This window comes from Crocodylus siamensis, chromosome 1, assembly GCF_052110815.1.
Source record: "Crocodylus siamensis isolate JL-2025a chromosome 1, ASM5211081v1, whole genome shotgun sequence".
NCBI classification, from domain to species: Eukaryota; Metazoa; Chordata; order Crocodylia; family Crocodylidae; genus Crocodylus; species Crocodylus siamensis.
The window spans coordinates 414,119,279-414,191,367 of NC_143395.1; the positions used below are offsets into that span (position 1 = coordinate 414,119,279).

General features: G+C 46.0%; 1 protein-coding gene across 2 annotated transcripts; it reads left to right on the top strand.

Annotated features, from left to right (window-relative positions):
• Positions 1-18,035: 18,035 nt before the first annotated feature.
• Positions 18,036-38,878, top strand: LRRC32 (leucine rich repeat containing 32). Of its 2 annotated transcripts, none has more exons than XM_090030736.1 (3): positions 18,036-18,188; positions 29,690-29,780; positions 34,143-38,878. In XM_090030736.1, the coding sequence occupies exons 2-3, from the start codon at positions 29,694-29,696 to the stop codon at positions 36,081-36,083; spliced, it is 2,028 nt and encodes a 675-aa protein (XP_089886862.1). In that variant the 5' UTR covers positions 18,036-18,188; positions 29,690-29,693; the 3' UTR covers positions 36,084-38,878. The 2 variants fall into 2 exon arrangements, with proteins under 2 accessions (XP_089886862.1, XP_089886863.1); XM_090030737.1 differs by lacking the exon at positions 18,036-18,188 and adding an exon at positions 23,170-23,375.
• The last annotated feature ends 33,211 nt before the right edge of the window (positions 38,879-72,089 follow it).

Below are 72,089 nucleotides of genomic sequence, written 5' to 3' on the forward strand. Positions count from 1 at the left end.
GTGTGGGCTCATTTCAAAGCCAAAACTATCACTTCATATCTCCAAATACCATCATCAGAAAAAAAACACTGGCAGGGAAAAATCACCAGTGAGTATCTAAATAGGGTACTAGAGCCCAATGGTGGCGAGGGGACCTCAAGGATGCCTTATGCTACTGCACCTGACATAACTTCAAAATAGCCTAGAAGAGTAGCCAGTATGACCCAGCTTCCATGGGGTTGAAATCACTTCAATGCCAACCGCAAGTGTCAGTGCTGGCAATGGGTCCCCAGGACTAAGGGCCAATCAGGGAAGAAGGCTGCCGGGTAAGACTACAAACCAGAGGCGAAGAGGGCAGGCAGAGTCCAGGGACCAAGCCAGAAGTCAGGAGATGGCAAGGGGAGCAAAGTCTGAGTGATTTGAGCCAGGATACCAGGAAATCAGAAATCAGGCAGAATTGCAAGAGGCAAAAGTGCCAGGATAGGACTATTGCCGAGATACTTTCTGTTCCTCTCTGTGGGATAGTATAGGGGAAGTATAAGGTTATATGACAGAAGCAAGCCATTCAGGTGCTAGGCAGTAGAGGAAACCTTTGGGAAAAGCGGCAGGGTGGTGGGTTGGGCTTGATGGCCATGCTGTTAAGGGCAAGGCCCTAGGTTCAAGGCTGTAGACCTGACAGCAAAGAGGTCTGTGGAGGGACCTCCAGTCTGGCTATGGTGTTTCTATGATCCCTTCTGCAACCCTTCACTTTCCAACTGCTTCCCAGTCCTTTCCCCTAGCTGCTGTCTGTAAGGCAAGGCCATAAGTAATGCCTGGAGGACGGAAGTGCTTGTGGATAGTTAGGGAAGTAGAGTGGCATTTGAAAGGGCATCTACCATTTCAAACTGGGGCATGAGTACAGTGGCATTTGTGATACACTCAAACCAGAGCTATGGCAAAGGAGAAACTTCCCCAAAGAGCTGAAGTTACCATCGCCAAGGAATTCCCACTCACTACAAGGTGGTTTCTACACCACATAACACGGCATGTATACGTGAGCAGTATATATACTAATATCCTGGTCTCTCCCCACGGCTTTCATCTTGACCTTCAAGTCTGGTAGCATTGTCTAAACCTACCTTGCTAGAAGGACATTGGAAATGAAGATACATAGAGAGAAACCAAGTGATGAACAAACCCAGATAATAACCACACTAATTAGCTGTTTTATCCAGCAACTAATTAACATCAACTGTAGAAACCGTTATAGGAAAAGAGACTGAAACCCTGGTCCACCATCCAGGACTCAAACAACCTAAGCGAGTTCTCTAAATCATGGGATATTACAACCAATGGGAGCACTGCCAAGTTCAGCACCAGTGAATCAACGTGCATGGTCTTTTCCTGTTGGGCATTTGGGACATCTGCAGAATTGATAAGCTTTCCAAGACTCTAAATTGCATGTATAGACCATGTGTATGTGTGAATGTGTATGTGTAATCCAAACTGTATATATATATATATATATATATAGCATATATATAGTTTATATAGATTTCTTAGATTACATACAACTATATATAGCTTACATTTATATATATACATACATACATACATACATACATACATTTCTACACACACACACTTAAACAATACATAGTTTAAAACTACACACACACGCATATATATGTGTGTATATATTAGATTGAAGTATGCACCTGAGAAGACATGTCACATTTCTTAACTAGATGCAAACCATTCTAGCTCCCCGAACTGTCTGGATGGGAGAAGACTACAAGAAAAATCATAGACAATGAGGGTTTGAAGGCACCACTTGAGGTCATCTAATCCAAACCTCTGCTAAAAGCAGGACCAACTCCAACTAGATCATCCCAGCCAAGGCTTTCTCCAGCTTGGTTTTGAAACTGTCCAAGGATGGAGATTGCACCACCTCTCTGGGTAACCTGTTCCAGTGCTTTATGACCCTCCTAGTGAGAAAATTCTTCCTAATATCTAACCTGAACTTCCCTTGCTGCAACTACAGCAGCTCTGTTATAATTAAAGGCCATGTTTTTGCAGGTACAAATGCCATTTACAGTCAAATCATTATTTTCACAAGCACTTTAGTCAGTGAAGGTTACATCAGCCCAGAGCATTTGAGTCAATCAATGGAATCTTTTTTTTTTTCCTATTATGCAGAGGCTAGAGAGCAGGGCAGAGTCATTGGTTGCACTGAGAAATGCAGGTGTGCCTATCACTGCTGCTAATCTCTCTGCCCTTTTCAAATGAGAGCGAAAAAAGCTGTGAGAAGTGGAAATTTGTTGTTGATTATTTGCCTAGCTTGAAATAAACACCACATCTGACCCACGGGGCAGGCATCTTCTGAGCACGTACGTGCATTTAGTTTCTAGATAAGGGGAAGATTTCTCTCTGCTCTATCTTTGCAAGCCAGACTGTAGAAGTGCAGGGGAAACTACAATGTTGCAGCTTAGTTTAGTTTTAAATTGTTTCTTTGATGTTCATTGTTTTTTGCTATAAGATCCAGGCTCCAAAAGCAGATTTACTGCTTACTGATCTATTGACTCTGTGGAGCGTATACCAAAAGTGGGCCTTCCCAAGATTTTAGTGCACAGATAATTAAGATTTTCTACGAGAAGAAGTCTGGCTTGCCCCAAAATGCATGCCCATTATTTTAATCCGTACCTACTGTGACTGGAGCCACAACAACATCCCTTTGAAATAGTGCAAGCATGAAAAGCTGATAAAATTATAACCACATTTGGTGTATCAACATTACAGACCTTTCTATGATGTGTAATGATATGATGGTATCTCTAAGCAATCTGTATCCATCGACCACTAGAGGGCAGGAATGATATGTGTAAATCATCCCTATCCAACGTATTTATTCCCAAGTTTCCTTTGGCTTCCTAAGAGGTTGGGAATCACACACAGCTGTCAAACTGGTATTGTTTAGGTTTCGCTCGAGTATCCACAATGACTTTCTCATCCCAAATCTTGACCCTTTCGTTAACCTCCCATGCTGCAATAGAGAACTGGCTGTTTTATTTTATTTAGGAATTCTTCACATTTTTTGTGGATGAAATAAACTCAGTTTAAAGCTCCAGGTCAGACTGTATCTAAAGAGGGAATAATCCATGTGAACTGAGTGAGATGTGTTTAAAAAGCCTTCAGTTCCTAGCCTGTTTTGATAGCGTGGATGGGAAAAGTCACTGCCCAAGGGGCAATTTTCAGCTGCAGTAACTCAGTGTAATTGCACCAAGGTCAGTAGATATGAAGATGATGTGGCCACATGTATATGGACAGGAATTCATCCAACATGCAATGCCTTCTCAGATACTTAGCCCTCACATTCAAAATTATTAGGGAAAAGTGACGACCAAAAGGTTCTGGCAACACTTACACATGGGAACACTACCATTACAGTCAGGTAGATTTGAGCAGAGATGCCCCATATGATTAGGCTTTGCGAGTTAAGCTGTAGGTCATCTTGCAGTACACCTTTTGAGGAAGACAAATTCAGGAATACTGCCACCAAAATCTAGATTCCAAAAGTTGAATGCCCCCACTTAGAGAAGAGATGTATCCTATGTGTCATCCTGGTGAGAAGTGGGCAGCAGTGTCCCACAGGAGTCGGAGCTCGGTCCAGTACTTTTCAACGTCTTTATTAACGATTTGGATGTGGGGGTGAAGAGCTCACTGGCCAAGTCCGGGGACGACACCAAGTTATGGGGAAGCGCGGTCATGCTTGAAGATAGGCTGCAGTTACAGGCAGACCTAGACAGGCTAGCAAGCTGGACGGATTGGGACCTGATGAAGTTCAACGTTGAGAAATGTAAAGTGCTCCACCTCGGGACGAGCAACGCCTAACACACCTGGAGGTTTGGTGGCACCAAACTGACCAGCACCACGAATGAAAGGGACCTGGGGGTCAAAACAAACCACAGTATGACTATGAGCCGGCAGAATGATGCTGTAGCCAGTAGGGCAAACATACTGTAGCATGCATCAATCCAAAACCAAGGAGGTGATTCTTCTGCTCTACTCAGCACTGGTGGGATGGCAGCTGGAGGACTCCAGTTCTGGGCACTGCACTTTAACAAGGACGTGGACAAGCTTGAGAGAGTCCAGAGAAGAGCCACCCGTATGACTGGTCTTACACAACAAGACATCCAAGGAAAGGCTGAGGGACCTGGGATCTTCAGCCTGAGGACAAGAAGGCAGAGAGGGGACCTGGTAGCAGCTGACCACTACACTAGGGGAGAACATCAAGGGCTCAGTGAGCAACTGTTCACTGGGCACACAAGGGGAAAACCAGGAGCAATGGCCACAAACCCCTGGAAGATCAATTCAGGCTCAACATTAGGAAAAACTTCTTCCCCATCAGGGTGTCCAGACTGTGGAATAAGCTCCCTCCAGTGGTGGTGCAGTCACCTACCCTGGAAATCTCAAGAGGAGACCTGGATGAGCACCTTGCTGGGGTCACTTGACTCCAGTTGTCTTTCCTGCTTGGTGCAGGGAGCTGGACCCAATGGTTTTCCGAGGTCCCTTCCAGCCCCTGACAATCTATGAATCTATATGACTCACAAAACCAACCGAAACTCACCTACCACCTCTGGGTGTTTTTTTCTGGCATCGGTGACGAGCTCAAAAGATTCAACTTTGCTGGCCCCTCACCACTTTGTGGCCATGTACTTCACAAGATCAGGCCTCAAACGCCAGAGCATTTTGATCCAATAGCAAAGACCATTATGCTCATGCAGAGCCTTTGTGGACTGGGACTGCCCCAATTCTGTGTCTATATGAGGTGCAGCAAAATGGGTTGCAATCCTTGACTGACATCACAGCCTCAAAGGCAGTAGTTGTGTAACAGGGTGACTGTGCAGATGAGTGTGGCATATCCACAGATAGGCCCTCAAGGGAGTAGTTTGTCCCAGATGCGAAGAAACCGTTATAAGAGGAAGCAACTCAGAGAGGAAGTTCAGGGTATATGTGCATTTCCTAGCTGGGATGGATATTGAAACTATTTTGCATCAACAAGCAAGGAGCGGCTTCTGTCCCCTCACCCAGTAATAAAGACATGATGTCCCACTGTCTGCTGAACATGTATCTGCCTCGTCATCATTAAAGGATCTGCTGCATCATGCTAACTCATAGGTGAAGGAAGCCATGGAGATCACACAACAGTTGTCATCAACCCATCAGTGGTAAAAACAACAGTATTAGCGGTTTGAAACAACTTCCACTTCTTGCTGGTCAAGCGGCTAGGTCCTTACCCTACAGATACACTGATCTCTCCTTTCACGACTCCATGAACTTCAGATTAAACCTAGGAATGCAAATGAGGATGTTCCAGGGGGTTGTACCCGTGCCAGCCAAGTCCCGTCTACAGGATGACCCTCCAAGTCCTGGACCAGATCATCAAAGTTTGTCCCTGGGCCTGGCCCACTGACTGTTAGAGACCATTTCTCTCCCTACATCGGGATTTATCTAAGCAAACCAGAACAGCCAGTAGGAACAAGGAGCTTAGGAATCATCAAATATTTGCATTTTCTTTCCCCAACCCAAAACTGGATTTTCAGTTGATTAAACAAGAGTCACCAAAAGCAGGAAATGTCTGGCTTTTGTTGAGCAAGCTAACGTCCCAAAAGTGAACAGTTTCCCCTTTTGGGCTGGAAACCAAGCTATTTCAGATGGTCTTCCACAGGCAGATCTAAGATTTTGAAAAGGGGAGGGTGGGGGGAGGGGCAGACGGTGTAGGCACAACAAATACTGTCTCCAGTTAAAGAGAAAGGGGAAGCTTTACTAATACACTGCAGGACCTAGCATGACATTATTGAGTTTAAGATGAAAACCAAAACAAATAAAAGTTTTTTTGCAATGTGCACTCATTTCTTAGATTACATACTAAGTTGAAAAAATATAGGCTAGGTAAAAAAAAATAGTGAAAAGATATGGTTTCATTAGTCTTGTAGTCATTATAGGGAAATGTACCTCTCTCATTCATTTTCATAAGTCAAATCTAGTCGTCTTGAGCATCTTAACAGTGCCTTCATACTTCAAGCATTTCCATACCTGAGTTATTATCACAACATTTGAGTTAAGTTTTTAACTAGAGCTAAAAACAGCTCTGTGGAATAGAAGAGTGCCTTTACTAGAAATAGTTTGCAGAAGAAAGGATAGCTTGAAGAGTGGAACATCAAGACCATTAAAAAGGATAGAAGGTCATTAATACTTGTGAAGTAATACCAGGAATCAGATAGACGATAATGAGTCATGAAGTCAAGTGACTCCCTCTGTGTTGTCTGAATAGAAAGACCACTGCTTCTCCCAGAGGGTTAGTTTTGGGTGAAGCCAAAATCAAAGAGGGGTGCAACTGCACCCCCCTGGATCCACCCCTGTGGTCTTCCTCATGCCTTGCATCACAGGTATTCCCATGGGCATCATGGGAAACGCAGTCCACTTGAACAGCTTGACTCATAGAGGATAACAGGGGGAAAAGGGACCCAAACTACAGCTCCAATGAAGTATTGCAATGCTATGTCCAAGTCAGTCTTTTCCCAGGGTTTGGGCCAAAAAACACTTGGCACTCTGACTCTCAGAAAAGTCAGAACTGCGGGATGGAGGGAGAGAGCACACCCAACAGGTGGTCCACAGCTGCAAAACTCCTTCCACAAGAAGTCAGACTGACCATCAGCCCTTAGGCCTTTGGGATAAAATGTGAGTCATGCTTTCACTGCAGTCTTCCCACACTAATGTTTTCTTCCCAGTGCAGTAACGAACCGGAGGAGAAAGGAGGCTAAGGTGGAGCAAGGAATGACACATGCACCCAAAGAAAAGGGAGATCTAGGTGTCAAAGGAATTTAGACTTTCAGATACATTGGGCCATAAGCACAGGAACAAAATAATTGAGTCAAGTGTAAATGCACAGGTCTAGGGCGCAGGTAAATGAACGAACTACTGTCATTCAGAAGAGGATAGGGACCTATTCACATCAGCTGCTCAGTGCTAAGTGTCCATGTGCCTCCTCTTACTCCACGACCAGTGGAAGGACAGATCACAGCGCCGTAGCTGTGTATTTTAATTCACTTTCATGTTATTTTGCTCATTTATGCACACATAAGCCTATAGGGAGATAGCCAGTAGGCTGAGCAATGGCTCATGAGGGACCAGTATGTAGGCCGCAGGTTGTACCTGGACTGTAAGTGGTTAACAAGGGGTCTGCAGACCCCAACAGCCACTTCTGCAGCCGTGTACGGGGGAAGGAACCAGGGCTCCCCGTGGTGCCTAGGCTGCGTGTCGCTGCCGGGGGGCTACGTACCACTGGTGCAGCCCATGTGGAGGGGGGATCCCAGAGGGGCTGCCCTCACAGCATACAGCTTGTAAGTTGTATGGCTCCCAGTCCCACTGGAGTTGGACAGCCCAGGATTAATTTGGAGACCTAAATTTTTATAAGCAGCAGCTCGCTTCATCAAAAGTATGCTTATGCCTCTCTGAATTAGTTTATTCTGCCCTGCCTTCTGCTGGCCTTCAGACTAACATGGCTAACTTCTCTCTGCAGGTAGCTAGATAGTTAACAGCACTCCAGTTCTCGCTCTCTCCCAGCCTCTAAAAGAAGGTAAATAGGAGAATCGATAGGCGAAAGAAAGAATCAGTCCTTGACATTTTGAAACCAATGGCTGATGTAAAAGGGACAAACATGAATCGAAGCCCTAGAAAGGAGCTCACAGAGCAAAGTGCTCTCCAGCTTGTTTGCTGTGACAGAGTAATTTGCTATTTCAGTAGAAGGCACAGATACGAGAAATCATTGCAATAAAAAACTACATCAGTCTTGCCTGGTTTGTAGTTTAATGACAAACCTGAAACTCTGGATATGTTCATCACATGGATCACACTTTCCTAAGCCTTTTGAGCAAGTTTGGGCTGCTTTGAGTCAACTTCTATCATAGTCCCTACCTCTAGATCACAACCAGACTAACATAACCATCCCTAAACCATCTCTGGTGCAACCCCACAAGCCAGTCAACCCTGCTGGGATGGCCTCTCCTAGCTCCTGACATTTATTCCTTACAAACCTAAAGCTCTGGCTGAAGTCTGTTGTCATTTAAGGCCTAGAAGGAATTAAGAATTGGGCTTTCCACATTTTATGGAGTTTGGGTGTTTTTTAAATATTGGGCAAAATTTTGCTTTAAAAATTAGGAGGGCAACTTCCATTTAGCCCTTCATGTCACAGTAATTGGACCACAGCTCTGGCTTCTGCCCCACAGCTTCCTAGTCAAACCTTTTATTGACCTTTACTTCAAGGTCTTTCATAAATTTGAGCAGGAACTGTACTCTTACTGGGGTCAGAGTAAGAGTACAGTTTAAGTCATCAGAAGTTGCACATAAATCAGTTTAAATGATCAGAAATTGATTTAAACCTGTAACAGAACAGAAGTTCAGTGGATATAAATCACTTTCAAAATGGCTGAAACTGGGACCGCCCCCTCCCCCAGGTAAACTCCAGCTGGGGGCTGGGGCCAGGGAGGGGGGTTAAACTTCCCTTCCCCTAAGGACAGAGATGCCCTATCCTGCTAAAAACTCACTGCTGGCTGCAGGTGTGGACTACAAATCCCAGAGGCACCTGGAAGCAGGAAGAGGACATGATGAGCAACCCTGAAGAGTCCTGCTGCTGCGATTCTGGACTGCAAATCCCAGAGACCTCGGGAGCAGCAGGATGAGGAAGAAAACACACAGCTACTGCTGGCGATGTGCCAGAGAGCCATGCTGTAGCAACTGCTGGCCTCTGGCCTGAGCCACTGCAGGTGTGTGGCTGAATTTCCTGAATCAAATGTTTGTCCAATTATTTCTCAGTTTAATCTCTTCAGGTTAGACTAACCTGTAAAGACTGAATCGATTCAGCCTCAGGCTTCTTGATAGTCTGTACTTAGTCTCTGTGTTACCTCATGTCCCAACTGCTTCCTTAGTGACACCAGCCTAAATGATCTATTTGTCAGATTCCCCACAAGCAGCTAGCTCAGTGAGAGCTGACCTTTTCTGTCAGGCACTGAAACTCCTACTAACATGGACCACCATCTTTCTCTAGCTGACATTGCTATTGACCTCCAGCATTTTGAAAGGATCCAAATGCACCTACACAAGGAGCACCTAGCATGCAATAATCCTAATGTCCTGTTATGTGACTGATAAGCAATAGAAGACAGGAACAGATTGGCTGCCCTAGGAACCCTCCATGGTGACACTGAGCATGCATGGGCTGCCCGAGCCATGTCACTGGAATCGCCACAGAAGAAGTTATCAGGTTTAAACATTTCATTAAATGCCTGTGCTGAGCCAACGACACACACCTGATATTCAATCAATAATTAAAAGTCCAGCAAGGATACAGCTGAGCTCATGCATCTGCAAAGAGTATTCAGGGCAAAGGCTAACTGAGATCTTGAGATTTCCTAACATAAGTGTGGCGGGTTTGCCTATCTTCGCCCAGATCCTCGGGCTTAGAGAATTTCCAAATGATTGGTGGGGCAAACCCACCAATCAGTGACCAGCAGGGGAGGAGCCTTGGAAGGAGCCTACCCTGCCCCTACATCGGGGTGAAGTGAGGAGCGGACCCAAGTAAAGACTGAGCTCCACCTTCCTCTGATTGGCCAGTCTTCAATCGTGGGGTGGAGCCCCAAAAGGGTATATAAAGAGCTGCATGCACAGCATGAGGGGGAGACAATGAGGGACAGAGAAGAAAGAAGAAGCTGGGGCTGAGAAGAGCTGGGGAAGAGCTACCCGGGGGGGGCTTCCACTTGCCCTGAAGAGCCCAAAGACTCTGCCATCGGATGGGAGCGGCAGGCGGCTGCGTCGCCAACCTCTTGCTGGAAGAGAACACGGCAAGCTTGTGTAGGCATCACTGCATGGAGGGTCATACCCTCTGGGGATCTGTGGGCGAGGTTTCTCTCGTGGGTCTTGGGGGACCACTATACTTACCTGTTCTGTTATTTGCAGAGTTGGCTAATGTAAATATTTATCTTTATCACTTATCCAGTTTATTCTAATCCCCTCCCCTTTTATTCTGCACCTGAATAAGCCATGTATATAGTTAAGATAGTAGGTCCTGGTCTTCCTCTGTAGAGACACCTGAGAAGGGGAAGCTGTGAGCAAGCTGCAGTTTCCATCTCCAGCACATATGCATTGCTGGCCATCCCCTTCTGTTGGAGAAGGGGGTACACACTCCAGTGCACCTGGGTTACGTAAGAATAGCTGGTGACCCTGAAGAAGGGCGGCTCATGATACCCGTGCCCGGTTGACAGAACCACTAGCAGCAGTTCCATCATAATACTTAGGGCTTATGATCAAGAAGTAAAGCCGAGATGAATGAAATGCTACACCCCTGTGCTCAGTCACCCAGCAGGTCTGTGCCAAGCCCCTTGCTTCGCTTGCCATAGATGACGTATACACCTAGAGTTTGGAGCAGAAGATATAATCAAGAGCTTGCTGACCTATATAAAAGACCTAATGTCCTAAGTAAATTAAGAGTGCAGAGAATGAAATGGGCAGGGCATACTGGCAGAACCAATGGCATCTGAGGGAGATTTTGGATGCCGAGGTGGAAGGTATCAGACCTCACAGCAGACCAAGGCAATGATGGGAAGATAACACAGCAAGTGGTCTGGAAGGGATAGGTGAACATGTCATGGGCTGGAAGGAGACTGCACAAGGCAGGAGGAGATGAAAGGCTTTAAGTCTGGGTGGGTAGAGGCCCTCAAAGTCTGTAAGACCAGCAAGAGAGAGACCTAGAGACCCCGCACCCATGCGCTCTCACTGAATGAAGTGTAGGCAGCCATAAAAGGCCAAGTTTAATCCAGCAGCCGCATGTGAACATCACCGGAGCTACTCAAATGTGTCATTCAGCTGGCCACCAAAATGGGCTCTTTCAGAAAATCGGGGGGGGGCCTTGGTAAAGGCCAAGCTGAGTAGAAAGAGGGCAGCATCACAGCACTGAACTTAAGTAAAGGGTAGTGTTTAGACCGCAGCAGTTATTGTCCAACCACATTACAGTCAGCTTCCAATAAAGCTTTCACCCCGTGTTCTCCTTTCTCAAATTCAGCTATTGCCAACTCATAAATACTGCCCAGAGCTGGTTACTGGTACTACTGCTAAGAGACTAACCACCAAGCCTGCCCTTGACCTACAGCTTTTGGGAAAGAAACACTGGAAATTCAGTCACCCATCACGTGGTGCCTTCGCTGACTTGAAATCTGGCACTGATTTCATAGACAGAGATGGCTCCAGAAGGCTTTGCATGGCATCGGTATTGCAAATATTCTGATGCACTTAATACATAACCTTCATGGGGGTACAGGAGCGGGAGCCAGAGTGAGGAAGAGACTGTCACACTGGCTCAGTAGCACAAGTGCATTCAGAGAGGCTGGCTGTTGCACAAGCATAATTCTGCAGCTCCATAGACTGAATCTTGGAAAAAGGGGCATGGAAGAAGTTGTCACTGGTGACACAACCTTCACAGGCCTTCTGGCCTGAAACCTCCATCTTCTTCCCAGCTATACAGATGGTCCAATAAAAGTTTCATTAAAAAAATGCATCGCCTCTCATTGGAATCACAACTCATGGCAGAGGTGATATCTTTTGCAAATAGACCAGCTAGATATTTGCAAAAAATAAAAATAAAAATTGCAAGCTTTCAGGCACACTCTACCTTCCTCAGACATAGGAGAATGCAAAGATTGTAAAATTTCTCCTAGGTGAAAATGCAAACTCATATTTCACATGAGAGCTGAAGGTGGTGTCAAATCTCCTGGTTGGAATAGTTCATTTTGTGCAAATTAGACTCAGATAAAAGTTGGAACAGTCTTTCCCCCTCCAAGTTGTCTGGTAGCAAGCAGGATGCAGAATCATGGTTTCTTCTGGTGATGCTATTTCATATTTCACGGAAGAGTGGGAAGATGATATGCTCTCCTGGGCAGGAATTTGCCTCTCTGTCCAATTTTGGGGCTGAAATCCATTCAGTGGCCAAGGCGCCTTAAGGATTCCTAGAAAGCAAAGCCTCCTCCCACTCCTGTACAACTATCTCACACATCACATCATCCTTAGTCCACTGTCAGACCTCCTGAGACGTGGCCTTCCCCTGGGACCACTTCTTCTCTCCTGGGTTCCTTCCACCACTGGACTTCTCACAGTCACTGCGCTCCAGGGACCCTTGCATGTTGTTTAGATCCACGCTACAAAATGGCACCAAAACTCGCCATTTCGCTAGGTTAATCGTGTGTGCAAATACACGCTGACTTCTTTTATCGTGGTAGGTTTCGATTGATCGTGGCGAGTTAGACCACCTCCAAAACGTTCTAATTTTACTGCAGCTAATTGTTCCACCGGGTTTAATTTTACCGTGAAACTTTCGTTGCATATGTTCTCGCACGCAGCTAAAATTGCTATTTTCCCAGTGTTTTTTGGCTAGTAATAGCACATTAACCAATGACGACTGTTACACGCGGTACATGCAAAATAGTAACGGGACTCATTGGGGTGCATTACGAGAGTGAGATAAACCCAGAGAATATCGTTAGCTAGAGAAAGCCAACATTGTGTACAAGCACCCTAGGTCCAGACTTCTCCAGCAGGAACTCCTCTCCCCTGCCCAAACTCTTTTGCCTTTCCCTGCTGTCTCCCCTTCTCATACCTCTGTCAAGGCAGAACCCCCCAGCCTGCGTCACCTCCCTTATAGGCCATTCCCCTTTTCCCCCATCTTTGCAGCCAAAGGGGGATCCACGACAGAGCCCCTGTGTGCTACAACCCAAGCCCTGTCCAAGAGGGGGTAGAAGTAGAGACTGGACAGCTATGGGATGCATTTGAGGAGATGCAGAAATAGTGCAGAGGGGCTGGTACCTTTGACAGTGTCCTCACTGGTCTGACTGATGACACTAAACACCTGCAAAGCAGGACCCTGTGGCTTAATCCTGCCCCCAGTTGCAAGGAGGCAGGCTTCACTGAACTCCAGCAGGAAAGAGATCCATGTAACCTATTGCAGAAGGGAGCCCGTGACATGCTAATGCCGATGAGGAGCAAACTATAATAGGAACCAGAGGAAGCAAAATAGCAACAAAAAATTAGAGCTTTGTTTAGTCTGGGAAAATATCATTTATAATTAGCAACGGGCATCCTGTGGACGTGACGTAATCTATTTTAAGACCAAGGCAATCACGTGACTGGTTGTGAGTCTCCTGCGTGTGATTCCCAAACTGCCAATTCATCGCTGGATATTTGGGTTCTTTTTTTTTTTGCTGTAATTTCGGGAAAACTCCAAAACACAGATTAACTCATATCATCTCTGAGATAATGATACTCATGCTGGGAATTGTGTTTCTAAAAGTTTTGGTTTCTGTTTGTAATGTGATGCTGGTTTCAGGCCAGTCCCTTGATAGACCTGTCTTCTGCTAGCACTGAAGTCCACAAATGCCAGGCACGTGGCAGAACTGGGCACGGGGTTGTCACCACATGATCTTCCAAATCTCAAGCTACAGACCCACCTGAGATGGGATCTCCTAACATGGGGTCCTTATGACATGACAGGTGCAGAGGTGCTGTCAGCAGATCTGATGACTGGGTGGGAGCTTGTAGATCATCTGCCAGGACCTGATTCTGCAAACTTACCACTGGGGGAATTTCTGTTGGTGCTGACATTTGGGTTCAATCACCGAGGGCTTCCAAGAGATTTGGGCATTGGATCTCAAAAGCCTGAGGTCGGGTTGCCTCTAGAACAGCTGCTCTTGGATGATGCCAGCTCTTAGCTCTCACTCACTCCTTGACTATGGAAAAAGAATAAAGCAAGTGTAGGAGTTTGCACACCTAACAGTGTGGCACACTTGGAAGCAACTCACAGCACTCCAGGTGGCTGCACCATCCGGTGTGAGAATCACCCATCTGGGGGTTCACTTGTGCAGCTGGGTGCGCAGCAAATGATCTGGAGCCAGCCGGGTCCTCCTGGGGTGGGGGGCGAGCAGGGCTGGGCATTGCTTCTCCTGCCTGGAGTGGGGATGGGCCATGGCAAGGTGGGGTGGGGAGAGAGTGCTGCTGTAAGTGTGGGCTGCTCACACGTGTGTGCACGTGTGGTCCCCCCTGCCCATGGTGCCCCGGGCAGTCGCCCATGTCGCACACCCCTAAGGCCAGCTCCGGATGTCCTCAGTAGCCGGCTCCCCTTTGCAAGGTTCCTTTCTCCTCCAACCATCTGCTTTTCTATTAACCTGATGATGCCCGAGCAGGACTCTCTGTTTGGAGCCAGTACCAGACCAATGAGCCGGCATGGGCGCAACCTGGTGCTGCCTGGCTGAAACTGCTAACCAAACCCCACGCAGGTCCATGCTCTATTGCTGCCTTCAATGAGACGTTCTGTTCTCTTGCCCCTTTTCTTCATCTGCTAATAGCTGCTCTGCTGCCCCCCAGAAGTGGCTGCATTTCAGTGGCCCCTTCTATTTGCTGGAATTGTTGTTTGTTTGTGCTTTGAAGCCCTGGATGGGAGCTGCCGTCCGAATAAGGATGCTCTGATGGAAATGTAAGGGAGGATTTCCCCGTTCAGAGCTCTAACTGCACAGACTCTTATCAGTTTTATGCACTGCCTACGAGTTTTGTCATAGACAGACATGCACCAAAAATTCAAATGCAGGACTGCTCTCTGCCACCTGCCCATTTGGCAACTGAGATCAGCTGAGTTGAAATGCTTCTTCCATCTAAGCACGCTCCCAAAAAGACGGGAGCCAGAGCCTTCTCTGTCAGAGCTCCCAGCTATGGGATACCTTGCCTTTCACTTATTAGTGTGCACTATGGGAACAGCCCCATCATTATTTGTTGGTACATCACCACCTAAACACTCCAAGTAAGGAGCAGGGCTCTGTGCATCAGTGCCACACAAATAGGGGGCACTCGCCTCTCTGCTGAGAGCGAGCCGGAGAATTTTGCATTGCCAAAGTCCTCTGTAAGGACTGTTTTGAGGATTTCAGTGGGACTGGAGAGGTGCTTTGGGATGCCAACACCAAAGTTATCCAGACAGGCCTATTTCTGCTTCTATTGAAATCCATGACCAAACTCTCATTTATTATGGGTCATAAGTCAGGTAAGAAATTAATATTCCTTAAATATTGTAATTAATGATAACATCACCGCTTTCCACTTCTGTAACGTAAGTCATTGCAGAATGTCAAAACACACCATAGTTATTGCATGAGTGTAAGGCAGACGGTCCTGGTGGTAGTTAGGGGGATCTATAAAGACTGCATAACCTGCCATGGAAATAGAATCACTTCTGAGCTTGAACCCAGCATCGGCTTGACAGTGCGCAGCAAAGCTACTTAGGAATTTGGTGCCAATGCTTGAAGAAGGGCATTTGTGCCCAAAAGCGTCCCAAGAACTTTTTTCCAACTATTTAGTTGGTCTAATAAAAGACACCACATCTCCCCAAAGAACCTTCCCTGCCTCCAACATGGCTAGAACCAACAACCCTGCCCCTAAAATGAAGATGATGATGGGGGGGATGTGACAGGGCACTCTATAGGGGCACTGTGACCTCCCCTAGCGCACCCTGGCTACCGTGCCAAATTGGGTCTTGAATGCACCCTCTATCTCGCCCGCCATGTCTTGCTGGTATATTATTAATGGGAGGCTGCCTTCCTGCCCTCCTTGGCACGGTACCTGCCTTGCTGTACCAGGACTCTGTCCTACTCCCTGCCGCCCCCACCGGGGCCCTTGCTCGCGCTTCTCGCACTCTCCGCCCCCACCGGGGCCCTTGCTCGCGCTTATTGCGCCCGCCCCCACCGGGGCCCTCTATGCCCGACTCGGGCTTCCCTGGACTGGGGCTCAGGCGGCCTTAGCCTTACCTGGCCCCCAGACCCGCCTCTTCAGGCCTATGCCCCACTGGGGCTTCTGCCTCTGCACAGCACTGAGCTCTTCCCAAAGCTGCCCGCACTGGGCCAGGACACCCCAAAATGCAGGCCCCTGTGGCACTAGGAACACCCGCACCTTACTGGGGAGCTCCTAATGAGGCCTCCTCCACCCCTACAGCCTCACCCGGTCCTCCGGTGTTAACAATAACTGAACCCAAAATCTCCCTTCCCGGGGTTACAACATAACTTCCAAGCACAACCGAAATCTCCCCCTCCGGGATTCCAACATAAGCTCCAAGCAAACCTGGCTCCCTCTCACATCTCCTCATCGGGGTTTCCTCCACCCAGTACTGCCAAGCCAGCGCTCTCCAGCCATCAGGCTTCTACATCATGCTCTGATCTGCTCTGCTCTGCTCTGCTCTGAAGCTGAGCCCATTTACTGCTATTCAGTAGCAGGCACCCTAGCGCCTTGCTACAGGGGAAAATAAGAAAAAATGCACTGGAGTTTGGCTGTGGACCTGCAGATGACTCCAGTTCTCATATGACAGCTGCATCAATGGAGCCAGATCTTGGGTGCCAGCATGACACTATCCCACTCTAGAAAACAATGAATACAAAAGGTGAGTGGGTCCTCTTCTCACTCACTGCTTTTTTCTGGCTCAGGCTGAGATGACAGTGTATAGTAAGAGTAAGCAGGCTCGTGGTTTTTAGGGACTTGCACAGGGTGGCATAGGATCACACAGTCTACTTAGATGCCTAGTAAGTGGAACAGGATCTGATCCAGAGTCTTTTATGAGGGTCAGCAAGTCAGTTCTACAGCTGAGCTTAAAAAGAGAAGCCCAAAGGTACTTAATACCAGGCTTGTCCATCCTGGGGAAGAATGATCGCTATGGGAGCGCAAGCACCTCTTCTGAAAGTACACTTCTCTTCTTTTTGCACAGGTTCGGATATCACCCTCACCCCCATAGCACCTTTGAGGCTAAGCAATATGACTAACATCTGCGCTGGGTCTGTCCAGAAGGAGAAGGGTATGTAGTGCAGTACTTTGGGTTTAGCTCTGGTTATAGATTGCATATACACACACCCCACTACACCTTTGTGTTAAAGGCAGGGTCAAGAAGCATGCTCTGTACTGGAAGTGGAAGGCATTGAGCTTTGCATTGGCCCTTAGTCCCTGGGAAAGTTCATCCCACTGCAGGAAGATGGGCCCTGAGAAAATGGGCTTTCCAGCAGAAATGAGCTTCACTCTCACCATATTTTTCAGCTGGCATGGGGTCTAGCCTTGTTTGCCTCATGAGAGCTGCTAGGACCCCATTCGAAAGCAATACGGCTGGAAGATCCAAGAAGCAACATGCAAATCAGAGCATACCTTATGCTTTAAGCAGAAGTCTGATCCACAAGGAGCCACATCGCCTGTTTTGTTCATACACCGGTTTAAAACTAGAGCAGCTACCGTGCAGTAAAATGAAGCTCATCTGGGCTTGCACACATGCCGGTGAGACCGGTCTGATGCAGTGTCTCTTGCCAAAAACACGCGCACTACCTCCCATTCAAACATTACACTCAAAATGATGCAATTAAAAGAAAGCGATTCCATAGATTGAAATAAAAGCTAATGACCGAAAGTCCAAACTGTATCCTACACATTTTAAGGCTCAGAACTTTTAGATGAGCTGCAGCCATTTATACCAATGGAAGATGTGGTCCAAAGGGCCAAATGTGAGTCCCATGAATGAGAACAATATCGAATATTCCCGATTTACCCCAGCACAACTCGCCGGAGGATCTGTACCCAGGCATCTGACAATGAATGAAACTTGAACGGGATCTGCACATCGGTAGGACAGATACTATGTGTTTCAGCAGGAGCCCCGGCCCTCGAGAGTGCAAAGGGGATTTTTGTGGTATTCACAGAATGTTTAAATGTGTCAATACAAGAGGAGTGTAATCACCAGCTGAGAGACTCCAGGAAATCAGCCAAACTTAAACGAGCGAAATGGAAAAAAAAAGAGAAGAGCAAAGGACAGACATATTTTAAAACTATTACTGAGGTATGCATTCACGTGCTTAGGGGAGCCTGGGAATATATAAAGGCTGAAGACTGCTGAGGAATGAATTCACGGGCCAGTCTTTGGGGAGTACTTTTTTTTTTTTTTTTTTTTTGCTGTCAGTGACTTAAACTTCTCTCTAAGCTCTCCGAGTTTTAGTCAGCTGGCATGCAGCAGAGGTGCTACTTCCCCAAGGAAGCCCTTCCTCAGTCCTCCCTGGAAGGAGCGTCCGAGAGAGCGAGCGCTGCAAGCAGAAGTGGAAACTCCTCCTTCAGCCGCACAGCAGGTACGAGCAGAACCGCGTTAAACTTTGATTCAGCAGGGAAAAGGAGCCAAAGCCTTTCTCTGACTGCAGGAGAAAAAGGGGATTCGGTGACTTAGCGGTCCAGCCCCGTAAAGCTATCACAGAGGATGAAGGTCCCAGATAAATAACATATGTTGTGTTTCCGAAGAGCCTGAATAACTGCCTAAACATACAGTGCAACAGGCGCTTTGCATACAGCTGTGCTTTTAATTCACTGGGGAGCTTCATTACAAGGATGCGGATCATGTTAAGTTAAGGAAGCACGGGTGAGTTTAACAACAGGTCTACGGTGATATTTCTGCTTTATTCATGACAACAGGATTAAGATCTCTGGGGCACAAACTGCTCTTTTTTTAATATACATATATACAGCGCCCAGCTTATTTTGGGCATACATAAAGAACCTCATCATCGTACAGAAAGTCCAGCTTTGGGAGCTAATAAGCTAAATACTGCTAACCAGGGACTGAGAGGCTTTCTAGCTCTGGCACTGATTCACAGCATGGCCCTGGGCATGTCACATAACCTCGCTGTAAAACAGGCATGACAATATCTATTTTACCTGAATGCCATCTTATTAACAGACACGTCCCATACTTTGGGCACAGTGCAGGAAATATTAGAGAGCTGGGTTTTTTTTTTCTGCTCTAAGTGCAGGAAAAACGTTGGTAGGTCAGATTTTATGGTGGGCAAAAGATGACTTATTGGTAGGAACTGCTTTTTTGCACCTGGTACGTCATGATGATTAATAGGTGTTAGTATAGTGCACCAAAAACCAGAAAAGAGCTCTCTCAAGGCACAATATTACTTTTCAAAATCCTCTTTCTGAATCCTGTGTCAAAGCTGACCCGGTGCTATAGATGAGGAAAATTCAACAACATCAAAATTCCCAACATAGAAACCTCAAAGAAAATATTGGAAAGCCAAACCCTGCAGCATGTGTGTGTGTGTGTGTGTGTGTCCCCTACATAAAAACCAGGCTTAATCGCAACAGAAGACTTCTTTTTAAACTATAGAAAGGGAAGTGTTTTCAGCTATTTTTAAATTCCTTAATATTTTGAAATACTGATTTTTTTGTTTGTTTGTTTTTACTCAGATACCAAAAATCTGCATACTCTCTTCTATTTGTATTTTTCAAGCAAAGAGTTATTGCTGAGTTAGAGGATACAATTTTTGACCTTTTTCTTCTTCTCAAGAATGACAGACTAACCACAGGAAGGCTCACTGAACACTGTTTCTAGCCAAAGTTATCTGAAATGAATTTCCTGGTGTCTTTTTCTCTCTTTTGCAGTTTTATAATCTGTACATCTGACTGAATTCTTCTTTAAAGTCTGAATTCAGCTGGAATGAAGGCAGGGGGGAAACTTCCTCCAAAAAAAACCAGCCTGGTCCACGCTCCATGTAGCCTCTCTATCTGTTTGTGCAGAGAGAGATAGAGCTGTTCAAAAAATTCTCATTTTTGCCAAATTGTAATGCTTTGCAGGGTATTTTCTTTTCCGTATGGGAAATATTCTGCTCTTTCATTTCACTTTTCAGGAACTTGTCACAGTTGCTTTCCTGCTTGTCTTTCAGACTTGTGCCCATCACTGAAGTATCTCAGCAGCTTCCCTGTAAAATTAGGTAGCCAAGCCCCTCGTGGACTTTCTATTTCAATCGGGTTATTATTTTCAGACTTTGCCCCTCATTTCGCCGCCTCCATCACACACGCGCTTTCACTTCTTATGCTGGCCTATTTTTTCCTAGTGGAAAAAGGAAGGAAGCTAAGGAAAGTTTGTGAAAGTAGGGGGAAACACTTTCCACCTAAGCTAATTGCTTTTCCCTAAATGGGAAAGGAATGGTTATTTTTCCTCCTAGAAAAATCGGAGGAAAAAAACATTGGGATTTTTGAGCAGAGAGGACTGTGGTGGATTTGCTATTTTTAAGACGGAAGGAAAATAGAAGTTAGAAAGGGGCCCGGAGAGGCGATGTAATGGTACCAGGGAGCAGAAGGGGGCATTTTGGTGTTCATTTTGTGCTGGGGAGGGCTAGGAAAACCAGTCAAGTTTGTGGCAGTGGCCACAAGACAGGGCACTGAGAGCAAGTGTGGCGTCCTCACATTGGTGTCATGAGCAAAGGCAGCAGTAGGACAATCCTGTTGGGCTGTTTGAAGGCACAGATAATTGAAGATGTACCCGGAGTGGGTTTTGCCTGACCCTTACTGATGCTAGAGGGCAGAGGCTGGGTTTTATTCAATACACGTACTCTTTATGCCTCATCCATCCTTTGGGGACACATGGATGCAGTGCCCAGAAGCAGCTCCCCCCCGGTGACACCTTCAACATGGGGGCAGGCTAGAAGACAGCAGGTCTCTAGCTAACCCTGCCCCCGGAGATCAGGATTGCTTTCCTAGCAAAGCCACTATTTTTCCTTTGCTGGGGGGAATTTTATTCATAGAGCTCTGAGCAGAAGTTGCCCTGCACATTAGAGGAACAAGGAAATTAGTGGCAGGCAAACTCCAGGAGGTCTGGAGGTTCAGCTCACATCATCGCTTAAAAGGAAGAATGTTTATCTGAAGCCCTTGGGAGTTTGCAAGACATTTCTGGAAGTCTCTTGAGACTCGGCTCTGGGGATTTTTACAACTTCCTGCTTCTAGTCACCCTGGAAAGAGCCTGGGAACAGCTTGTGAATGAGAGGTGTGGTCTAGCTTATAGCTGGTCAAGCTGTAGCTCCGAAAGTGCATGTCTGTAGTCATCAGTAGTAAAACACAGCTCTGTTTAGGGGGAGAACAAGCAGACAGTGCTTATTGCTGCGACCATGAAAAAGCCATTTACAGCCCGAGTCCACAGGGTCACTCTTACCCTCAACTCGATACCTCAGTTTCACAGTCTGGGAGTGGCACTTACCGTCTGTTTCTGGGGTATTGAGGCACTAACTAGCCAAAGTTTCCCCGGCTCTTTGAAGAGATAAGGTGCATTACAGTCCAACCCTAGAAGAGGCACACAAGGCTCGCTGGGTGGATCTGATCTCTTTTATTGGACCAACTTAAATAGTTGGGGGGAAAAAAAGTATTAGGAAGCTTTTGGGTTTAAAAACCCTTCGTCAAGGTTTAACCCCGAAAGTTTGCTAAGACACTTTTTTTCCAGCTATTTGAGTTGGTCTAATCAGACGTATCAGGTTCGCCCAAAGAACCTTGTCTGCCTGTGTCGTTAGAGCAACACGGCCACAACCTACACCCCTGTAGCCCTAGAAGAGCAAATCTATGTAGATACAATGACAAAGGAAAATTAGCCAAAGGTTTCAGTGTCTTTGAAAGACTTTGCACTTTGATCAGTATAGGGGACCGACAATGGGACACGGAGCTTTCTTAAATCTTTCCTAAAGTGGATATTTCTCAACTTTCGGGGCACTGTCACGTGTCTCCCAGGAGGTCAAGTGAAAACCCAGAGAGAGCACACAGATAGATGTTTAAAAAGGGTATCTTTAAGCTGGTAGCAATGAGCACTGATCTAGAGAGCTTAGAGCAGCCGGGCGATGAGGTCCCACTGCTGTGATGGGATTGCACCCAGCCTGTCCTTAGGAGACGTGCCAGAGGAACGATTTAGTGTCCCTGCCTGCTCAGCCCAAGAGAAATCTAGGAACACGTGGGCTCAGCGTGAAGAGACCCAAACGCAGCAGGCTGATGAGCATCCATCTGCTGGAGACCCTGCCAGGGCTGCGTGACAAGCTGATGGGCAAGCAATTTCCCTGGCAATCATACATGATTTTCCCCTTCTCTATTCACTATTCCTCATCACATCCCTATAGGCCCCGCTAAATGATCCCTGATGCTTGCGCCTCCCAGGATAACACAGGTCCTATTTCAAAGAGCTCATTTTTGACCCCAGCTTAAAACTCTGGGCAGGTGAGATTTGGAGACGGCAGGGGCGTGAACATAGGAAGGGATCTTCAGAGGCAGGTCTGGAGGTAGGAAGAGACACGTGGCTGATGAGCAGCCAGCCCAAGAGGCAGCGTGAACTAATAAATCGACTGTGTAAATCCACTCTCAGGAAATCTGAAATGGCCCTAATAGACAAATGTCGGGCAAAAAAAAAATGTCCTCGGTGAAGAGACAGGCAGATGCAGCACTGCACGCTCCCTGCCAGAAGTCAAACAGCTTGCCACACACAGCCAGGCACCAATCCAGCAGCCTTTGCTTTATTTGAGGGTATCCCGCTCATCCACACAGCGACACCATACGGGGTATATTCTGGCTGACAATGAACTCCCATTTACTTCCAAGGGAGGGAAGTAATACAGAGGGCAAATCGATCAGCACGCAAATTGTTTCTTAGTACAGAGGGCAAATCGATCAGCAGGACGACCTGGGGGAATAAGGATCACTCCTTTAACTCAAGGGTCCAGATCCAGGGCTTCCTTGGCATCAGTCACTGGATTTCCTAATGTATCGTCCTCAAATACCCACTCACCGGTTGCAACAGGGAGGGAGGTATCAGGGTCCCTGTCATACGCTCTGCGGCTCTTTGCAACCCTTCAGGAATGTCTCTCGCAGACGCAGAAGCCAAAAGTAAACACGGTGACTGATCCGTACGCCAGCTAAACAATGGAGTCTAGAGACAAGGCAAATACTCCTCTGGGCAAACAGGGGACCCGATCCTGCAAGCATGGCTAAGCCAAAACCCCCAGATTTCTCAACCCGCGCTTTTCCTGGGTCAGGGGTCTCCAGCACTCAGCTTTTTCTTTTCCCCACCCCACCACAGTGGCTATTAGGACCCAGAAAGCAATCGGGGAGGAGTTAAAAGGGAAACAAGGGACATCATTTAAAGCAGACGCCGTCCCAAATAAGGCTATTTCCTTTAAAAGGCTCACAAATGTCATCCCAGGCTGCCAGGAGTTCCCAGTGAAGTGCTTCACATCCTGAATGGGTGAGAGTGAAAATCAAAAGGATGATCTAATTTCTCCCAGAGTTGAATCAGTTCTGCAGAGCTGTTGTAGTTTCATCGATTCCTAGGGTCAGAAGGGACCTCAGTCTGGCCCCCTGCAAGAAAAGGGTCACCAAACCTGGGATCATGTGATCCCAGCCACGTGCCTGTCCAGTCTCCTCTTGAAGACCCCCAAGGATGGGGCGAGCACCACCTCCCCACGCATGATCAGCAATGAGTGGGAATGCAAGTAATGTAGCTGTGACATAAGGTAAATGTAAGATACTCACTTTTTTCTTGAAAGCCAGTAATGGCTAGCACCGGCATGCAGGGGAATCAGGCCTGTGGGGGGTGGGAGGAGGTATATTTGGGATCTGGGAAGCTTTAACAGGACACATTTTATTACTGTGCTTCTCCTCAGTTGGGGTCCCTGTTTGGAGGAGAAAATCCTCGCTAATTATTGTCTGCCAATCTAACTGCAGGGAAATCTGGGGTGTGTTTTTGAAACGTGCAACTGAAATAATTCATGTGTATTAATGCACAAAGTTTAATGCAAGGGATCTGGGGGGGAAGGTGGTTAAAACCTTGGACTCGGAATTAAAAGATGTGTCTTTAACTACCAGTGCTGCCATCATGCAAAACCTTGACAGTCGGTGTCTCAGTTTCCCCACCTGTGAAATGGAGACAACACCCGTCATCTCTCCCATGCTTTGTCTTTTTAGAGGATGCGCTCCTTGGCCCCCATTACTAAGATGTCACACAGGACAGGAGAGAGAAGGATGAATCTTTTTCTCAGAAAGTCATTTGCAATCCCACCACAGATGGGGCTAGGCTGGGCTCATGTGAAGTCTAGGTAGAAAAACAGAATATTAAAAGTGGTTAAAGACTCAGTCCCGAAGACAGTGGGAATGTTACCGCTGACTTTAATGGGAACAAGCTGAGAACGAAGCTGCCTGTGCTGCAGGGTCAGTAACAGCTCCTGTGATATCAAGTTACCACTTTTGCTGCTCCCAAATTGCTTTTGAACATAGCTGTCAACACCATCAGTCCAGATGTTGGTAGTTAGACTTTAGTGGTGGCTGCAGGGCTCTCTGGGTCTCCATCCCTGCTCTAGCAGACTCCCCACGGGCCCGGCCATGTGCGTTTACTAGTGAAGGGAAGGGATGCACAGTGGGGAGATACACAGGGTGCTTGAGACTGCAAGGAACCAGAAGGAGAAGAGGCTTCATGAAGGCGAGGACCCGGTACCCCATCGTCCGCAGCAATTAGTCCTGAGATATGGAGATGCCACCTGACCCAATGGTTAGGGCAGGAGCTCGGCCACAGGTTATGTTGCATTCCTGTACCAATGTGACTCTCGCCTTAGGCCTCTTATGGGCAGCTTTCTGCTCCACTACTAATTGGCCCAAGATCACACAGCAAGTCGTTGAGCCGCTCTAGGCCAGACTCTGTCCCGGCTACTAGGTGCGTAAGTGGACTTAGGCGCCTAAGTGCAATTCTATTCCATTCAGCTCGAGTCCCTGAAAAACCGTCTTTCTTCCCCTCCCGGCTGCTTTGTAACTCAGTCTTTGAGGCCTTGCCATCCAAAAGCCAATGGCCCCATGCAGCAGATGACAGTGTTACAGAAGCAGATGCATTAAATTTTCTGGAGTCACACAGGGTGGGATAGATTTAGACATCTAAGTGGACTCAGATGTAATAGGAAGAGAATCTGGCCCTGTATGCCCCTCTTTCCCCGTCTCCTTGGGAGGGGAAATACCAGCGTCCCACTAGGTATGTGAACCTTCCTTTACTAAAACAGGTCAAGTCCTTGAGAACCTGTAGGCTGGGGGCAGAAGTTACACGTAAACTGGTTTAAGTCATCAGAAACTGGTTTAAACCTGTAACAGAACAGAAGCTCAGTGCACATAAACTAGTTTCAAAGTGGCTGGAACTGGTTTAAGAGAAGCCTGGTTGAAGGTAGTATCTGATTTAACTGATCAACCCAATGTATGAAACTTCTGTCCTAGGCTTCAATGTGCAAATAAAATTTCCTTTTAGTAAGAAAAATGCTTCCTACTAAAAGCCTCTGCACAACGAAGGTTCCCAAGGACTTCACAAGCTTTAATGAAGGAAGGTTCACCTGTCTAGCGGGATGTTAGAGACTCCAGTGGAAGCAGGACACACTCATGGCTGCATGGGATGGTGCTGAACCCAGCAGGGATGTACAAGAACGTGCGCCTTTATCTACCAGTATCCATCGAGGCTCATCCCTTTAGATTTAGACATGGAAGGTGTCCACCCAGTGGCATAGTTTCCTTGCTATTATTTAAAAATTGCAAATAGTGAATAAGCATTTTGTCCTTTCATCTCATAGATTTCATAGATTTCATAGACATTATGGCTTGAAGGGACCCCAGAGGATCATCAAGTCAAGCCCCCTGCCCCAGGAGCAGGAAGTCAGCTGGGGTCATAGGATCCCAGCAAGATAAGCATCCAAATGTGTCTTGGAGACGTTCAAAGTGGGCGCTTGAACTGCCTCCGACAGCAGTCTGTTCCAAACCTTGGGGACTCGGACAGTGAAGAAGTTTTTCCTTACGTCCAGCCTGAAACAGTCTGGCAGGAGTTTGTGACCGTTCAACCTCATCATCTCTTGGGGCGCTCTGGTGAACAAATGTTCCCCCAGATCCTGGTGGTCACCCCTGATAAACTTCTAGGTGGCCATCAGATCAGCCCTGAGCCTGCGCTTTTCCAGGCTAAAGAGTCCCATGGCTCTCAGCCTCTCATCATGAGGTCTGTTTTCCTGACCTCTGATCATGCACATGGCTCTTCTCTGCCCCCTCTCAAGCATCTCCACATCCTTTTTGAATTGTGGAGCCCAAAACTGGATGCAGTACTCTAGCTGCGGCCTCACCAAAACTGAGTACAAGGGGAGAATGACGTCCCGGGATTTGCTCGAGAAGTATCTATGGATGCAAGCCAGTGTTTTGCTCACTTTACTAGCTGCAGCATGGCACTGAAGGCTCATGTTCATCTTGTGGTCAACCATGACCCCCAAGTCTCTTTCTTCCATAGTGCTACCTGGCATAGCACTGCCGAGCCTATAAGGATGCTGCAGGTTTTTCCTCCCAAGGTGGAGAACCTTGCATTTTTCGGTGTTGAACACCATCAGGTTCTCGTCTGCCCATTTCACGAGTCTGTCCAGATCCGCCTGGATCGCCCTCCTGTCCTCGGATGTGGCTGCTTTACCCCAGAGTTTGGTGTCGTCGGCGAACTTGGCCAGTCCACTTCTGACACCAATGTCCACATCATTGATGAAGATGTTAAACAGTAAAGGCCCTAGGACAGAGCCTTGTGGGACCCCACTGGTCAGCGCACCAAGACTATTGTATTCCAGTACACCTAGGGCATGCCTTTGATGATGGGTGCAATGACAGAGTGGTGACCGGGTCTTGCTACTTCTCCAGAGTTGGAAGTTTAAGACCTGCTCCAGGCTCAGGTCAAAGGCTGCCCCCAGTAGACCCCAGTGTAAATGGGTCCTTGGTCATTCTGGTTGGAAACTGAAAAGCAGCCAGTTGTTATACTGGCTACATCCATCCCTCCCTTGTATATGGTAGACTAAGAAACCAGTATGTCTTAGTCAGAGTAGCCTACTGGGATATTAGGCTTGGATGAACCTTTAATATTGCAAATAATGGCCCCTCTTCAACATCAGCAGCCCAAACCCAACCTCACAAAGTCCTACAGTATGCTCTGAAGATCGGTAAACTTGGATTATTTTGGAACAAGTGTGTGTGTGTGTGTGTGGGGGGGGGGATTCATGGACAGCTCCTGTCCTGTAAATTGTGACTCCATTTAATCACCTCAACTCTGGGACCAGCTCTGCAAGCAGAGATCAGAAGGTTTCACAATCACCCTGTAAAATGCATACTCTTAGCTGTTTTAGAGAGGGGGAAACTCAGGCACAGAGAAAGCCAAGAGATTTTAATCATGGGGCAATAAGCACTAGGCCCCCAGCTAAAACACACAAATCACAAGGCTCCCAAATCTCTTCCTTGCCTCCCCCACCTTTCCTCATATGTTTTTTCTAAACTGGAATAAGGAAAACATGTTCTGTAAACAGAGAGCATCACACGTGACCCATTTCCTGGAGCCATCCCTGCTGTTTGCTCTTGTTGCGAGGAGGAAGGTAGATGGTTTCCCTTGCAGGAAGCCTAGGCAATGGGTTATAAAGAAACGTGCCAAACAATGGAGTAAGTGGCATGATGGGAAGAAAGCAAACAACCGGCAGAGGGGAATCAATGTGTGTTGCCTTGGGGCAGAGGGGAAAACACCCTGCACCCTTCGGTCAGTCCGATTCGGGACCTGGCAGCAGCATGATGGATGGGATGTGTCGCAGATGGAGCCCTGACAACAAGGTTAGCCAGAATTTGTCCAGGAAAAGCTCTCGGACATGACACCCTAGCACACCTGCTAGTGCCACTCTGTGTCTAGCCATCCAAGCCACTTTACCCTGAAGTCCCAAAGACAGCTGGCCTGTCACTAGATGTCTCCAAACGATGACTCTGCAAGCAGAGTTTCACCACCTGGGACTTACCCCATGTATTTTTTTAGCCCCAAAAAGAGCTCTGGGAGGAAGCTGCTGAAAGAGTTGTCATGTTTACAAGGAAGTGGGGTGAAGTTTTTTTTTTTTTTACAAATGAGAGTGGGAGCCACTGATTATACTCAAGAAAAACACTCAACCTCCATATTTGATCTCACCTTCTAGAAAATGGGCATAATGGTACTACTAAAGGCATCATGGCTGACTAGGAATCCTTCCATGTGCTGTTGGATGATGCTGCAGGAACAAAAAAGCTCTGCCATGGGTGCCTCTACACATGCACTTTACTGCGCATTAGACTAATTTCATGAGCAGTAAAGTATCACTGTCTACACACAGTCTGCAATTAGTGCACAGTAGATTCATTTATTCAGACACAGGTACTATCCTACACTGCAGTAAAGTACTGCACTTAAATGCACATGTAGATGGTGACGTTGGGATTAGATTACTCCAGCCCAGATTAAGCTGGAGTATATTCAGTTGCTTTAATTGCATGTGTAGATGCACCCCCTATTTTGCATATCCTTAACCTCATAATTTTGTTACTTTTTGCATATTCTTAACCTCATAATTTTTCCTTCTCTGTGTAGTGTCTGACAGAGGGAAATTGTTGGCCAGCCCTTTCTCTGGGTTCCTGTAGCTACAATCTACCAGCTCTGATGCACATTGTAGCTTCATTATGAAGATGTGCCACCTAAAACTTTCTGTCTTTTTCTATGGATAACTTTCAACCATAAGCGGTGGTTGAATTCAGTGGCAAGTCTCAGCACTCACTATCCATTCCATTTTGCACCCACTATTTCCCTAGGGCACTTAGGATGTGTCTATACAATGCCACCAGCCTATCCCAGCCAGGACATTCCCAAACAGATCCCACTCACCTCATCTCTCATGCATGAAACTCAGTAACAGGCCAGTGCAGCTTTTCTGGTGGCATCCTCAGTGACCGCTTCTAAGCAAGCTGGAGACTGAGATTTCAAGAAAAGCCACAAAGGGATGCTCCCAGCAACCTAAACTGGCATATTCCTAGGTTGGAGCAGGAGAATGAAAGCAGGTGGGTGGGAATATGCTCGGGAACAGCTCATCCAGGTCACACCACAAAGTGTAGTCCAGTGGTTTTCAGCCAAAGTGCTGTGGTACCCTGGGGTGTCGCAAGATCCTTTTATGAGTGCTGCACAATACCATTCAACATGAGCACTTATTGGATGTGCAAGTTGGAGCACAAGATAAACCCAGAGAGCACCAGGGACCACATGATAGGTTGCATCTTTGACACCCCCAGTGTACATAAACCTTCGCGTGTCCGTCAGTACCTGTGATGGATTCTCAACTTTCACATCCCTACGTGAAAAGGGGAATAACATTTGTAGTGAAGACTTATACAATATGTCCTCTCAACTGTGTATGTTCAATGACCACATTGGAGTCTTGTGTGACTTAATTAGAAAGTGTTTAATATCCTGGGATAAGAGGGTCCGTCAGCACAGAAAATATTACCAGTGTTTTATATTTATTTAGTGGCACCAGTCTGCTCGGCTGAAGATGAAGGCAACATAGAAGACTGCTCAGTCCACAGCAGTTCTCATTGAGAACGAGAGGAGTACTAAAGCTAAGTCAGGTCTCTTGGGAGCTGTCTGGCAATGAGCTTTTGAGAAAGTCTGGCTGACAGTCAAACAAACAGATAGGATAAACCACAGTGGGAAACCCAGGGAAGTGTTCTGCTTTCCTTGCCATCAACCATATTCTCCTGTACCTGCTCGAGTGGGTCAGATGGGGGGTGATTGAGGCATTTGCACTAAACTTAGCAATGGACCAGTGAGTTCTGGTTTTGGTCAATCCATCTGATTATACACATGCATTCCTGTGCTGGACACTGGTTTGCAACCTCTTGCATAGACTTGCCACTCTGCTTAGTTGGAAATCTAATTACAATTGCTTTTCCCTACTGACAGACTGTGACTTCAGACTAACATGGCTAACTCTCTCTCTTTTCCCTGCAGAGCCATGAAACCGTACATTTTACTCTTCCTGGCAGTGGTGAATAAAGGCATCTCTACCTATCGGCCCACGGAAGAGTCACCCTGTAAAATGGTAAGCGTTTATCCAAGAGCCAGCATCTTCTTCAAGTCTCTCTCAATGTATCAGTGATATAGTATTATGCAAGCCATTTCCAAGGAGAAATCTCACTATAAAGATGCTTTGTAATGATACCCACCTTGCTCCTAAGAGTTTCAGTGTAACTGTGGGGAGAAATATGAAGGGAGGGAAAAAGGAAGGATTTTTATCCCCAAATTGGAGATGGGACTCGAGGCACAGAAATGTCGATAGTTGACTCTCTCAAGTTCAGGGGAAACCCATGGCTGACTGAGGATAAGAACCCAGGTCTCCTAAATCCCACTGTCCTAGCCATAAAGCCAGCCTTTCTTCCAGAAACATCTTATTTAAATGCAGAAACAGTGACAGTGAACCTGAGGCTGATTTCATGCCAGCTTATCACTGATTTCACGTCTTCCCGATTTACACCGGAGTGAGACTGGATTCACACCCACTCACGCAACCTCCGACTCCAGAGCAGAATTTGGCCCAGAGATTTTTTTATTTTACCGTATTATCTCACATACAGCACCCATTTCCCCCCAACAACCAGCTGCTAGAAATTGTAGTGCATGTTATATGTGAGCAATACAGTAAAGCAGTTTCTGCTACTTAGCAGGGAAGAGCTAAAGTAAAAACTGCATGCAACTCGCAGGGGGCAGAACAACGAGGAGGCTCCGTTCCCTCACTGCTCCTACTCAGCTACTTACTTCAAGGAAAGATGGTTTTGCAAGGCAGAACAAAGGGAAAAACAGAAGGTGCATAGTTTGTCCTGTGGCACATCGTGTGTGAGAAAATATGGTCATCATCACAGAAACAAGAACAGAAAAAGTATTCAGAGAAGAACACGCTCCCCACTCAGTCTCTTCCCTATCCAGCCGACAGTAAAGGCCATTTAAAAATACTTATCTATTTTTTTTTTAATGTGGAAGCTGTTCAGTACGTATCCCAAAGAATGTCCAAAACAGGGAAAAAAAATAATATGTTGGCTGCACAGATCTCCCCTATGGGACTCATTCCTTTCCTGCCCACCCTGCTGAATCAAGGCACTTCCTGAATTCCAGGGAAATTAAGGGCTAGTATATAAAAAGAACATGGGAAGGTGACTGGCTAGCTCGATTCACTGGCTAGAGTGGAAGAAATGACGAAACTATTGTAAACAGGACAGTTTCAGTCCCGTACATTATTGAGACGTGCCATAATCTAACAAAGCTCATGCCCTCTCCCTGCTGTGGTGGGTTGTAGATCTGCTGCTTCCTTGAGAAGTAAACATGTGCTTATTTCTGCAGCTCTGCTATAAACTGCAGTCAGCTGTGCAGGCAAAGGAAGAGTCCAAGAAATTTCTCATCCGTTTTGGTTAACCGGGATCAATTCCATGCAGACAAAACACTCAGTCCGGTCAGTGGTTCAGATCCCAGCGGGGGAAACTGACACGGCACTGCTCATTTCAGCGGCGTGAAACTGACCGGCCTCGGCTCATGGGGCGTCCCAGCAAGACAGCGTCACCGAATCAACTTAAATAGAGAAAGTTATTGGAAGTCCCTAATGTGTCACTGTTTGATTTTTGCATCATGGTCTTACAGGGTACTTTTCTGGTGGTGACACCTTTCAAAGAAAGAAGGGTCATAATTGGAGTCTTATTATTCAAACGCCCCTGAGGACTGATGGTTTATAAAACCCAGACCCGACTCTGAGTCACCGCTGGTTTTGGTTTTACTAAACCAAAACCAACCCCTCAAATCACCTGTCAGCTAGTGTCACTCAGAGTTAGTAAACGCTAGATGAGGACTGGGGCCAAAGCCGAGCACTCAAACACTGGTGCTGCGGATAAATAGAGCAGGAGTCCAACCATCCTATCAGTCACGTTTGGGGAGAGGGAGGAGATGACCATTTCTACCTAGAGCCAAGAGCAGAATTTGAATCCAAAGACAGATCCAAACCTTCCCCGAGCTCCAGTCATTGAACCAATTTTTATCTACTGCACGAATGCAGAGCAAATGCCAAAGGGAGCAAAGAGCGGTGTTAGCACTGCCTGGCAATGCATGTTAATACCCACAAGAAAGGGGCTGGCAGAGCTCCCAGTGCTCAGGCTATGGGGTTATCAAAGATCAGGGAGACAGAGAGAAGGTGTGTCTGCTCCTGCACACTCCCTCTCAGTCAATTTATGCCGCACACTCACTTCAACTTTCCCTCCTTTTCTGTCTGCTTGGGATAAGATGCAAGAGTTTAGCATGGGTGAGATATTCATCCGTTCTGTGCACTGGGTAGGCATGAGTGCCGAAAGCAGGGAATAGCACAGTGGGTACGGGGGGGGCGGCAGGCGAAAAGAATGATGGAGTCACGGAAAGGAAAGCTACAGAGGAAATGAATGATAGGCAAGAGCAGTGGGGTCACAGCAGGTGTAGATCTTAGCATGGAGACTCCTGGGTTGCAGTTAATAGGGTCCACTCCTGCAATTCTGGGTGATCTGGGCTTAGCCCGGTTCTTCCTGAAGTTAAATGGGACGGCTCCAGCTGATGTCAATAGGAGCTGGATCAGGCGGCGGGGTGCTCAACACTTGTCGAGATCTGGCCCTTCAGGAGGGCAGGACCTTTGCCTGAGGCTACAAAAATGTGAGCATCTTTCTGGCTCGTGGTAACTTCACCCATTTTTGCCTCCCCCTTGTCAAGCTGAAGGAAACCAAACCTCCTGGTTAGCCCAGCTGCTTGCCTGCTGGCTTCTTAGGGACTGTGGGCTGAGCCCATTTCTGTTCATAGTTCAGCTTAAGACGAGCAATTCGATAGTCTCCTTGCAGGAAGGAGCTAATGGCTCAGGGAAGCCAGTCTGAGCTGTGATTGGATTTGTGTGGACCAGAAAGTTCACATTTCAATGTGCAGGCTGCTCGGGAGCTCTCAGACAGCTTTATCGCAAGGGAAGCATCCTGCAGCAGCCCACGAATATCTGGAGTTCAGATATGGATGAGCAGCCTCTTTTGTCTGGCATGTTTATGACACAGCACACATCCGGAGATGCGTACTCTCCATTACTCGCATGGTTATGTGATTCATAAAACACTGCCCAGCGTCTCCTAAATAGTCCTGCCGTTCCTCCACCCAGGGGTTTTTGTGAAACAGATGTTTAGAGAAGGAATTAAAAAAAAAAAAGAAAAACCCTTCTGAAGTCCTAATACCAGACCTTGCTTCACAAGCTCAGACTCTAAGGATCTAACATTCAATATAAGATTCAACAAGCACGTTTCCTACCTCTCTGTAACAAATAGATGATCCAGTCACCCAGGTACCTAGATAGGTGCTGCTGATTCGATGTTTGCTAAGCATTTTGCTCGTTGTTTCTAATCTTTCTGGTAGGCATTACATTTTAACAACACGTGCGACCATATGCTTACACAAAGCCTTTTAGCCTGATGCTCCCAAAAGTTCCTTATAACCTGCAGTTCAGTTCTGGCCCTGCATACATGCTCACAACTCCTTTCAATTACAAACAAACCCACGCAAGGGAAAAGTTTGAGTGCTCAAATTTACCTGCAGCTGAAAGGCAACCCGTAGAAGGCCACATCCCTCAAACATCACAACATATCCCCCAGCCACAGTGCAGACGAGCTCCTCGCATCCCATTTCCCCATTGCATTGTTTTTGCTCCACCCAGGGCTGTATATGCCAGTGGTCATGGTGCCAAAAGGAAGAAACTGCTGCCTTGGAGCAATACAAGCAGAGAGGAACAGGGAACTGGACAAACTCGAGTGAGTTCAGAGATGTTGTGGTAGCTGGAGACCTTTAGTTCAACAGGTGCTGCATAGCTATGCAATGAGTAAGGGAAAATGCAAATATCTGAGGGGTGAGAGCCCAGCTTCTAATGATATGGGGCTGATCTGCTTTCTCCCGAAGAGGAGTCCTTCACTTGGAGAGTACTCTCGCTGAAGTCAGTGGAATCAGTCCTTGAGGCCCAAGAATAAAACCAACAAAACTCGAATGAAAGATTTGCTAGCCGATGTATATGGTGGGAGCCTCGTCGCATACGGCCTTTAAAACTAGACCCTATCAACCTCTGATTTTCATTATAATAGATCTGAAGGCTCTAAGGACACAATTCTCCTCTCCCATAGGGCTCATCTCCATTGGGAAATCAACAGGCACATCTTGTATATTAATTCCTCCTATGTGGACGCGACTTTATTCTGGTGTCACTCCATTCAAAAGAGATTACAATCCGCCTCGAGAAAAATCAGAAATAAATGTAACCGTGAGCCGAGAAAGGGAATAGAAAACCGAGACTGATTTCTACGTCCTTTACAGCTGATGCAGAGCTATTGAACTTCCCATAGCTGATAACTAACGCTCCCTTTTTTTCTCATCTCTGCAGGTGGACATGGAGGCAATCTGTCACAGCAAAGATCTTCACCTTATCCCTCCTGAGCTCCATCCCAACGTAAAAAAAATAGATTTTTCTGGAAATCAGATACAAAATATCCCTTTAAAGCCACTGTCATTTTATACATCGCTGCAGCATTTGGATTTAAACTCCAATCAAATCAGTTTTATTGAACAGGGAGTGTTCGCACACATGGCAAGCTTGGTGGAGATAAATTTAGCCCACAATCGATTGGATAGGTTTATTCAGCACCGAACACGAGGGGTTGGCCTTCTACCCAACGTTGTCACATTGGACTTGTCCCACAATAGCCTTTACAATGGGATGACTGAGTATTTCACACACGAAGCACCGTCACTACAGTACCTTTCCTTGGCAGAAAATAGCATTACATTGATATCACGCAGGACGTTTCAGGGGTCTCCCGCTCTTGTCGAGGTTGACCTCCACAGCAACATCATCATGGAAATAGAAGAAGGTGCTTTTGAAGCTCTAGTGAATCTCTCCAAACTCAATCTCTCCATGAACTCCATCACCTGCATTGCTGACTTCAGCCTCAGGCAGCTGCAAATATTGGACCTTACTAGGAACAGCATAGAGTCTTTTCACACCACGGAGTCAGAGGAAGAATTTAATTTGACGTGGCTGGATCTTAGTGAGAACAAGCTCATGTACTTCCCAACTTTCCCCCAGGTGAACAAGCTGGTGTTTCTAAATTTATCTAAGAATTTAATTCAGCTTTCTGCAGAATCCCCTCGTGACAATATGGACTATATGGAAAGAGATTGGCTGGAAGCTCCTTTTCATATTCTGGATCAGAACCAACACAGAAATAAAAGTTCTCTGTATCTATCCCAGCTTTCCTATTTAGACTTAAGTTATAATGAGATCAAATCCATCCCAACTGAATTTTTTGACTCGATGTTCTCTCTCCAGCTTCTCAATCTCAGTAAAAACTGCCTCCAGGCTTTCTCTGTAAACCACGACAGTGCATTAATCTCACTAACTGTTCTTGATTTAAGCTTCAACGCTCTGCAGAACCTTTTCCTAGATGCCAGCACATTGCTCGATTTACAAGAGCTCTACATTCAAAGCAACCACCTTCAAGCCTTGCCATTCGATATCTTCGCAAGGCTGCCCAGGATCAAACTGCTTAATCTCCAGAATAATAATATTAGCCTTTGCACCATGTATTCGGGATTAGTTAAACAAAGGCTTACCGGCGAGGAAAATGGCTGTATATCGTTTGTTGATTATCCTACTCTTCGGTACTTATACCTAGCTGACAACATGTTGAGAAGCCTACCAAAATATACTTTCTATAAGACTTCATTAGTTGTCTTGGATCTCTCTATAAACCCGGGGCTGAAAATAGAGGCTAAGGCATTATCAGGACTGGAAAATTCGCTTGAATATTTGCAATTACATGGCAACAGCATAACAGACTTAAATATCGACCTGCCTTATTTTAGTGTCCTGAAATATTTAAATCTCTCAGAAAATCAGCTGAGCTGGTTACCGAAGTGGGGCAGGGATGCTTCTTTGGAAGTTCTGGATCTCCGGAACAACAGGTTTAGTACGCTGGAGAAAAGTAATATTTTGGCTTTAGAGCCTTCTCTAAGGAGCTTGTACCTTTCTGGGAACCCACTGAGCTGCTGTGAAAATGTCTGGCTCTCTGCCATGATCCAGAATAAAAATGTCGAGATCCCCAATGTAGAACAGATAACGTGCCAGTACTCCAAGAGCTTTGGCTTCCAAGAAGAAATATCCATTAGCAACATAAAACCACAAGACTGTGAAAAAGAGGATCTCAAGAAAATTAACTTGCTCATTATACTAACGTTTGCATTGGTGTTGTTAGTAATCATCATTGGAGTGTGCTCGTTTTGTTGGTTCCGCAGAGAAAGGTTTGGCCAGCAATTTAAAGCATAGCTCATGGACTAATGTAGTGACAATCAAATCAGGTGCTGCGCTACAGTGTGCAGAAATGAAGGGAAACATTTCTTGGTTTTGCTGTCAACTATGGACGTTAAAGGCTATTTCCATTCTGCTCTCAGCTGCACCAGTATGATTGCTTAGGGTTGCAATGTCCTAGCGTCTGGGAGGAGAATTTGTTATATTTTGCACTTGTTCCAAGCTGAAACAGAACTGTGAAAATGCATATGTAAAATTCTGCTTGCATGAGGTTTTTTTGATCTTAAAAAAAATGCCTGGGGCCCTATAAAACTGTCGCTGAAACTCAAAGCACAGTCTTTGGCTATCCCTGGATACTTGATCTTTGCAAACATTCTTATCATGGTTTAAAGTCACTTTTTTGGTGACAGTAGGTGGACCAATGACTCACACCCCAGGCGTGATAAGTCCTTGTGCACTGTCTTAACAAACCCGTGTGTTTTGACAAATCATACCACTTGGATCCAAGTGCTGTTTTGTCACAATTTCAAAGGAGGTAAAACCACGGGAGGCAAGACCAGTGAGAACTAGAGCTGACTCTAGCCATTTCACTGCTTTGAGCAAAATAAATGTTCCCTAATCACATAAATAACCAGGCTAAACAGCTAGAAACCACTGATCACTAGAAATGCCTCCCCTTCAATTATGTCACCCTGAGCAGCTGCCCAGTTTGTCCACAGTTTGGGTCTGCCCACACAAATACCAATATGTGATTTTTTGCTCTTCCATGTCGACCACAGATTTCCCATTCAGTACAAAGCAACAGTGGGAAGCTAGGGATCTCAGGAACAAAAAGTCAGTGGAGCTCAGGACTGCCACTTTGATACAAAGAAATAGTTCCCAGTGTTTTTAGGGATCAAAAGGCCGTCTCATCCCAAAAACTATAGGCCTCTATTGCTTGAGTTAAGGAAATCCCAACCAGATAGTACAGGGATGTCAATCTTACCCCATGCCCTAGGCTGGGTCTGGGCTGTGGGGCTCCTTTATGGGCTGGATCCAGGGGCCAACACAAGCATCCATAGCAGTGGGACAAGCGGCAATGGGACAAGCGGTCACGTGTCACCGTGGAGGCAGCTCAAGTGGTGGTAGCAGCAGGACAAGTGCTTATATGTTAACTGGCCACAGGGCAAGTGGGGCTGCATCAGCACAGCCCTCGCTCACCTGCCCGCTGCCAAGAGTCATGTCTGACACCCCTGAGTAGACACGAGGCAGTTACAGTCCCTGGGGCTACTCAGGAAAGGAGGACATGATTACATACGCTAAGCAGCGTCTATAATGCCTCCTAGAAATGTGCAGAAATCTGCACTGACGCCAGTTCCACCGTTCAGCTCAGAGGGGAGACATTTGTCCAGAGAGTGCAATAGGTATTTTACTGGCTTTTACATGAAGAAATTCATTTCTTTGGAGACGCTTGTCAAAATCTTTCCCAGAGGATGAATTTCAAGCGGCAAATAATCAGACCTAACTATTTGTATTTGTACAAACACACAGCCATTTCAAACTCCCTGTGAGCAGTTCCACTTTGGTGCATGAAAATAAGGTCAAAGAAAGGGGCTGGGGCTGGAGGACTGAGCCTATACACCAGGACTCAGGCAGTAAAATGAACTCGGCAAGCCCCAAACCTAAAGGATGTATTAGGGGGACACACAAGTCTACTCTACTAGGCTATCCAGGCCATGTGGTGGCAGAGTGGTGGAAGTGTCTCACGATGGCTTCAAAGATGTAGAGTTGAGCTTCTCTCTGGACTCATACTAAGAGTTTCATAATGAGATTCATAGATGTTAGGGGCTGGAAAGGACCTTACAAAATCAGTGGGTCCAGCCCCCCTGCACTTGTGCAGGGAAGACAACTGGGGTCAGATGTTGTCCCCACCTAATCCAGCTACAAATGAATACCTAGTCGTTTGGGCTACGGAGTCAAAAATGGCTATATATGAAGGCTAGACCCATCCACTCACCTTGAATACCAGTGGCTACAGAAACTATTTTGCCCTTAAATCACACTAGCCTAATGAGCTGTTAGGCTTGGATGAACCTTTGACTACTTTTTGCTTAGACTGTCCAATTCATCACCACTTGATGGAAAGAAAGACATAGCCACCAAAAGCTTGAACAAACTCCAGCTGAAGCTCACTGATCTCTACAGGAGAGGGACCAAGCCCCAAGATTTCAATTATGTGCGAATGCCAAGAGTCAGACTTTACAGTGCATGATATCCAAATGCTCACATAGCATAACAGGGGTGTCAAACTCATCCATGCCTGGACTGGATCTGCCTGGTGATTTGGATGAGGCAACAGTGGTGGAGCACGTGGCAGCGACAGCTTCAGGGGTTAATGCAGCTGTTCTTCACCCCCTGCTGCTGACATGCTTCTCAAACAGGGCTCCTTGCCCCAGATTTGGGTGGCTGGCTCCACTCCCACTTGCCCAGAAATCCCAGCCCCCCTATGAGCTACATGACACATCTCCGCAGGCTGCAAGTTTGAACCCTTGATCTAATGCAAACCTACTGGGTAAGAAACTCCGAATTAAGTTGCTGCTCTAGTCTGTTATTGGTGGGTCCTCCCCACTCCCACCCCCACCCAGCTACCGAATGTCAAAACTAGCACACTACAAATAATTGTATAGTCATGTTTCGGAAGTAATTCTGTAAGAAAATGACTTGTAGCATTCATTGTTGAGATTTTGTAAAACAGACGCACCTTCCAACTCTGTAAAATGCACAGACATGAGTATATTAAAGCACCGGTTTGGACTACTCCGGACTTAAACATCCATGCTGTGGTGTTTATTTGGGGAATGTGGATTGCAGCTTCCTGCTGTACATTGTATCCTGGGGTAGAGGTAGCTGCTCCATAATTAAGGTAAGAAGTGGCCATTGTAAAGCGGAACTGCGAACCAACTTGGGTTTAGCAAATTAATTTCTCCTGGAAAGCACCAGGGTGGAGGCCTGAACTGAAGTCTGTTGAAGTATATAGAAAGGCTTCTGTTGGAAGGGGCCTTTATTCCTCAGGGGGACTGTTGGGATGACCATGAAAACCAAATTCCAGCCTGACGCCTAATAAGACTTTTACTCTCAAAGGGAAAGCAAGGTGAGCAGTGTAGCCACCCGGTGAATGCGTGCATCCTGTTTTGAAGCAGGTTTCTAAAAGGCTTGTGATCAATGTATCCACCAGCACTCACTGCTTTAGCAAATAAACTGGTGATGCAGCCAGTTCCAGGCAGGTTACACAGTTAAATGCTGTGTTGTTGTTTTAGCTGTACACAAAGACTGAAAAAAAGACAGCCTCACTTTTTTCTATTAAAGTCAACGGGGATCTCAAGACCCAGGGGCAGCTTGGTTTCCCTATCGGGGAGCTAAAAACAATGCAGAAGTAGCATTCATTCATTCTGGCTGAGTCCCTCATTTTATAAGGGCTGGGGAACGTGAGGAAGAAAAAGGAAGGAGGAAAAAGAATAGAGGGGCTTAGGAAACAAAAATGAGGGCCCACACGGTCTTACTCTGCAGTATCCATTAACGAGGGTGAAGGGACACACTTTCCTGGGAAGCAGCCATCCTTCAGTCCTCACTCCTTTCTGCCCAAAGGCGCTTCCTTCTCTCCCTACAACAAGTCCAGCCTACAAAGTACCTGACAAGGGGTTTCTTCATACAACAGAGCCCTTACTATTACACAACCTTCTACTTGGCCCCCTTCACCAGCAGAAAGAGAGGACGGGACAAGGGCAACTGTCCCTGTGGCTCTGTTCTTCCTTTTGTTACCCTTGAGTCAAGTCCCAAATATTACGAGAGCCCTTTGTAGCGGCACATGTCTAATGAGTAGATGATCAAGTGCAAGACAACAGCTTGCAAGATGAGGTCGCATGGAGCCTAGATTTTGTATAACCAGTAAAATGTGGGGGGAGTCGTTTCCTGCAAATATCATCCTCCAGGCAGGTCCTTCCATGGGGCTCGACATCAAATCCTGTTCCAAAATCTTCGAACCCGACTGCACTCGACAACAGCACATGCAACATTTCCTTTGGGTAATCTCAGGAGCACGTTTGTCCCCATGGTGGGGCCAAACAGATGTGGAATAGCACTATTGGGGGAGCAGCGAGAACCCTAAATAGAGGGTCCTGCGTGCGGTCAACAAGTAACGATTCATCTTGGTCCTCACTGGCGATCAAACACGCATGGGCCACGCTAAGAACATCAACCTCTCCAGCAGGACCTGAAAGACTGATTCCCTAAGCTGACAGCTGTAATGGAGCCTTATCGTCTTTGGATCAGACATGGAGTGGCACACATACCATAGGGATTTAACTGGGACCACCTGAGACTTATAGTGAGGGTATAAGTAGGACTTACCTGGTACACGGGCCATATTCTAGCCTAATAGCCCTCTTCCCACGATGAGTTGTTTTTGCAACAAAAAACATGGATCTTCTGTTGAGGCATTTTAAAGAGAGACACAGGAAGAGACATAAAATAATGTTGTGCAGGGAAGTCCATCTGCTACGTGGTTCTTGGCAAGGGCCAGCTAGAACAAGGCTGACGATAATTAATTATTTGAAAAACAGGACATATCACTCTAAATTGGAGAAACACAGAGATTTCTTTGTTTTGCATCCATCTATGTTCTAGACAGCCAGTATCCTGCTACAAAGATAAAAGCGCCCCGAATCCCATTTTATACCTATATATAAGAAACATGTAGTAGTTTGAATGTAAAAGCTCCTTAGATGGATCTATTACTGTCTATAAACAGGCACCAGTTCTGTTAGCACACAAAGGCCCAGTATAATGAATACATCAGTTTAGGATTTGCTTTGTTTCGCCTAATTTTGATTATGCCAATAGCTCGTGCTAAGTGACTTTCTTACAACAAAAAGCACCCTTCGTACCACTGAAAGCCCACGGACTCCCATTTTCTTACTACACGCTTACTTCTACAGAACAATTTAGTCCGTATGTGCCTAAGTTTGTGGCACCTCAATCTGAGACCCCCCAAAGAGGCCAGATTCTTCAGAAAGTGCCAACTGCGCATTTTTCTAAAAACGATCCGCTTTGAAGTGCCTTGACTTATGCCTACCTAAAATTGAGACAGGCCAGTTTACTAGCTCCTTCTGCATTACAGATTTCCTTATGAAAGCTGATACTTCTTCAGTGTAGTGAGAGCATGCTGAGTTCACTGGATGCTGAAGAATAGCAAATACCCAATTTTACCACGTAAACCACTCTCGGATGGAGCAAGGTATATGTTCTCACTCAAGGACTGGCCGCTCACTCACAGTCATGACTTCACTTAGTTCAAAGCAAAAGACACGAGATAAGAACAAAGTACATTTGAAGAATTTGTTCCTGCAGCTGCAATGCTGAGAACGGCATGGCTTCCACCTCGGCACGTAGTGCAAGTGGTTAGAGCTAAGGGTGCAGCAAACAAAGAAAAGCAACACAAGAGCTCAGTGACATTTTTTAATCTGAGCAATCAATGGAAAGTATTTAGGTGACATTTTCATGAATTTCCTCTCTTCTATTTTTAGCCGTGTGGGTGGCATTTCCCCCATCATTTTTGACCACCTGCATAGAAAGGGGAATTTGTTCAAATTTTGATTTTTTGGTAATAAAAACAAAAACGCATCACAGAGCTTTTACAAAGACTTCTCATTTTTAAACCAGCTGTCTTCCAGCCTCTGCTTTGGTGGCTCCTGCTCTACCCAACCGGAGCAGATGCTTTTCTTGTAGGCCTAAACCTGTGGTCACTGGGCATCAGGAGGAAATATGTACACCTGTGGGGGCAAGAGAAACAGGTAAAGCTCATGGCTGGCAGTAAAAGGCAGAAGGGGGGCAGGTAATATGCTGGTGCATCTCTGTCAAAATTTTGTGCAGTTGGAGGATGCCCATGGATCTCACATAGCAAGAGGTATCTGTCAAGGTCCCCCTCCTCTGGATACAAGGAAGGGGAAAAGTCCATCAAATATTAAACCTTTTCCTTGAATGCAGAGGAGGAAAGAAGTAGCAGCCTATGGGGGAAAAAAAGAGAAAGAGCGAGGAGACCGTGGATGAGAGCAAAGGGCTTCCAATGAGACTAAACCGTGTTGACTTACTACTGGACGGTTGTTAACCAACTGGGCAGCATCGAGAGAAGACGGTTAAGAAAAGGAAACCTACACAGAGGGTGTTGAGACCAATTTATGAGGAAAGTTTAACCGTGATAAACAAGGATATACGCTTTGCTAAATAGCGTCATCGCTAGCCACAAGTATGTGAAGATTGTGAACAAGGAAGAAGGAGAACTATGTAGGGTGATACATGGAAGGATGCAATAACTAAGGAAATGGCATGAAACCAAAACAGGGACAAAGCAGATTGAACTTTGACTGTATTGTACTAATGAACTTGGCTTTATAAATCTAGTTCTTTCGCTCTCCTTTAGCTCGTGGAGAAAGGTGCCCATCGCCCCTGCCTTCTGACTGACTCCCGTCTAACACAGCTAGTAACCAGCTCTCTCTGTCAAGCTGTGCAACATTATTCTAGGACAGGGCTGGGCAAAATGCGGCCCGGGGGCTGGGTGCAGCCCACCAGGCCATTCCATCCAGCCTGCGGGGCCCCTAAAAAATTAGAAAATTAGTATTTATCTGCCCCTGGCTGCCTGCCATGAGATGGCTTGCCAAAACTCAGTAAGCGGCCCTCCGCATGAAATAACTGCCCGCCTCTGTTCTAGGAGAAGACATTTTGGGGGCTATTTTAGTACTAGACAGATTAAAATGCTAGAAAACATACACAGAACAAATCTTCAATTATAGGGACAGACAGGGTGACAGTCTAGTTTTAGTCCAAAGTGTGGACTATGAACTATTGTTGGTCTCTGGAGCAATTGCTAGGAGCTGCTTGCTAGGACTACCAGGTTGGTCACATCATGCAAGTACCTCCCCCCTTCTTTCAACTTTCAAATTGCTTTGAAGACAGCTAAAAAGAGATTCAATACTTTCTTACCATTACTTTTGCAGATAAATGATTTGTGTAGTTGCCATACACGTTGTGGCTATGACTGGGGGAGCTGGTGATCGGCACAGTTTCAAGCGGGATGAAGGGCATCCTTCAGATTCCCCCTTAAGAAGATGTGGTTCACACTGAAAATATTGCCAGACCCAATAGCCAGCAGTCTTATGCCATCGCCAGTGTCCATGGAAATGAAGGTGTGCAGAATATAGGGTCTTTGAGACAGGAACAGGTAAAAAAGCATTTATCAGATTGGCAAGCTGAAGGGCTAGGGATATTGCCAGGACGGATTGAAAAGGCTAAAGGAAATGTAAGGAGAGAAAAAACAGGAGGTCAAGGGGTAAATATAAAGGAAATGGTTTTGAGATTAAATTATCTGATGAAAATAGAAAGAGGAAATAAAGCAATGGGAAAAAAATAGAAGAAAAAGCAAGGGAAAGGCATGCAAAGCGTTAGGTTTAAAAAATAACAGGGGGCTCTCAGGCACATTTTAACAATCCTTGCAACAGCAGGACACTGACCACTGCTGTCCCTCTGCTTTACCTGTGGCAGGTTCGGGTCCTGTGCCTTGTAGTTGTGCGGTAGGGTTGACTGCGTAATTTTAGGACCAGGTTGGACAAGAATTTGTATGGAATAGTTGGGATAGGGATGATCCCGGCTCAGGGCGGGAGTTGGAGTAGATGACTTATGGAGGTCCCTTCCAGCCTGACTTCTCCATAATTAATAACATTATGCATTTTGTTTCTTTGCAAAATAGTGCTGATGAAAGCTGACTACCGCTCTCAAAGGGGAGGAAATGGGAGCAGAGGGAAGTGATATGCTGGCTTCACCAATACCCCGGGAAGCATGTTTCACAGCCAGAGCTCCTACCCAAGTGTCAGCCCCTGGGTAGAAGGTGCTTCAGAACAGGTTTGAGATTGAGCTGGTGGAAAGGCACAAGCTCTAGTTCCCAGAAAATGTCAACATTTTTCAATCTATTTTCATTTCGAATGAAAATGCGTATTTTCCAAATTTCCCAAGAAACCATGATCTTGAAAAATCTCCGATAATGGGAAACATAGAACTGGAAACGTTTTATTACATGTCTTGTACTTTTAAAATTAAAAAAAAAAAAAGAAAAAGGCAGAGGCTGCTCGTAATAGCCAAACCATTTTCCTTTCTTGTCTTGATCAAAGTGTCTCCTGTTTGTCTCGAAATACTTCATTATAGCACAAATAGGAGACACTTCAATCTACAAAGAAAGATAAAAAATGAAAAAAACCCACAATAGCCGGTACCTAACAGCCAGGCAAGTAGTACATACACAAACAATCACTCCATCAGAAAGTGCCTTAAAAAGTAAAAAGAAATTACCATATTTATTCAAATATTCAACATGGGCGGGGGGGGAACCACTTCTCTTGGATTTGAGTGTAACGTGGGGGCTGGGGCCAGAGTCAGCTGCCTGCCCCCAGCCTCTGCCCCTCCCTCCTACCACTTACTGTCAGGCGCAGCTCCAGCTCCCTTCCCTCCCAAGACACAAGCACATGGATGCTTTGGCCCCTGTCCAGCCATGCAACAGCTGCAGTGACACCTCCGGCCCTGGGACACTGTTGCGCAGCCAGGTAGGAGTCAAATCATGCACATCCCATGTGCCCCAGGAGGGAATGGAGCTGGAGCCATGCCTGACAATAAGTGGTTGGGAGGACAGGGGGCAAAGGCAGGGGCAGAAGCTACAAAGGGCAAACAGGGGGGGCAGGTGGCAAGGGGGGAAGGCACCTTGGGGGTGTAAGGGAGCCCCCCGCCACACTTCATGACCCCTGCTGCTGCTTTCTCCACTGTAGCGGAGGGAAGGGACAGGGGGGCGAGGGAGGTGAAAACCCTCTGAAAATTGGATTCAATACGTGAAACATTTACAACAAATTTCTAAAATTCTCCATATCTAGAATCTAATTCAGGGCGGGGGGGCGTTATAAATGCTAAATCATTTTTGATCCAGGTAACTAACGGTCCTTCGAAAGCATTAAGCAGCTGCTGGATTTGAAATATAAAAAACAGAACAACACAAGAGCAAATTAAACCATAACTCCATTTTAATTCTCTTTCCTCGTTCCAAAACAACATTAAGACATTTTCTGCAATAAAAAGTCAATCTTGTTTGGAAACATCTTTCCTCTGGGAACTTTTTGACAAATTGAATGGGTTTCTCTAAGCCCATTCAGTTGTTATGAAACAACTTTTTAAAGGGAAAAAGGCTGTTGACGAAAAAATCATGACACGTTCTACACCGAACACTTCCTAAAAAATGTAGCTTCATTATTCCATGCTTTCTCCTGGGAAAGCCAGTGTTTACTGAAGCTGGCAGCTGTTTATTGCTTTATACATGCTATTCCAGATCATGTTTGGCCTAATTCATCCCTAGTGTTACGCTCAAGACTTCAGTGGAACCATACCAGCTCTGAAATTTGACCTATAATCACTAAATTATGGTTTCCTTTTTTTTTTATAGCCATCAGGGAATCTGATTCACAGACAAGGCCTTTCATAAATTGAGTCCTCATGTGGTACTTAGATACCTGGACTATCAATGCAGAAGACTACGCCCAACATTCAAATCCATCAAAGGTGGATCCAGCTGCTGACTAACCCCAGAGCTGCTAGATAGCCTACATCTCTGACACCCTGGACACCTAATGGTGTGGGCATCGGAAAGCTCAGAGCCTTTTTAAAAGGGGAACGTTTCAAAAGGACAGCAGCAGGTAGCTCTAATTGTTGTGTGTGAACGAACTGAGAATGATTAAGATACAGTAAAACCCATGCAACTTGAAGCCTAAGTGAGCGTTCAAGTGGGTTTGCTGCATTAGAGTAGTTCTCAGCTCACTCGCACACAACACTTAGGATGTCCCTACCCCCTGCTGCCCTTTGGGAAAGGACTCCAAGGGTGCAGGCAGAAGTGCAGCTCCCCGTTGTAACTCAGAAAGCTTTGCAGGAAGCCTTCTGAGTTGCAATGATCCCCTGGACAAAACAGATGTTCACTTTTGATTCCAGGGGGGAAGGGAAGCTGAGCTGCTGACTGCTTCTTGTAGCCGGTTTTCCATAGCGGTGGCCCCAGACTTTCCGTTTCAGAATGGGAGTGGGGAAAGGGAGCAGAGGGAGCTTGTTTTAGAGCTTCCCCAGCCAAAGCTGGAGGGTGGGCTGGGTGAATTGGAGCCCCCCAATTTGGGGGCAGGGGGCGGCTCCGATGCACCTGCCCCCCCGCCAGCAGGGTTGGAAACCCCCTCAGACTGAACTCCCTCTGCTCCCTTTCCTCCCTCCGGATATGCAAACAGCTTGGTAGCTGGCAGGCAGCACAGACACAAATTACAGAAGATGCTGTTTTGAAACATCTTCATCTGAACCCTCATGCAATAACGGTTCAGATTTTCACTGGACTGGCCATTTTTGAAGCGGTCTGCAGGTGTGCACTTGTGTTTGGTCCCAGCTACAGACTGCTTTCTATGGCCAGAATGGGGGAAAATTGTTACTTCTGTCTGTACCCCAAGTGTTCCTGTGCCCACACCCCTCCCCCCCAAACTTTCCCAAGCTTCTGCCCCTGATATCAAAATATGGGCAGAATTAGAGTTTTGAAAAGGGGAGGTATAGGTGGACTGGTTCTCAATCTTTTGGCCCATGGACCAGCTGAGTGACACAAGGCCAGTTTGTGGACTGGACTGGGCCCTGCACAGCCTCAGCTGGTTCCTATGCATTGGTATTAGGCCCTGTGCCACCCCTGCATGCCCAATCAAGTGAGGAGGGCTCTGTGCCCCCATCTGCCTAATCTAGTCTGTAGGTTTCCACTCTTCAGAAAACAGAGCTCTCCGCAGGCCCCGAAATTTGACAGCAGGGGTGGAGCTGCCAGTTTTAGACCCATGGTCCAGATGACTTGGCTCCAGGGGCTAGTTCTGACCTGCAGGTTGGGGGCTGAGCACCACTAGTGCATCATCACATATAACCCAACAGTAAAAAAGAAAGTAGATACTTTACTCATTTGCTAAGGGTTTGAGGCTATATTACTCCATTTAAGATTAAAGCAAAACCAAATATGACTTTATTGGAATTGACACTAATTTGCTATATTGTATATTATATATATATAAAAAAACCCATAACAAACTAGGCAAAAATAATTAGAAATGCTGTTCCATTAGATTTAAAAGTACATGTCTTTTGCAGGTTCATAAAATAATATCTAACCCTCTTGAGTGTCTTGACAATGCACCAATGCTTCATTGAAAGTTATTTCTACACCTAAATTACTGTTTCTAGCTTGTATTAAAAACAGCTTGCAGGGCTGTGAAAGAATAGCTACATTGCAGGAGCAGCTAATGGGCAGCAAAAATGCAGAAGAAAGGTTAGCTTGATTAGTGGAACATCAAGACCACTGAAAAGGGGGGGTTGTTAACACCTGTGGAGTGAAGTGTTTAGGAGGATCAGGTAGCTTATAATAAGCCATGAAGTCAAGTTACTTCCTCACTGCTGCCTGAATAGAAATGTTGTCTCCACTGCCAGGCAGTTGTTTTTAAAGTTTGGCTGGCCCAGGAATCAAAGGGGGTGCAACTTCATCACTGCATCCCACCCCCTCAGATCCACCCCTGTATCAGAAGCAATCTAGGGCCCTCCCTAATGGATCATGCTCCATATAAACCCAGCTGGTGGAGGTCACTGCTGCTCCCCTTTCATTCAGCACTTGAAGGCTAGCAGACCCAAGACTGGAGAGAACGGAGTTCAAATCTCGCTTCTGCTTAGGACTATGTGAATCTCTCTCGTACCTTGCTGGATATTGCTCTAGCCATCAGGCTCCAGAGCCACCAGGAGTGGAACTTCTCCAGATGATGGGATATAGTATATAAGTATTCATTGGAGCATGGCTTGGCACCCAAGTTTCCCTGGATCTAATCACTGGAATATAGATCCCTGTTTTCTCTCTCTAGTCCAGTGAATAATTAATTATTCCACACACGTTTGAACAGTTTCAACAGGAAGGACTGAGAGTAATACATTTCCAAATCACCAACAGCCTGGTGGTTAGGGGCACTTTGCTGTGGCAGTGTCAAATACCGCCAGTCCCAGAAAAGAATTGAGCCTGGTTCTTCATATCCTGGGCAAGTGCTCCAACCAGCCATCTCTTGGATGGGGGCAGCATTGCCTTATCCTTCTGCAGCTGTGCTTTGAGGGGAAAGGATTTAGGTCTGTGAATCTGATGTAGGGAACTCAGTCCTAGAAGCCCAGAGAGGAGGCAAGTGGCCAGGTACATTTCCTAAGAACCAGCCTAGCAGGCAGTGTTTTGTGGATCCTGTTCTCCAGTACCTAACCCTACCCATGCCTTGTTAAAAGAGCTGCACATACCTGTCTCGTATAAGGATGCGGTGGCTAAAAGTTAGACACTGCCGTGCAATGCTACAACAGAAAACCCTCTTTTGACTCCAGCCTGAAATGGCTTGCCTAAAGTCACACAAGTCTGTGCAGGATTCAAAAACAGAAGCCTGGCTCCTTACTCCTGATCCTCTGCTCTAACTGGGAGATACACTGCTTCCAGTCTCTGACGCATGGCAGCCATCCAACTTCCTAAATCTGCGTTAAAACTAATTACGTGCAACTACAACCAGGACCTTTTTTGTTGCTGAGGTTTTAGTAGTTTCGGCTGATTTATAATGAATGCATTCCAGGGCATGCTGTCTGTTTTTCCTTGTCCATCTTGATATAATTAGTTTTCCATCTTTGTGGTTCTCTCATCTTCCCTTAAGAAGGCTTTGAAGTAAACATGATGAAACTGTAAGGAACTCGTGATCATGGCCTACAGAGCTCACCACAATATTGTGTCCTTATTATTGAACTCTGAGAGCTGCATGGTAGACCCTAGAATGAGGGATCCATCCATCTAGGCTAGGTACAGACATTCAAAAAGCCCGAGGTGGAATTGATCTAAATTACAAGGTTTTCTGTAAGTGGCATAGTTTAGATCGGTGGTGAACAGCAAACACATTCACCCTTTGGTGGGGGAACAAATCTTAGACCGGGTTCTGCCATTTTTTAACCAGCGTATGCGTGCCAAATTTTTGTTCTGTTATGGGTATAGACCAGTTTCAGATCACTTATACCAGTAAAAGTGTCTGTACTTGGCCATCATGTTCTTCTAAGATAACATCTCATCATGTAACCATTAGCTTGAAGTTGCAGCAAAGTAGGTTTAGATTGGATGTGAGGAAAAACCTCTTCACTGTTAGAACAGTGAGTTAGTGGAATAGACACCTAGGGAAGTCATAGACTCTCTAGCACTGAAAGTGTTCAAGAAGAGGTTGGATAAGTATTGGCATGGGTGACTGGTGCCTCTTGAGTCAGGAGGGGCACTTGCCCCCCCAGTGGCCAGTCAGCGACCGATCGCACTGATCTGGAAGTGCCAGTGACATGCATGGAAGGGCTGGGGCACACCCAGAAGTGCCAGCAGCGCTTCTCCTGCTGCCCCAACTCCCCGGCTGGTGATCTCAAGGGGGCACCAGTGCTCCCACCTGCCCCCCCCACCTGTCACCTAAGCAGGGAACTCTGGCTGTCAGGGGGTGCACCAGCGCTCTTAGGCACCCCCCGTGTACATGCACCCCCGTGTACCAGCTACACATCGGCACTGAATATTGGTCAGGGATGATCTAGGGGTGGAAACACCTTTGTGGCACCAGAAAATTGTTATGGTGGCATAAAATGAATGGAAATAGATGTCCTTTCCTTATGTTACACCACAAATGCTCAGATTTGTGGCTGCAACAGAAGGTAGTAATAAGTTGAGCCACTTTACTGCAGCGCGCATCTATTTGCTTATGATAGAAGAGCTTGGGCAGCAGAAAGCTGCCTAGGCTCCTGAACCTCCCTGGAGCTTGAGAGGCCCAGTCCTGCACGCCCCAGACTGGCCTCCTAAAACCTTGGGAGTGCCTGCCTTGCTTTTCACACTTACCCAGATACACCCCTGGAGGGACGGGTCTACTAAGTGGGGAGAGTTAGAGTTTGGGCTGCACATCTGCAAATTAGGGGTTCCCCCCTTGCAAATGTATCCTGTGTCGGGCAATCTCTGAGCAGGGGATTTCTTTGCATTCACCTACAAGCACATGGGGGGGAAATTTCTATGTGGGAGGTCTCCCCTCCATGTTTGCAGCTGGCATTGACTGGGAACCTGCTTCAAGATATGCCCATGGGGAAATCTTCTGCAGGGGATTCCCCTGCTCCCCAACATGGGGATGCATCTGCAAGAAGGGTGAGGCAACCGGGGATATTACAGACACTCCTGGAGTGTGATCAGCTGTGCCATGACCTATCCCAGAACAGCTGATCGCACTTCTCCAAAGACATCTGTTTCCAGCTGATGAGCAGCTACGCCTGGAGTGCTCTGTATATACCAACAGTTAGAAGCCCAGGAGCATTGCCCCCCTCCAAGACACACATTGATTCACTCACTCACTCACTGCTAGAAATAACAAGAGCAGCTCTGCAACATAAAAGCAGGTGGATATTGGAGAGGACCATGCTCAACAACTGCAGAATGAAGATTAAACCAGCTGGCATAAGTGCATGGAGGGGCTAGAAAAAGGGGAGTAGTGGCTTTCCAATAAGAGGGTGTGATGTGTGGGTTATTCCTGCAAGTTGCAGAACATAATGGAGAGTGTTTGTCTTTCCCCTGCTCTGGGCTTTGCTGGTTGCCACAGGGGGCTGGGAAGGATTTTTTCCCCCTTCTGTTGCTACGGGTACCAAGGGAGTTTTTTGCTTTCCTCAGAAGCATTGGCCATTGCCTGAACCCAAGGTTGGGGATGGTGACTGGGATGTGCCAATGCTCCTGCTAGAATTAAATCCTGGCTAGAGGGGCCTGTCCTTCTGCTCAGGGTCAGACCAACTGCTCTATTTGGGGTCAGGAAGGAATTTTTACCCCATCGTCAGATTGCGATGGACCTTCCTCCATAGTGGGTGGGCATGGTCCTCTTCCTTGGACCTCTTGAGCGCGTTTAAACAATCCTGGCGGCAGCAGGAAACTGACCACCGCTGTCCCCGTGCCTTGCCTGCAGCACAGTTAGGGTCTGATTCTTCATACATGACTCATGCCGAGTGGCCCATAGAATAAGCAAATCCTGGACACCAATGAGCATATTCTGCCTTCCTCTACTATCCTAGCTAGTATTTCTAGAAACAGTCCCAATGAGGTGAATGGGGCTCCCTGCGATGCCATGAAATACTCAATGGACTTGAAGCAATATTTGTTACAATAAAAGGAAAGCAGCTAGTGGCTTCAATAGGCTTTGGATCAGGGCCAGACTAAGCCTGGCAGGATCAGGCCTTGTGTTATGGTTGGAACTACTGCCAAAAGTTTGGCTGGCAAATGTGAAAGCTATTTATAACTACTCCTTTTCTCACTGAATTTCTGTCCCTCTCCATCCAGTGTCCTTCTTCATTTTTCCTCCCCAAAACCCTCCCTTTCATTCCCCCTTCTTCCTCCTCCCAAAATTCCTCTCGCTGGTCTGGTTTAAGCAGCCTCTCCCAAACGGGACATGAACCCAGCAAAGTACAACCAAGACATGAACTTCTGAACTCTGCTCTGCTTTGAGAGACTGAAAACAAGGCCAAGGGAGTTTACTCACCCACTCTCCACTGAATGCTGTTTATCCTTCCAAACGGCATTTGAAATAAAGCTCAAATGCTATTGATAAAAAAACAAAAATCATCAAATTAATTGCAATTAGAACCGTCTCTTCCAATGAAACAAAGCATTTTCATATCAGCCAAGTCTATACAGCCCAATGTAAATGAAGGGCTGGCCTGGCAACAAAAACGTAGCTATTGTTCTAAAAAAACAGGATGCAGACCAAAGGGAAATGGTGTCTTGTCTCAATTCATCTTGCATGTAAAAAAAAAAATAACAAAAGAAAGTTGGAAATGAAAAGATGGGCAGCACGTCAGCTGCTGTGATAAGTGGAGCTCTATGCACTGCAGCGCTGCTCTGGTCTGCACCCGCTGCAAACCTGGATCATTTCGGTAGGCTTAACGTTTTGTTGAAAGCGTGCATTCATGCAATCAGTTTGAGATGTATGTGGTCCATACCACATACAGGGCAGCTTCCTAAGCAGCATATGACGCCCTGCATAGCTGCTTTCAAACATTTTTCTGTCAGTTAAATATCGGATAACCTGACCCGAAGGTCAACTAGCTCTGAGTCTTTGAGGAGCCACAGTCACAGCAAGAGACCCATCTTTCTTCATTATTCAGAGGAGAGCTTATTTGCATCTCAGTAGCACTAGAGACTTCAACAGCGATCACGGTTGTGACAACAGGTATCACCAATGTGCTAGGTCTCTTATATATTCTTATAGCAAGAAGCAAGCCTTGACCTGAAGGGTTTCCAGCTCAGCATACACCCAACTCAAAGCTCCAACCAGCTGTACAGTTAGACCATAAAAATGCATACTAACTTTACAGCTGGCTGCTATCAAGCTTTAATTTGCACGTGTAGCAGGAATTTGCTCCCCTGTTGCATGGAAGCCCTGCCAGCTGCAGGGGTATAAGAAGTGTTATTCCACTCATTTTACAGATGGAGGAAACTAAGGACCCCCTCTGTGTGTGCGGGTAAAGGCAAAATGGGATCTAATGCACAATCCGCACAATTGTGCCTTTTGCCACGTTGGTCCTGAGCTTCTCCTGTACCAGCAAGAAGCAAGCTCCCACAGCTGGAAGTACCCCACCACAGCTGTAAGACACAGCTGTTGCAATCTCCCAGCCCCAAGGGTTTCATCCACCCCTGAGGCTGGGTGATTGTAACAGCCCTCCTGTGACTGCCAGAACCCAGCTGGGTCTTGGCACCAGGAGGCATGCTGTGGGACCCAGCACCCACAGCTGGGTCCTGACAGCTGTGAGGTGCTACCAGACCCAGAGTCCACAGCTGTGATATTCCAGGTCCTGGAAGCTGTGGGATGCTGCCAGACCCTGAGTCTGCAGTTTCTGGGGCTGAGAGTCCCCTCAGTTGCAGGTTCCCAGCCCTGGGTGGGAATGGTGCACCCCTGCAGCTGACGGGGCTCCCAGCTGCAGGGGAGACCCTGCTACACATGCAAATTAAAATTCAATAGCAACCAGCTATAAAGTTGGTATGCATTTTCGAGATCTAGCTTTATAGCTGGTTGGAGGTTTTTTATGGCAAAATAGATACTTTGCACCTGTAATTGGTCTCAAGGTAACAACCAGCTAATTGTGTGATACCTGTAATATGTAGGGGTGTATAAGTAATTTAATCTGTCTGTATCCTGAGGTCACAGAGGAAAATTGAACTCAGATCTTCTGAACCAAGTGCTTGGCAATGAGATTGTTCTCCCTTTCATTTGTAAACTGGTCTTTAGGTCTGGCCTGCTCCCTCTAATGTAAGGTTGCCAAGGATGAAGAAATCCCATGAACTGTCTGCAAATTGTTCTACTGGTGGTGAGCACTCACTTAGGAAAGGGAAAGCCCTGGGGTGTCTCTCCTATGAATGTGTATACATTTTTCATTAAATAATTAGTGGGTGAGATGCAGAAGCAGAATTGGGAGCAAGATCCTAAGCTGCCCCTCCAGCCAGTGCCACCTTCCTTGGACTAAAGTCAGGCTCCATTTCGCATGGTCTCCTTCTAGCCTCATGACTTTGGCCTTACTCGGCCGGCTTCAGCAGGAGGAGCTGAAAAGTGCTCTAAGCCCCATCAACCCACCTTCCAGGTACGTGGGAGATGGCAGCTTGAACCCACTCAGAATGAGAAGAGCCTAAAACCTAGGAAAAGTGCCTGAATCATTAAGCTACAGGGCAAAAGGTGCATCAGTCTTCTGCAAATATACTTACTGATTTCAAATACACCAGGGGATTTCAGCACAGGGCCATCTACTTTGTTAGTCCCAAATATCTTTAGGCATGATTCAGATGCTGACAAGTACATCTTATTCAAGATGGCAGATAGGTGTGTTTTCAAATACCCAGGCCTATTGTTACCCAAACACCAGAATGCATAGAGCTTCACTGAAAAGCCAAGGATGTCACAGGAGAAAAAAACATTTAGCAAGGACTAGATTGACCTGTGTGTTAGAAACAAAGTTGCATACTTTCCAACTAAGACCCCCTCTACACATTGCATTTATGTCATGATTAACATGTTAATGATGGCATAAATGGCATGGATGCTATATGTGGACCCATTTTCAGTGGTCTTAAAATGGCAAACCAGTCATAAAAATGTTCTTTTATGTTAATGTCTGATGCCTCAAGCTGAAGGTTTGTCAGGTCTGGAGCCAACGTGGATGATCAGCTGATCAAGGGCTCCAGTTCAGCACTGAATGGGGTCTCAAATTGGCCCTGGGACAGGGGCTGACAATCAGCTGATTGCTGGCTCTCGCCCTGGGCCTGCAGACATCTGGCTTGTGACTTGTCATTGCCGAGGGAGCCTGGGGTCATGATTCTGGACTTCCCTGCAAGGGGAAAGGATGTGAATGGGATATGATCCTCTTTCCCCAAAATTGTGTTTCCTACCCTACATGTGTGGCATAGCAAGAGGCCCAATTGCTAGGACTGGGGATCAGATCCCAAGGCCCCCTTAACTGAATGTGTGCCAGAGCCTATAAACACAGCCAATGGATACATCTACACATGCATTAATGCACCTTTTCTAATGTGTATTAAATTTAGTACCTCCAATGTGAGGTACTAAATTAATATGCATTAAGCTGCACTAATGCACAGTAGCACAAGCTAATGGTTTTTCAGTGATGCTTGATGCACAGTAGACTATTTTACTGCATATTAGCTTAAAGTCATGGGTTTTTATGTGATGCTTTAATGCGTAGTAAAATAGTCTACTGTACATTAAAGGGCATGTGTAGAGGTGCCCAACAGATGGAAATCCCTTTCTGAATGTAGCCCAAGCACCTCAAAGTCAGTCTTAGTGGATATAGCTCAGGCCCATTCTAGCTCTGCTTCTCCCTGACCTACCTCCTAAAGAGATATCTGCCACCATAAATCTCTCTTAGGATGAAAATACTTCTAGAAAGTATGTGACAAGATTTATCAATGTCCCCAAAGCAGCTAAATATATCTCAGGAACAGGCTCAAGCATTATCTTTGAATGACCCAGGGGTTTCAGTTAAGAACAGAGAAACAGGGCAGTGGACTGGTGGGTGACTGGGATCTGATAGACAAGACACTGTTACATTTACTGTATAACACCCTGAATAGCTCCCCCAAGATCCTGGAGAAAGCAAAAAGCCTCACAGTCTCAGTTGAACATGACAACTGCTTTTAAAGAGGAAAATACAGAAGAGGGGAGGAGCTGTCAAGGCTCCCTACCCCTGCTGTAGTTATTCAGCCAAATTTTCCAGTAACGTAAATCAATGCATGGGTAAAAAAGCTAAGGAATGTCTGGGGTGTGGCCCATTCTGTCTGGATGAGGCAATCTGGTTCAGGTCCCTTGAGGCCTTCCATTGCCACTTTAATCTTATGATTTAACCCCATTAAACTGGAATTATGCAGTGCACACTCTGGGGACAGGTTATCATGAAGCTTGGACCATAAGACTTCCTCATACTGCTCCACTCATGGGAGACAAATTGCAGCTTGAGGCCCAGGAGTAATTTTGGCCAAGTCAGCAATATTACTCATTCAACCTCTCTGGCTGTAGGCAAACCAACATATTTCTTCCTTGCTCGGGACACAGCCACCCTGACCCAACTTAATCTCCCCTTGGTTATACTCTTCTCACCCCCTTTTAGGTGTTACAAATAGGCTAGATGGCCCGAGCGGTACTTTACAGGATTGGGCCAGCATCTGAGCAATGGTGCAAGCTCCCTGCACTCTCCCATACAAAGGCACTCCTGCCTTTGTAGGTTTGGCTGGAATAAGACTTTATATGATTTACATCAACTGCAAGGACAAACGCTGCCATTACTATGGAGAGCATGGTAAGAACAAAGAGTTGTCTTCATGGGTGGATCTAGAATTTTAAAGAGGGGGGTGCAAATGGTGAGGTGCATCACCACACATAAAACAACACATATTGCTCCCTTTTAAAATAAAATGGAAGCTTTTCTAATAAGCTAAGGGCCTAGGGCTGTATTGTTCAGTTTAGCACTGAAGGAAAAACAAATATAACATCATTGGAATAAGTTAAACATGATCTGCAAGGACTGTGAAATAAAAGTTTCATTACCGGGGTGACTGACAGACAGCAGAATTGCAGAACAAAGGATAGCTTGATTGGTGGAACAGCAAGACCATTAAGAAGAATACAGGGTTGTTAACGCCTGTGGAATGAAGAGTTTAGAAAGGATCAGGCAGATGGACAATCTTCCTAGGTCCCTTCCAGCCTTACAATCTATGAATCTATGATAGCAAGCCATGAATATGATCCTATGAAGTCAGTTGACTCCCTCAGCACTTCCTGACTAGATATGATGCTACCACTGCTAAGCAGTTGGTTTTAAACTTTGGGTGGAGCAGGAGTCAAAGTGGGATGCAAGGGTACCCTCCTGAATCTGCCCCTGGTTGCCTTAACCTAAAAACAACAGGAATCTTGGACAACTTAGTAATTATTTGCACTTTTAACACCTTTCTTTTAATGTTCTCAAAGCACCGCGTTACTGGAGAGCTCTTCGTTCTAGACTCTTTGTAAAAGTGGGACGCAGCCAAAAAAGGGGTCAGGTGATTATCCCAGGTTCATAGCAACTCAGAGGCAGAGTTGGAAATAGCACCTTGAAGGTGTGAATCCTAATCCTATGACTGGTGATTGTGTTACCAGATAACACTCCTATGGCCTTCATCCTTGGGTCTCTTGTGTATATTTTAACAACCCTCATGTAAGAGGGGCATTGACAGCCCTTGTACCCCTGCTTTACCTGTGGCCGGATAGGATGCTATGCCTTGCAATTGTGTGACAGGGTTGACTGTAGTTTTAGAAACAGTTTAGACAAGGACTCATATGGGATGGTTTGCATGGAGATGTTCCTGCTTCAAGCAGGAGTTGGACCAGATAACCTCTGGAAATCCCCTCCAGCTCTCCTTTTCTATGATTCTTAGAGTGAAAGGCTGTTTAGCAGGCTGAAAACCCAGACAAACCAAAGCAAACATCAAAGAAGGGTTCATGCAATCATAGCTTCATAGAGAAGTAGGGTTAGAAGGGACCTCCAAAGGTCACCTAGTCCAACCCCTGTCTGAAGCAGGATCATTCTGATCTAAATCATCCCATACAATCCATAACCTAAACCCTACATAAGACAACCACGAACCCTGACACAACACAGGCATAACACCCTAACTTGCCACTGATAAAGCAGGGGGACCATGGCAGCCAATGTCCTGCTTCTATAAAAGGATGTCAGTCTATGCTCAAGAGGTCATGTGTAGAAGGCCATACTCCCCACTGCAGGGGAATGATAGTAAACAGTGCACTAAAGCACAACTAAGGACATTTACACATAAGTGGAGTTCTGTCATGCCAACAGCCAATAAACGAAATGTGGTGCTTGTCACAGAAGTTACATTGCAGACTAACGTTAAATGATCCCATAACAACAACAACAAAATCCCTGCAAGGGAGTTTGGCTGTGTATCCAATCACATGCTGCACTTACAAATACAACAGCAACATCACCACGGAGGCAGACAGGAAATCTGAGAATTCTCGAAGGAAGTTATGGGTATGCTTAGGGGAATTATAAATTAAAACCAGACAATAGTGTACAGTCAGTGCAAAAAATAGCTTGTGGTTGTACACATGCAGTATTTATGTAAAAGTCTGTTATGTCACTCAAACTGCTCCCACAGAAAAGTATCTGGGAAACAGCTGAAATGGCAATGTTTAGCCCTTTCTATCGGGGTAAAAAAACCCCAAAAAACAACCTCCTAAGTCCTAAAATGATCAGCTCAAAGCACATCTACAGCAGGAGGTTCTTATTAGCTCTGATTTCCAAGGACAATTGTAGGCACAGTTCTCCGATGACAACATCACCAACGTTTTGGTCACTAGCATGTGATCAGAAAGATACTTGCAGCCTTTGCTTCTGACCAGAAACAAGTTACAAAACATCCCCAACCTAGTTGGAAGGAGGTTACGTAGGAAATCAGCAAATACTAACCTTGGACTTCAGGTCTCAATGAACTAGTTCAATGCAAGGTGAAAATGTGATGCCTTAAAAACATGTCTGGCTGTTACTGCTCTAAAGTCACCAGTTCCAATTAATCAAATCCTGGCTTTCAAACAGCCATTATGCCAACCAGGGCCCAGAATGCCCCTTCATTGACCAAACATGAGCAGATTCTCTATGCTCTGAATAAAGATGGTATTAGGAGCTGAAAAAATACATTCAATATACAATATATTTTTTGCCCAAAAGTACAAGTCTAGCTGTGGTTACAGCACTTGCCTATCTTCTGGCTGGGTGATTGGAACGCACATCTCAACCTAGATAAATGCCCGGATCAAAGCTACAAGGTAGTGATCGAGTCTCTTTCCTAGGAGGGAGCCAACCCATGTTCCAGTTGCCATGCCAATAAGGTCTTTATCCAACATGGCACAGCTTCAACTGATTGGGAAATATCTTGCCCTTAGAATATCCTATGGTTTGAGGTTCAGGCATGTGCCTAGGGTATGTGGGTTTAAGTTCCCTCAAGCAGAAGTAAGATTTATTAACCTTAGACTTCCACATCCTGGGGGAGTATCCTAATCATGGGGCTATGGAGTCTAAGGCACCAAACAGAAACAGCTCTTCTGTTTTGTGAATGGTTTCCAAGTCCATTGTTTTGCTTTTGTAAAATATTCAAAATGGAAATAAAAGCGTCCTGTTCAGTCTGAAAAGAAGCACACAAAAATGGGCTATTTAGTGAGGAAAAAATTCATTTTTAGCTCATCTAAATGGAAATGTATTTTGATTTTTGCCTGCACCAAAACAAGCGAATTGCACAAGCTGTTATAGACCCACCTGTAGCAACTCTTTTCTAGGGCAATAGAATTACCCACCAGAGGGGAAAACCAGCTTTATCAGGTGCCAGGCTATGTTCCCAGGCATGGGCAGATAGGGTGCAGATGGTGAGGTGAATCATCACATGCAAAACACCACACTTCTCCAGTTAAAAATAAACTAGTAGCTTCACTAATATGCCAGGGGCCTAGGGTTGTATTATTCAGTTTAAAATTAAAGCAAAAACAAATATAACTTCATTGGGATGAGTTAGACTCTTTGAGGCTAAGAAATAGGAGCTTAGTTACCAGGAATACCTAGCCAACAGCAGAATTTCAGAACAAAGGATAGCTTGACTGGTGGACAATCAAGCCGACTACAAAGAAGAGAAGGTCATTAAGACCTGCAAAATTAAGAGTTTAGAAGGGGTCAGGTTGATCAGGAGTTTCCAGACTTTTTGGGGGGGTGTACCCCTTCTGGTGGGTATCCCCTTCTGGATCCGGGGGGTGGGGGAGAAGAATCCCCCGGCGGCTAAACATGAAGTGGTGCAGCAATGGCAGCATCATGCCACGTACCCCCCCGGGGCCTTCTGTACTCCCAGTTGACAGTCCTCAAGGTAGATGATAATAAGCCATGAAGTCAATTGACTCCTTCAGCCCTGCCTGACTACAAACGCTACTGCTACTGCAGGCTTTTAGAAACTTTTGAGTGGAGTAGAAATCAAAGGGTGATGCAAGTGCACCAGTGCACCCCCTTGGATCCACCCCAGCTGCCATGTATCCATTGCACCCAAAAGTACATTTGTAGACAAAAAAGGAAAACTGCTGGAGCACTGGTAGATTTGAAAGCAGTTTCTCCCAGGAATCAGAATCAGAGGAGTTTTAGGCTTAAAGAGGAAGCTAACATTGATCTGCATCTCAAAGACATAGTTGGATGATGGACCTGGGTTACTGAGTTTTAAGCTGAACTGCCAAAAAGTTCAGAGTTAGGTTTGGGCCCTTAGCTCAAAAAACTCCCCTCCTACAAAAGATGCACTGCCAGGCATTTGCTGTCTCAAACATAAATTCCTGGAGACCCACTCATCACCCTCCATTGCCTTTCCAGAAAAATGGCTGGTTTTTTTGCGATTAGAACTGTTAGAATCAAGCTTGCCTTGCTCAACCAGATATTTCCTTGGATATTTTGTTAATAGACTTTAAATTTATTATTCACTAGAAGCTGGATTCCGATTTCACTTGTACTGTCTTTAATGCAAAGTAGCTGCATCAGTTGCATTACTTGGGCTGAGATAGAGATCTGAGGATCAAGTGTGGCTAGCCAGTGCTTACGTTCATCAGACTGGACACTCATTCACCAGGTTGGACAATCTTTTAAAAGACTGAGAGATAAAGTGTTAAAAGGAATCCAGTGTGAACTGTTGGTTCGTCTGAATTGGAAAATGTATCATTTAAGTCTCAGAGTTTCCAGAGAGTCTTGGTAGTGCTCTTAAATCAAGAGAGATTACAAACATGTGTTCAGGGTTTGACCGAAAAGTGGGGAATTAAAAAAAAAAAAGTTCTTGGGAAAATTGGTTTGATTTAAATATTATACTTCCCATTGCAGGAAAATGCTGCCTCCTTTATGACATGATGAGCTGGGAAAGACATCAAAAGGAAAAAGAAACACACAGATACTAATAAGTTTAGTAGAAGCCAAAGTGTTGATACTCTGAGACTGGAAGTTATACACAACACCAATCATGTATAAGTGGACTACAGTCGAAGTAATTTCATATGAGTAAAGTGATATGCATATTCCAGAGTGAAGTTATTCATTATAGTCATATATGAATTGCCTAATGAACAAACCATCAACATAAGATTATGAGACCCTTTCCTTAGGAGTGTTGATGGCTAATCCCCTTTTTTATGAAGAGCTACCCTTTCCCCCTCGTTCCCATTACTTCTTTTCTATCTTCTTATTCACTTTACAACCTGAGATCACTGCTAAGGATACTCCGTTTGGTGCTAGCATTGTTAAATGCCTCACTTTTCAGATGAAGTCTGGAGTGGTGTGACTCCTAGATCACACCATATCCTGCGGACATACAACATAACAACTACAATCTCCCCTTGCCATAATGAAAACGATAGCCAAGGGCTCAGAGAAGGCTTCAAAAGAAAAAGCCAAGTTGCCAGCAGTGGCTCAGTTGTGCTGTCTCCACAATAATGAATGAAAACTTTAATCCTGACAGAACAAAATGCTTTTGGAGTCCTGGGAGAATTCACTAACCAATTCTTCGCCTCTGGAAAGAGGCTGACAGCCCTTAGACTCCTGGCTAATGCTGCTCAAGGAGCAAAATTCATGGTCAGGCCCTTCCAAACATGTGCTCTGTCCTCTAATTATATCAATTGTTAAACTACATTCCCTCGTCTCACAAATTTTGTTTGCCTCACATCCACCACAATTACCACTGCTCTAGGGTGTTCGGTACAAGTGGTTTCTTACTTCCAATTAGAGAGCAATGTCTGCAGAATTATGCTTTCTTGCTCTTATAGGAAGAGAAAGAATGCCTCAAATACTGATAGAAAAAGCCCCAAATCATGGCCATCATGCTCTGCCTTCAGGAATTAAAGTTGAGAACTCTACTGAAAAAGCAGGTGTCTACTAAGATTAATAATGCAAGATGAAACTCCTCCTCCAATACAGAAAGAGGTGTGCAAATGCTAATACCCCCATCTAATACATATTATTAGATATATGAGATGACATAGTAGGATGAAAAGGAAAGATAAAACAGAAGAAAGAAGTAGACCTGGGGAAAGTCCAGCACCTAGTTCTAAAACCCCTTTTTTCTTAAACTCCTTTGATTGCAGTCTGTAGAGGAAGGTTTCTTCCATCCGGCTCTGGTACTGAAGGCTGATAGGACAGTACTTTAGAGAAGTGTGCGATAGAAGGGAATCCCACATCTCCTAGTTCATGCCATTGGGTCTTAACTCCATTTTTCTACTTAAGCTGTGCATCAAAGCACTGTACACTTGGTGCGGTCCTCACCACTAGGTAATGTGGCTAATCCCACTGCGTGTTCAATCATCACAGTTCTTTTCCATTGAAAACAAAGTCAGAGATGAAATGTGAACCCATCCTTTTCCATGCCTCCAGATGTCACCTCAGTGGATATTTTCTCTTCTCATTACAAATAGCAAGTGCTTTAAACTCGGCATCTCATACACAAGGGTTATGAAAAGGTTATGAAATAGCTGGGGATGATCCTTCTAAGGTCCCTTCCGACCCTAATTTTCTATGTAATTCCAAGAAAGCTCAGTTCCCGGGTTATAAATCACAAGTCGATCACCACTTACTGGATTCCCATACTGGACATAACTTGTTTTGGTGACCTCCAGCTCTCTGCTTATTTCTTGTATTATTATTTTTTTTTCCTGGTCAATGGTCTTTGAAGATGCAACAGAAATGATCTTAATCCCACTGTTTATCCTGAGCTTACTCTTGTCTGGTTTTAAGCCTTGGTGCAACAAGCTGCAGCCGCTATCCAAAAACTTTGAGGAACACGTGGGATCAGAGGTCACTGTCATCCCTGAAGAGGTCCCAGAGCCTTGCATGAAGTTGGCATCTCCAGCAGTTCCAACCTGTTCAAATTTTAGTGAAGCCCCTCCGAGCCTCTAATCACATTCATTGTTAACTCTCCTATTTCTCCTCTTCCTTTTGAGAAAAGACCAACAAAACCAAACACTGTATTTCAGCACACAATACTTGTTTGGATAGGGGCATTTTTTTTTCATCTCATTCCTAGCCTAGCCGTAGGGCTGTACAGCTTACACTCTACTGGATAAGATAAGCGCCTGAGTGATTACAGAATCCATACTGCAAATTACATATGGGAAACAAATGTGAACTAACCAAGACACCACTAAGTCTGCGTGCCAGAGATATGTAATTACAGCTTGGTGATCTGATCTGTTGGAAGACTAAACAAACCTACAGTGGTCTATCAGTCGTTCGCATGACATTGCCAAAAGTTCTGCTGAAATAATAATAGGATTTTCAATCTTGTATTGCAAAAACCAGTGGAGCCTGTTCTAGAGACTGGGGACAGGCAAATCCTAGTTTTGAATCACTCAGTCCTTGTGGGTTCAAAATTTGGACCTGGGTGAAACACTACACTAATGAGACTACATGGCTTCCAACTCAAGAGCTAGATAAAGTATTTCTGGATGGCGCGGCCTCGTGGTGGGCCAACTCCGGGACACTAGCAAGCAAATATTCAGTTATCTCCAATATTCCTGCATAGCACAGTATGGATGACCTGGAATATGTGATCCTGCCACAGTCCAGGGGAACAAGCTAGACAACTTCTTGGGGTCCCTTCCAACCCTCGATTTCTATCACTGTACCATTCTTCAGAATGGGAATCAATCTCTGAATTAGGTGCTTAGGGTCCAAATATCAAGTACACTTGCACAGTTCCTCACAGCTATTTGCAAATGCTGGTTCTAACAGAGCAGCCTTGCATTGGATGCTGATCTTGCTGGGATCCTATGACCCCAGCTGACTTCCTGCCCTTTGGGCAGGGGGCTGGACTCGATGATCTCCCGAGGTCCCTTCCAGCCCTGATGTCCATGAAATCTATGAAATCTATGAAATCTCCTAGCTATGATAATCTTGTGAGGTCCCTTCCAGCCCTAATGTCTATGAGTGTGAGGAGATGACTAGGCAGAGGGGCTTGAGGATGAGATGAATAATGTGGAACTTAACATTACACATTCTCCAAAGTCTTGCCTGGCTATAAATCATAGTGGGATCCTTAAAGCTTCATTAGGAGCCAAATTCCACTAGATTTTAGATTAGCTTTTAAAAGGAAAGCTAGTCATAATAATGGTGGGATGAGCACATACACAAGACCATCCTCAAAAATAAAAGGGCTAAAGCAGATGTGGTTGATCAACACAGGAGCTCCCATGTTGGTCTGCCACTTAACTCTTGTTACTGTTTCTGTTACTAATGAAATGTGGGAACTGTTGAGTAGAAAGGCTGAATAGCCCACAGGTCTGAACCAGAAACAGGAGGGGTGAAACATCAGTTCCACTGATGTTCTGGGGACTTTTGCCACCGACTTAAAGGAAAGGTCAGTAAAGTCTAAATAATGTCACAAATTGGGACATTTTATATTCAGATTTAATCTTAGCAGCTGGAACTTGTATCAACAGCTGGCTGAACCAGAACTACAGTTCATGTCTTCAGAGATCCATGTGTTTGTGTTTCACAGGAACTATAAAAGTCTTCATGCATATTATGAGTGTGGTTGACAAAACTTTAATAAGTTGGCTTTGGATCACGGAAGTTGTTCCCTCAAGGCCAATTTAACAGGACTAAGGTTCCCATCTTGCAAACTCTCACACATCCACTTAACTTTTATCACAAATCAGGCATATCAGCATGCCTCCCCACAAAGCCCTGAGTGTCCCTGAAGCAGGACCCAGCCACTCCCACTCAGTGCACATCAAATCCCAGGAACAAGGCAACACAGACACTTTGGAGCAGGGGTATCAAACTTGTCCCTGGCCCCTGGCTGGATTCATGGGGTCAGTGGCTGCAACAGCAGTGTAGGGGATGGTGTTAGCAGAGGGGATAGTGGCGGTCTGGCAGCAAGTCGTGTGGCTGCAGGACAAGCAGGGCTGTGTCCACATAGACTTTACTCATTCTCCTGCTGCCAACAGCAATGTCAATTAGAGACTAGAGGCCCCAAACTCTGCAGCAGGCCATGATGCCTAGCCACACCCAACTTCCAGTAGAGCACTGGTAGCCCAGTGGGCTAGATGGGCTGGAACTGGCCAACATTTATTTCCCCTGCTATAGAGCATCCTTGAGCACATGCCCAGAGCTGCTCTTACATGCTTTCAGGTGCATTTATTGGCACATGTCAGCACCACTCCAAGTTGGCTATGCTGCCTTATTTCCACTATGTGGGGTGCCCTGAGCAAGAGCCAGTGGATGAAGTGCGGGTGATGTTCTCGGCCGCATTCCCAGACTTGGCATGGAGATAGCATAGACATGCCCATTGGAACGAATATGGCTACTTATGTGCTGAAAAACCTAGGCATAAACATAAGCATAAATCTTTGTAGGACAGGATCTAAAAGCAACATTCATCTCTGACTTTTGATAACATCTACCCCCCCCCACACACAAACACACACACACACACACATACACAAATGAACTCCTGAAAGTGGGGAAAGAAGCTAATGAGAGACTGTCTTGTTCTAGTACTCAGGAACAGCCTAGATGTTACTATCATGAAACCCTAAGAAGCACAGGGAAAAAGATTTGCTTCCTCAGCCTGATGAAGGGTGTTTGCTCCCAAAAGCTTGCTAAGAAGAATTTTTCCAACTATTTGAGTTGGTCTAATAAAAGATATTGGATATACCCAAAAAACCTTGTCTGCCTGTCTCCTTTGACCAAGATGGCTACAACCTACACCCTTGCAAACTCCCTGACACTTCAATCTGTATCTGAATCTAGACTTTCTGACTGGGACCCATATCTTGCTTTCAGTATTCTTTTCAACATCAGGCCATTTGAACAAAGCCAAGGATTTTTGCATAGTCAATTTAATCATTTACATTCTTGTAAAAATATTTATATCATTCAAAGTGAAACTTCATTGGAAAAAGAGCCCGCCAGTAACAACATAAGAACTTTCTCTTGTAAAACGTGTTGGTTTCAAACCAAAAGCAAATGAATGAGCGAGGAATTGAAAAAATGACTGACAGAGCCAAAACCTAGAAATGTCACTTTTGGATGCAAAACATGTGAGCCGGCTCATTCAGTTCTACTTCGTTGTCTTCAAGGATGAAGTCAATTAACTTAAGAGAAATCAGAAAGGCCCCAATGGATTTTCTGAAAATCGGCTTATCACAATAAAGGTGGCAGATTCTGTTGCTGATCAGGCAATACAGATGAAATTGTACAGAAGACCATGTAGGAGGGTTCCCTAATACACCAGTGGATTTTCAAGAAATGGCTTGGAAAGAGATGAAACCAATGAGCTGTTCTGACAGCACTCTGAATAAACATGAGTCACACGAGTGTATTAATGCACTCATGGGAAACAGAAGGGTGAATTTGTAGAGTGGAAAGGAAACTGTGTGTGAAGGCCTTTGGTGTCATCAGGAAATGCCGGTCAGCGAGTGATCAGACCAGAATTGAGTGAAGTACTATGGAAGATTACGGCATGTTAGGACATTTCTTTGGAACAGTGTATATGGACATGACTCCCCATGACTTCAGTGGTATTTCATCAGCCCACAGTGTAAAAATGGCTAAAAAGAGGGGGCGGTGGTAGAGTAAATAAGATATCCTGCCATGGCTTAGGACAGTACTTCTCAGCCAAGGTGCCGGCACATCTAAGAATACTGCACATTCCTTTGCTAGGTGATGCAGAAAGTATGAGGAGATGAGCAAGATGGGAGGAGATAAGCAGATAAGGGCAGGTTCAAGCTCTAGGTTTGAGGAGAAAAGGAGATAAGAGCAAGGGCAGGCTTTTCCTTCTCGACCCCCATTGCCTGGCACCTCTGTAAGGAGATAAACCCTGTAATAAATCAATTAGTTCCTGAAATGGGGTGCTGCTTAATTCACTGAAGTTATGGAGGGGTGCTCTGAGTCTAAAAACATTGAGAACCACTGGCTTAGAAGGTATGAGTCCAAGTCTTACTCTGGACTCTTCCCAGGCATGAATGCTAGCCACGTGGCTCTTTTGCATGCCATCACATACAGAAACTGGTAGGCTATTAGCCAGGCTTGCCTGATGGGCCTTCATGCCTCAGATGAAGCATGAGGGACTATGAGATAGGGAGCAAGCCCAAGTCTACCCACCCACCCGCCCCAGACTCAGCTCTGCAAAGTGCTGAGACTCCTCCTGGGAGGTTACAAGTGTCATCAGCCCCCAAGAGATTCAGTGAAGCAAATCCTACAACATGATAAGGGTGCTCCCTTCTCATTGCCCTTGATGCTGAAGGGTTTTGAGCAACTTCCATTGGCTTAAGTGGGAGTTGGGAGCAACAGAGATTCAACCCTGTAGCGCTAGCCTAAAAGATCCTGAACATAAAAGTGAATACACACATTTTAACTGACCAATAGACAATTTAAGGCAGGCATAGACAAATCTTAGTAAGGAAACAAAACTCCTGATTTGAAATAACCAACAGCGTGAACAACTTTATAAGAGAGCCACTTCTATCCAAAAAATGTGCATTGGGGTAATTCACTTATGAAGGTGACGATACAACATGGCTTAAAGAAGAGCAGATCCAGTGACCTAACAGGTCCCTTCCAGTTGTATGACTTATGTCCTTAAATCAGCTTAACTCACAGAAGACAAAGTCCTACATGGGCCCTCAGCCTGATTTCAGCATATGAACAAGTTTCCTAGTTTTAGCTTAAAACACTGCACAAAAGCCAAAACAAAAATAGCCCTGATACCAGGAGGCTCCAATCTTAGGCAGTTGACGGTGGCCATTACCACAGTACGGGAGTACCTTGCAATCTCGTATGTGTTTACCTTCACAGCATTCCTGCACGATAAAGCAGCACTCTTCCCTTAATTGTGCAGTTGGGAAACAGAGAAGTTGGCTAGGTCCAATGAAGGACTTTGGCACCTAAGAGTGAGGTGTTACACCACTTAACCTTTAGGCCCCTGACCCCTAGATGGGATCTGCATAGTGTCCCAGGATCCCTAAAGGTGCCTCCAAATGGTGATTCAAAACAGCCTGTGTGTTGAGCACGGAGCCGCCTGAGGTCTGAATATACTGCAAAATGCTGAAGACTGAGGTAAGTCTTGAATCCTGCCCTCACAAGCAGTCCAAGGCTACAAGGAGGCATAAGCACTCAAGGCTACAAGGAGGCATATGCCACCCACACACAAACCCCTCTCCTAAAGGCAGACCCCAACATCATTTTTTTCCTGCCCAAGCACAGAGGGGCTGGACCCAATAATCTACAAGGTCCCTTCCAGCCCCTAACAGCTATGAAACTGTGAACTGAGCAGAGCTTACTTGCTTCATTTCAAACTTGGCTGGATGACAGCACCTTCTCCCCAACTTTTATATACAGGGTCTTCATAAAGTCCTTGTGCACTTTTACACTTTAATAACTTAGGTTGTGCACAAAACTTTATGAAGACCCTGTATTCACCTCATGAATAGAGCAGTCGCTCAGGATACTGGAGACTCAAGGGCTTGAGAGCACTCAAACCCATTGCTTCCTTCTTGGAGGCAGAGATAGAGAACGCAAAAATGGGCACAACTCTGTTGCCTAGCACAACTCTGTTGCCTAGAGGTGGGGACACACACCTGGCAGTGAGGGATCCTGGGTCCTAGGCCTTGTTTTGGGACGATTCCTGCATTCAATATTCTACAGTTATTGCATAAAGAAATGAGAAATAGTTCCAGGAGCAGGGTGCAAACACTCTGTGTTTCCCTGTGGGGTCAGGCCAACTCTCAGGATCTCAATATTGCACTGTTAGACAGGAGGGTGTGACACAATTGCACATATACAAGCACACAAATCAATCAGGTACATACACACACACATTACTAACTCAGGCATATACACATCCAAAATAGCCTTGCACATGCCTACCTATCACCAATTCAAGCACATGCACTATATACCCCAAAAGTTAGACTAAAATCAATTGTCCATACCCGCACACTCAGTACACATTCACAGATCACTAATTCGTATATCATGCACACAATGACATATATACACACACACATGCACGCACGCACACATACACACAACCCACCTATGCATACACACAAGTAAGTTCCTAACTTGGATGGTACAGTGTATATGTGTGTGCCTGGGGTACCTGGGATACTTGGAGGAAGGTTAAGGTGAGAGAGAGAGTTAAAGTGTAGGGAGTGAAAGTTGCCAGAACTGGTGGACTAGAGAGGAGCTGGCTGAGGAACTGGGGCTTGAGGTTACTTAAGATCAAGTGGCCCCAGGGTTATTCGAGGTCACTGGTGCAAGGGAAAAAAGCCTGGTGGCAAGGAGGAGATAGCCAGGAAAGAAAGAGAGACAGAAACCTGGGAGCTCAGGGGAAAAGGCAGTGGGGATAAGACAGTGGCAAAGAAACGGGGGGTTTGGAGGCAGAAAGGGGCTCAGGACAGGTGCTGGAGGTGGCAGTGAGCCAGAAGCAGGAGAGGGAGAAATGAGACAGAAGTTAGAGGGGCGAGGAGCAGAGACTGGAGCAGGGCTGGACTGTAGTAAAGAAACCCAACTCAGGGGTTCAAATAACAGTTTTATTAAACAGACAACACACTACACAGCCCCGTGAAGTTATTGGTTCACACACACACACACACACACACACACACACACACACACACACAAGCACTCACAATGGCAGCAGGAAAAAGAAACTCAGTGGAAGTGTTGGAGTCCAGGTGAGGAAGAGAAGCAGAGTCCAAGTCCTTGGTTGAAGAGGGGGTAGGGGGTAATAACTACCTATCCAGGCTGGAAAGGGGTCCTTGTCCAGTAGGTGCTGTCCAGAGGGGGGTTGCGGGCAGGGCCGCTGGGTGGATAGGTGGTGTGGAGTGATGCTGGTCCAGATGGAGCGGGTGTCCCAAGGAGTCAGTCTTCACTACCCCTTTTTATGGGGCAGACTACCTCTGATCTCCTATGGGTAGGGCCTGTCCAGGCAAGGTCAGTCCTGTCCCAGAGGGCTCTAGGTGTTCTTCCTGAGCATGTAAAGCCTTGGCACAATTGTGGGTTGCCTCATCTTTTGTTTCTTAAATGATGAGGGTGGTTCCAATGGCTGGGTCATTGGTCCCGGTATTGGTGTTGATGGTTCGGTCAGTCAGAGGGAGCTATTTTTAGACCTGCCATTGTTTCTCAAGCACCCTCATTCATCCCCATTCATTCAGGAACCAAGTTACATAGGAGGAGTAGGTGTGAGTCATAGGTCAGGGGACACAAGATGAAGGCTTGACACTTGACATTACAAGATGGAAATTTGACATGACGTATGCTAACTTACATATATACGCCTAAAACAGTAATTACACAATCTAAAATCGGTAAAAAAAAATTAAATCAATACAAACATAATAATTATCACTTATAAAACAGTGGCTATCTATGTCAAAATAGCAGGGCACTTATCTGCAAAGAGGGTTGAAAAAAAAAAACTTACTACTTAAAATAAAATGTTAAAGTTATCCTACATCTTAGCTTACTGTGTTTGCCTGGCCTCGAACATCTGGTCACGTGCAGCCTAGGCCTGAGTGGCTGGTGGTGTTCACCCAATGGTTTCCTGTATGCCGTTGAGTGGATGTTTATTCCCAGAGTGGCCTTTCCCAATCTTTCCTACCACGACTTTGAATGTTATACCAGTGGGGGGGCTGACCACTCGGTGTTCCTCAGTGGTGTGGAGTCCTTCCAGCGGTCATCTGTAGGGCTCCACCTCCCCTACACAATGGCCTCACACCAACCCTTGGCAGATCACTGAGTCTTCCTGGATGAACTCCCAATATTGTTGTACTCCTGGAGCTATCTAGCCAGTGTCACCTGGTCCTACTCCTCAACCCATCCAAAAGCGGGAAACACAAAGAATACACACAAAAAAACCCATGTGGTCCCCTCCCTGGTCCTTCCTCCAGGAAAGAAAGAGAGACAGAAACCTGGGAGCTCAGTATCCTCCAGAGGTACTGGGCGCCTTACTCCTTATGGACCTGCAAAGGGTTAAACCCTACATGTGGCCGGGGTAGCCCATGGCTTCTTGCCCAGGTCATCTTCCCCTTTACTCAGCCCTCTGAGGGTTGTGGCACCGCTCTTCTCTCCCGTTAGGGACATCTCTCTTCCAGTGTCTCGCAGCACCTCCGCAGATGCCTGGCTGTTCCTTGCATTCAGGGTTGGCAACCAGCCTCTTGCCACCTTGCTTTGCAATCCCTCTCACTGCTTCCACCTAGCGCCTCCCAGAGGGGGAGTCTCGTCCACCTCCCAGGTGCCCTCGATGATCCCACCTGCTATGGAGTAGAGAGCCTCATCCAGCTCTCCTGTCACTCCGATGCTGCTGCTTCTGCCAGTGCCAGGAGCCTCTTCTAGTTCTACAGTCTTACCAGCGAGATGTCCACCACTGGAGCAAGGAGCCCCTGCTGGCTGTCCCAGAGAGAATCCTGGGTGGTGTCCGGTGTTGGCACCTTCCCTGGCTTCACTCTCCCCCCGTCTTCCACCTTCCCCGGTGGCTTCTTTTATCCCTGCTGGCCAGTGATTACCAAGGACATTGCCAGCCGGCTTCAGCCATATGAAGGGGCAGCTCACGACCCACGCGGGTTCCTTCCCTTGTTCCAGCTGTCCCATGGATCCTGTTGCAGGTAAGTGTTTTTCTTTTGTTTTTACTTTCTTATTTCTGTCCAGTTCTCATCCCCAGAGGTCCCCTTTTATGGTTTGGGGTCCTTTCCACCGCTGTCCCCCAGGACACTTACTTATACTTATCTATAGGGAATAGAGAGGGAGATAAAAAGTCAGAAATGATTGGGGAAGGAATGCATTTTAAAATTAAAAAAAAAAAAAACTGGGGGTTTTGCTACATCTGGAGGCTCTGCTGGCAGAGCTGCAACACCTCTGGGGTGCAATCTTTGCTAGAACTGGCACAGCTGTGCTGGGAGAACTTTGTAACAGAAGCTAAGGATCACTCTTCCAGTCCAATTCTGCTGAATACAGTTTTGAACACCACAAAACTGGCAGCCTCATGCACAGGAGAGTCCAGTGATGAGGGCAGCAGCCCTGGGAGGCCTCTGTTCAATTCCTCGATCTGTCACCAACTTCCTGCGAGACCTTGGGCAAGCTATTGTTCAGAGGTGTTCTAATTAAAGTACCCCTCCCCACCGAAGCATGTGTATAAACGCCCTTAGTTTCTTATTTGTAAAACCCGAATGCCGCTTGCTCCACAACACTGCCATGTGGTTAAAGATGTTAAACACCAGCACGATGCTCAGATGCGGTAGTGATGTGAGACATCAAATATTCACCATGGACAGTATGTTTGTTTGACCT

Excerpts from the sequence above, each read along its gene's own strand:
- LRRC32 (XM_090030736.1), top strand. The coding sequence starts at position 29,694 with ATGAAACCGTACATTTTACTCTTCCTGGCAGTGGTGAATAAAGGCATC. Across the intron at positions 29,781-34,142 it reads AAGAGTCACCCTGTAAAATG|GTGGACATGGAGGCAATCTG; the intron begins GTAAGCGTTTAT and ends TCATCTCTGCAG.